Source organism: Coffea arabica, chromosome 11e (assembly GCF_036785885.1).
Source record: "Coffea arabica cultivar ET-39 chromosome 11e, Coffea Arabica ET-39 HiFi, whole genome shotgun sequence".
In the NCBI taxonomy this organism is placed as follows: Eukaryota; Viridiplantae; Streptophyta; class Magnoliopsida; order Gentianales; family Rubiaceae; genus Coffea; species Coffea arabica.
In genome coordinates, this window is record NC_092331.1 from 37811269 (window position 1) to 37883357 (window position 72089).

Consider the following 72089-nt stretch of genomic DNA (forward strand, 5'->3'; position numbering starts at 1 on the left):
TTTTCATCCATCTTTATCTAGCTGAAGCATTATTCTCCAAGTTATTGAAGCTACTTATATAAAAAACAATTCTCATTCTCAGCAATGATTTCGCACGTTTGTACTAGCTAATGAGTAGGTAATGTGTAATTATATATCTCATTCCACTTTTTTGTTTGTCGCTCTTACACTGACTCCTGATGCAACTTAATCATCGTTAATAATAGGGTGCTAAAGTTAATGTGCATGTTATTGGATACATGATTGAACACTTTGCTGGATTTTTTATTCCATTCACAATATATTATATCTCTAAAGCTGCTATTCATCGACCCCGCACACAGGCTACTGCTGACGAATATCCATACCACTGGATTATCACTAGAACTACTCAAGTTCAGGAAATATAGGAAGACACTGTCCCTTCTCTTCCTTTTTATTTTCAATTGAATCCGTTTACTATGTTGGATATGATGGTTGATACACACCATCTAATAAGTAAGCAATACTCATGCTATCAATATTTGTTTTCTAACAATCAATATAAACTTTTAAATCTTATTCTTTTCATTTACATGATTTGCCTTAGATGTCCTCGGAGTTGTGTTGCATATTATGCTTGCCAAAACCATCACTTATCAAGGAACCCCCTACATCTATCGAGTTTATGTGATTGTCAACCAAAGGTTCACCTTTCACAACTAAACTAATTCATTTTTTACAATTCACTATGAAGTTAAAGCAGCTGTTTCTCACCTAATCTTTATCTTCTTGTTTGCTTAGTAGCATGCAACCGATGATCCTAACTTTATGAAATGAATTTGAAAAAGTTGATGGTCCTATCATCAGATCTCCTGATTGCCATTTTCCAATCATTCTGGCAATAAGAATCAAAGTGATAACGCAAAATGTTACTGCACATTCTCTCATAGTTATTTAAAACACAATAGACACTTTAATCTCTTTTATAATTATTTTTTATTGGTTTAGATGACTTAAACATTCTTTTTTAATTAAATATTATATTTGAGTTTCTCAACTCATCATTCTTCGGTCATTTTAGTTGCTCCATTTGTCCAACAAGCAATAGATCTTGATGTCTGGTATGAACTTTTAACTTGCTTCTATATCATTGCTTTGTTTATGATGTAACATGCTGACCTTACTTTGTTAGTATTAGGTATCATGACCATGCACTTATACTAGACAATATGGTTAATCAACAAACTTACCGTGACTCACGAGCTCTACTTCCTCCTGTTGGTGATGATCAAATACTTCATATTGCTGTTGTGCCACAATAAGTAAACTTGTTAATGTTCTATATATTTTTGTCTTCACTTTTACTTTGTCCAATCCCCATTGTCTTTACTTAATAGAGAACAAACACTACATGGATTAGAGGTATGGTTGAACTTTCCTATAAACCTCAAAAGGTTGTCTATATGGCATGTCCCAACTGTGATTAACCAAACAATTTTATGAACATCTGGACGATTGAATGTGAGTGTTGTCAAGCTAACATTGAACTCTTGCCAAGGCATTTATAAGTCTCTTAACAACTTACTTACTCTACTCTTTGACTTTATTTGCTCCAAAGTTCCCAGCACAAATCTCTTTTCTTTGTTACTTTAGAGCTTCCATTACAATTTCAATAACTAATCCAACTGGATCCCTCTCTACCACTACTATGGGAGCTGAAGCTAAAAAATTGATAGAATATTCAACTATTGAGCTACACTATCTAGATGAACAGGTAATTCTTAGAGCTTTTTTTTCTAAAGACATATTTTTCCCTTTTCTTTGCTACTTAATGATATTTTCTTGTACTTTTTTCAAACAGATGATAGATTTAACTCCATATCTCGCACGCATTTTGCATGGAAAGATGTGATGTTCTACATTAAGCCTTCTTCTTCCCGATTTTTAGCCATTAGATGTAAAGCCTATGAAATAGTAACTTCATACTTAATGGATGAAGCTCTGAACATTAATAATGTCAACTTCAACAATCTCAACATTCACAACTAAGTTTGTAGTTGTTTGGTTTGCTATTTTAAATGTTTGTAATTAGCCGGTCACTAGACACTCAACTTTTTTATGCTATTTGTATCGTAAAAAATTTGCTCTACCCTTTCACAATCAAACTTCTTATGTGGCCTATTGTAGCCTCCTTTCCATTTCATCTGTCACTTCTTGTGCTAATGCATGGATAAATCTGCCAAAAAATGAAATCAAATCCCTCAAACAAATAGTTATTTTCATGATGTAGTGAATTCTAATACATCAGAATCTGTCTTGTGAACATATGACAATTGCTTACTCAGCAATGTTTTGTTAGAAAATGTTTATTTATCGACTCTTTTATCCACATATAGGAAGAATATAGAGAAAAAATGGCATCACGATGTAGTTATTATAAAAACAAATTCGCAAAAAACGTCTTTTAAATGAAGCTAGCTATACTCATATATCATTCAATACGACACTAGCGTACTTGATATTCTTTTATTTATTAGTACTTAAATTATATGACAAATACATTCAATACACAATGATGAATAAGTACTTTCTCTCTATTCAAAGATGTACTTGAACACATAAAAGCTATAACCTCTATAGGCATGAAATATGTTACAGATAGTGCAAAAAATTTGGTTGTTCCTCTCATTAAATACGACTATATGTAACAATGTTCAAGGTTAAAGATTCACACTAATCCTACAACTTTGAGGGCACAGTTCTTGTTAAAAACCTATACTTAAGCTCCTAAATGCAAGATATGGGCTGCATATGGATTTTGCTTATGGGCCATGTTTTAAGCTTGAAGTAGTTTGAATTTTTATTAGTAGTTTAGTAGTTTATTTTCAATATTTCTAATTAATTTGGTAGGAATAAATGCTGTCTAAGATCTCGTGTCGAGTTGGATTCGAATTGGCTGTCAAGTTCATTGGTTAATTAGGTCATTTTGTTAGTTATTTCTTTGTGTAATAATTGGCTAGCAATAAGCTTCTTAATTGGGTTGTGAGTTAGTTGGTTTTAGATTTTATGTCTTGTAAGGCTATAAATATACGACACAAACTGAATTAATATATGTGAGTTTTTTCTTTTTTTGGGGTTTCTTGATGGAACGTGAGTTTCTTCTTAAACTGTATCAAGTAGTTAGCTTGGATAATTGCGGTGTTCAAGGCAAAATGATCACATCATCTTATTCTTTCAAGCCAATAACTAATCCATTAAGTTTCTAGAGACGAGTTCTCTTTAGATCTAACAAGGTAGTTATTGTTCTATAACCTAGTTAAGATAGATCCTTTCGTTGCCTGATCAACTTGCTACTTCAAGATAGGTTCTTGTTGGATCAAATTCGCATCACTAAACCTTCTATTTTGCGTCTTTCCCTTTATAATTACCTTCTGTGTTAAAAACCTATCTGATTGAAAGGAAGCAGAAAAGCTGCAACGACTTGCGTTAATTCTAATCCAATCTCAAATAACAAAAAAAAAAAACTTTCATGAATAAAAATCAATTGCTTAGAGCTGGTGTGCTCACATTGTTAAAAATTTTCTACAATTAGAAGCCTGCGACCTATTCAACGTACAATTTTAACTTACCATCCTAACATCTATATCTTTAAAACTTCTATAAGTTTTTCAAAAAAATTGATTCTTACAACATATTAGTTCGAACTCACACAATCTAATTATCAAACTTGCACAACAATTCAACAGTAACTGACTACTTGACTAGAGAGCTTTTTACATATTTTCTTCATAATTTATCTAAATGAGATCACTAAGCATAAAATTACACATTAGAATACACTTGATATTTACAGTACTAGCGAAACAGTTTTTCAACACCATCTTCCTTGTACATCTGCACTGTAAAAGTGCAAATTGATTCCGGGATGAAGACCAATATTTCATTCACTTGAACCTTATGCTTTTTCACAAATTAATTCCAATTGTCAGTGAATTGTCTGCCAACCATTCCTACTTCATAAGCTTTCTTTCCTGCTTTCAAGGTAATAGTTGGAGTCTTGTCATCATTCAAAAATATTTTGATACATTTGAAATTTTCTACATAAGAAGAACATATATTTAGACTACATAAATTAAAATAAAAACAAATCACAATATTAAAATACAGTTTAATCATACTTACAAACTTTTTCTTATAGGTATATACTTGATAGAAGGTAGTTGAGTCAAGAAGATTATGCTGTATGTTTGGCATTATCGAGGAATAAATAGCTTGACATGAAACTTTTCCTTTTCCACAGGTTTGAGTTTCAGAACCTGATGCAAAATTCATGATACATGTAAGTTGGAAATAACAAAAAAAAAAAAACTATAAACAAGATGAATACTCCTCCATACTTGAGTTGTTTGCCAAAGCTTGACAGTTTAAGACATTCAACAGAGGCATCGTCTAGTGCGAGCGAGACTGCATTTTAAACTCTGTAAAATGTATTACATCAAAAGACAAATTTCCATTGTATTTAAAAAGTGCTCTTTCCAATGGATGAACCAGATTCTCCGTGACAAATTCATGCCAACCCTCTCCAAATTTTTAATCTTGAATTTTCACTATTCAATGTTCATTTCCCTGTAAAATATTTATCATCTGCTTCTCATAATTAATGAGCAAACAAAGGTATTCCTTCTGCAATTCCAGTGCCAAAAACCACTTATCTAAATAAAAAACAAACATGTGAAAACTAAATAGCAATTAAATTGTTGATGTAATACTTTAAGAAGTACAAACCTGCTGCTCCTTTGTACATTTCAAGAGAAAACAACATCCCTGAGTATATTGGTCTGCTTCAGGATTAGCTGATGAACCAACATTTTCTGATTCAAATTCCATGAAGTATACAGGAACCATCAAAGGAGGCAAAGCAAGAAAAGAGTTTCTTCTATCAGCTCTTGATGTTTTGCTCATAGTTTACACAACTTTATATATCAAAAAGGTCCACACATTTAACTGATTAATCAATGCTCTGACATACATATTGACGATAGTTAGGTTAAGAATCAATAGGTACCAAAAATGTTTCATATCTTCTCATAAAAAATATACTTCTTTATTGCTTCCAAACTTTATACTACAATTTCAATAAGTAATTCGAGTAGTTCCTTATCCGCTACTCCTATGCTAAATGAAACTCAAAAAACTGATAACTTTTTCACCTGCTCAATTCCATTTTTTATATCAAGGTGTAATTATTGATGAATTTTTCAAGAACAAATGTTTCCTTTCACCCCTTTTTTTTGTATTTTTATATTTCTCTTTTTTTCCTCTCTCTCTTTTTTTTTTTTTTTCCAAACAGAAAATTTATCTACTGGGCAAAGCTCCATATATACGTTTTGCAAATTCACACCATGCGATCACCTCCTAGTTAGGTAAAAAAATAGCAGTGAAAGGGCATTTTCAACTGGTTCTTTTTTTTTTTTTTTGGTGGAATCCGTCCGGTTCTTTCAATCATTGGACTTGAGGGTGGATTTGACTATCAATTATTTATTTTAACATTTAACCACTCTAAGTCGCTTGACAAGGAGTTAAAAGTACACAAAAATTAACATTTGCGGGGTAATATGCAAATACAGGCAACACTAAGGAGTTTGCCTTCGACACTATTTCTCAAACCTTGAAAATTTAATTCGATTTGACTCCTGCCCTTGCAAATAAATTTTTTACCCTGAAATAATACCCTCACATTCGAGTAACAAAAAAATGTTACCCCTATTTTTGGTCATTCAATAATCAGTAATTTTCCGTCTAACATCCTTACCCTATAATTAAACAAACAATTCCCCCAAAATCCCAAAATTCAATCCCCCGCGCAGCGCCGGCCTCTCCTTCTCTGCCTACTGTAATACTCTGTACTATTGCTTTTTCGAGCATTTCCGTCTTCGAACAATAAATCGGTAAGTTTGTCTCTTAGGTTTTCCGTAACAAATTTCTACGGTCACTTAGGGTTTCTTCACCAACTTCAAATGCATTCTTATGATTTCATTTTCTAATTTTCCCAATTTAGCCTGTAGTTTTTTTTGTTGCGATTTTTGTTCGTTGCCTGCTCAATGAAACAGTTCAGCCGGCAGGAAATTATTTGGTTTTTTCTTTTCTATCTTTTTTATAATAGGTCTAACTTTTTTTGTTATTTTTTTTTTACAATTATTCGTATGTGAGAATTAGTTAAAAGGCAGTGGTCCGTTGCCTAATCAGTAAAGATGGCTTAATTTTGAGCTTTTGAAAATTTCTACGATTTTTTTTATTTGTTTTGTGTATAAAATGAATTGCTCAATGTACATTTCGGGCAGAAATCAGCAGAAATGAAATTTACTGTAAATAACTTAAGCACCGTTTGTTAATTTGGCAACAGAAATGTACAATTTATTTATTTATTTATTTTTGTGCTGTTCACCTTTCTGACATTTGTTCAGTTTTTTCTTTTGGGTAGTGTATCAGTAGTATGTCCCAGAATCCGAGTACATGTGTACCGGGAGTAGGGGTGCCTTCGATGATGGCAGGTGCAGCGCCTCCAACTGCTGGTGGCCCTCAACAAGGAGCCCCAATGAATGCTTCAAACTTCACTTTTAATGGGAATGCACAGCTGGGGCAGATTAATCAGTCAGTGAAACCTGTACGTACGTACCTTTGTTAGGAGTTCATTTTGCTCATTGCTTAATAAGTATTTGTAACTTCAAATTTAACATAATTTGCATACAACATGCATAGCATAGTTTATTTAAGTTAAAATTTATCTTCTTGTTCAGTGAGTATTTATCGTCATAGTTGGATAGGGTCTAGTTGCGTTGTCCACTTGCATCTCCTATGCACTTGATTGATAGTACATGTTGGAGGTTTGTTGGGTTCGGAAACTTAGGAGAAATTTGTGCAGGATTGAAAGGGAAGTTTTTGGAACTTAAGAACCAAATCTGATTTAATTGATTCAGCTAATAGCTTGGTTTCAGCATTTTGCAGCAGTGGTTTAGGTTCAAAAGTTAATAGGGTCAGCCCTCTGCTTGCAGCAGTGGTTTAGGTTCAAAAGTTACTAAGGTCAGCCCTTTGCTTGCAGCAGTGGTTTAGGTTCGAAAGTTACTAGGGTCACTCTGCTCTGTATATTATAGCTGGTATTAGATTGAAACTGTGTATTTGGATGAGGGGCCAATGGTGTTGGACCGTGATTACTTGAGGGTTGCAGGAACTAAGTGTTGTGCATGGCTAAGTGCTATGCTGAAGTAATGGTGGGACCAGTTCTATAGCCTGTTTGAACTCTCTGGAATCTTTCACCCCAAAATAGCCTGAACTTTGGATTGGACTTTGCAAACAAGGAAGGACCTTAAGGTGGAGACGTAACAGACTGCATCCCTGCATTGGATAGACGTGATTTGGGCGATTAACACAAGAAGTTGGTGGACTGCTAACAGCTCTAAAGCATTTTGGGTTATTGATGTGGGTTGACAATTATTTGGTCAGACCTCTGTCCTGGACATTTCATGGGCTGTGGTAAAAACTAGAAAGAAATGATGTATGGCCAGAATGCATCAAACAAATCTGAAGTTTGACGGCAGTCACTCAATTTTTCCATGCATATTGAGCTCACTTCTAAGATTTCTATGTTTTAAGAAGGTAAATTGTGGTTAAAGGTCTGATATGAGGAAGGTAGTCATGCATTTTTTCGGCTGCATGGTAGTTGATTTTAGCTTATTGCAGAACTTCGATGAGTTAGCATTATGCAGATGTTTTATTTAATTTTCTACAAATGGAAGATAGTGTTTGATGATCTGGGGTTAATATGTTGCACTAAACTTTTTTTTTGGGGGGTGGGGGGCCGCTAGCCGGAAGTTCAAATTCCTGCAATCTTGATGAGGAGAATAAGAGATTAAGTAAGGCCTCAAATATCAATTTTGGTGCTACAGGCTTCATTCCTGGAGCTTTGTGCTATCCAAAAAGATGCAAAAATTTCTGAAATATCTTGTGGAAATGGAAACTATCTTTGTTTATGTGGTTATTGAGTAGTGGAGTCTTATTTAGCAAATAGAGAAATTGTGCTTCCATATGTATTGTAGGACGACCTTCATTAATCAAAATGTTAGCCTTCACCCGAATATCTTTTTAGTTAATAACAATGGACTTGAAGGTTTGCAATGCAAAGGTGGGTTTGCAATGCTGACTTGTTCTTCCTTTGATGACTTTTTCTTGAAGTTTTTATGGGTCCACATTTTCAGTGGGAATCTAAACTTTTCCCTACTTTCTATTGGTTTGGTTACTTTGCTTGTATGTGGTTTGATGACCTTTTTTTGAAGTTAAATATTAGTTTCTAAATGTAAGAGTTGGTGGGGGAAGGTGTTGACATGTTTGTGAGGCTACGTATATGTTTATTGGGGTTAGCTGAAACCTGACTGGTCTGCTAAGGTGACTTATGGTTTCTTGGAGACTTCTTCTTTTAGAATGGTTCTTTTGAATTATCTAATAGAGGTTATGCTGTAGAGGTGCATTGCTTTAGATGCCATAAACAAGAGAGGGAGCAAAGCCGAAGTGAGTTTAGGAGTCATCATTTAATTATTCTTTTAGCTAAAGATGCATTTATTTATTGTATGCATATATACTCAGTATGATTAGGTGCAGGAATTTGATGTTTTGGTGGCCAAGATTTCTTTAGCATAATATGAAAGAGCACCCAGCTTCTGAGCTTGCAAGTAGATATTACTGATGAAATATGTAAATATTTCTGATAATAATAATGTTGCAAAAGAAATACAACTTTTCTTATGTATAGTTTCTTTGGCTTGTTCCAATACTGGAGCTTTTGAGGCTATTGCCTTGACTTTTGAAGTAGAAGTATACCAGCAGTTTTCTTGCAGGTCTCTTTGCTTGTCAGGCCAAATGTATTCATGGTAACTTTTGTAATTCCATACTGGGGAAAGAATAATGAATTGGTTTTTTGTTTCTTTGTTTGTTGGAAATAGGTATATATTGCAAATGGTTTGCCAGAAGAGTGTGCTTTTGAACATTTGAGTGTTAACTCTGGATTTTGGTTCTGCATTGTTTTAATTATAAGGATGGCCTAATGCAGTATTTGTGATTGTGCATTGCAACTGAAGTATGTGAACTTTGGGATTTGTTTTGGCTATGCTGTTCTAAGTATTGCTTCAACTTATTTTAGACTTGTGCAGTTTTGAACTTGTTTCATCGCATTAAAGTTACTTATTGGCTATATTGAGTTTTTCTGCCTTCGTTTCCAACTACAGAATAACAAGGCTGAGGTTGTACAAGAACTGGAAGGTGTATCTACTGCACAGCCCACTCCAACAAGTAATTTGTCAAGTTCCTTTTCGGGTGTGCCTCCTGCACCATCATATCAGGTTCTTCCGGGATTTGCTAATAGTCCTGCAACACCTCCCCCTGGAATTTCCCCTTCAATACCTTTACCCGCCAATGTGGCTGTCGCTCCATCTAGTGATCTTTTTACTGCATTTCTGAGACCGAACAATCAAAGTATACCTGTGCTTTCAAATCCTCCTGTTCAGCATCAGGGATATGCCCCATATCCTTCTGTGTCTCCTGCAGCTGCTGCATTACAGGGACCATGGTTGCAGCCCCCACAGGTTAGTGGCCTGATAAGACCACCATTTTCAGCATATCCTGTAGCTATTACGGGTCCCTTTCCTTTGCCAGCTCGAAATACACCTATCCCATCTGTTCTATTGCTCGACACACAACCCCCTGGTGTAACCAATGCAGAAGCACCTTCTGCAACCCCCATTCATACTGTAGCTTCTGTTAGCCAGTCAACAACTGGTGTCTTGCAAGCAGAGATTCCTCCTGGGATTGGTATGCTCAAAATTGATGAAATTAACAGCATACGATTTGTTTTTCCTGTTCATATTTCTGATTTTGTTATTTACTTCTGCAGATAATGCTAAAAGTGCAAATGCAGTTGACATCAAAGATGGATCTCCAGCCAATGAACATCTGGAAGCCTGGACAGCACATAGGACAGAAACTGGAGCTCTGTACTACTATAATGCTGTGACGGGAGAATCTACTTATGAAAAGCCTTCAGGCTTTGTGGGGGAGGTACTTGCAGCTATCTTATTCGCTGCCATGCGCTATGTGAACTTCAATAGACTGTTATGGACCTTGAGGGTCTACCTATATAAGGACAATGAATTTTTATTGTGGAATGATATTTATGTTCACAGAGCTATATGCCACAAATTTGGCTATGCTTGTTTATTTTTACATCCTGATAAGACATAAGACCCTGTGTTGGTGCTATCCCCATGCATTTTCAACTTTCTCTGCAGTCACTTTTCAATTGGGAGCATTTTATAGGGATTTCTTAGGTGAATGTGAGCATTTATGACATTTTTGAGTTGCATACATAGTTTTGTTTTTCTCATGAAAGCAAGCAAGTTTTGGTGGCTCCATGATGTGGTAATGGTTCTTTGCCTGATCATCTTGCTTTTTGATTCCAGTAGACATGATTGTTTCAAGCTTTAATTAGGTTTTCTAGTGCAACATTTTAAACATTTCATGGCAGTGCTACTTAATGTATAGGTCAACATGCCAGGTCAAAACTTAATTGTTCATCTATGTGAGTTTAGCTTGAAATCAGTTGCATACAAGAAAAGAACTGATTCAAATGTTTAATCAAGTTAATTTTTCTTCACTATTTGTTTTGAGGAAGTAGGAGAAAAGGAAGGAAAGGCAAGGAAAGGAAATGGAGTAAAAAGGTTTTTAATATTTGAATTGATTTTTGAGGAGGGAAAGGAACGGATAGGGAGGGAAAGCGAGGGATTAGGTCTATACTTTCCATCCAAAAGTGGGCGGAAATGGAGGGAAAGGAAACCAAGGTTAATGAAAATTTAAAAATTTCCAAAATATCGTTATGTTTTTCTGTGTTTATCATTAATATTATCCATCTTTGATAAAATCTCCAGACCACCCAATCACCTAAGCCCTACATTTTTAAGTAATGTCTGAAACTTAAAAATATTTACTTATCTTGTTAATATTTGCTATTATTTTAAAATTTGTCCTTTTATATTTTGGGGTTGTAATTTCTTCCCCTTAAAAAGTGCAATAAAAACAATTTGATTCATTTTTAAATAATATTATCTTGTAGATTTTATGAGAATAAATGGATGAATATTGAAAATAAAAACTAAAACGAGGTAAGGCGCTAAAATAAGTTTAGAAATTAAACTTTGTTAAATTATGGGCAAAACACGTGATATTTTCCTTTCATTTATTTTCATTCCCCAATCCAAACAATATCTTCAGTGTTTACTCTCTTTTCCTTCAGTATTTAATCCAGGAAAAATCGATGGAATCTGCTTTCCTCTACTTTCTTTTCCTTTCTTTTCCACTAGAGTCTTTTCCTTCCCTTCCCTTCCCTTCAATCCAAACGGTGACTAAAGATCAAGAATATCTGAAGAAGCCCCTGTTTTGGTTATTTCTTGTATGCTCTCTCGTTTAAGGTTCTTAGCTTCTATTTGGCTTATAAATATCTTGAATATAATTGTTGTTCCTTGTAAACTGCAGCCCGAGAAAGTAACTGCCCAGCCAACTCCAGTTACTTGGTAAGTTCTTTTCTACCTAATTAGGAAAATATCCTGCAAAATAGCTTTCTTGAAGAAGGATTATTATTTTATGTGATGGACTTTTCTACTTGTGGTTTTGTTATGTTAACTTAATGTACTACTTTGAAACTGTTATGCTTTTTTGGTGTCATATATCATGGTAAAGTAGACATTGAAGATGATAAAATAGTTCTTTTTTCCCCTGTTAATAATTTTGGTTGATGCTTGGTAAATTTATGTTAATCAATGCTTCTCATGAACTGTGTATTTTTAGTCCTTCTGGGCATATACAAACTAAATGGCTGAAGAAATTGTTTTTATCTATATCTGTCTGTCAAAGGGACGGTAGGGATTGGGATCATTTCTACATGGGACAATATAGAAAAGTCTGGGTAAATTATGCTGATCTTCCTAAGTTTTGTCATAATCAGACGGACCGCTCCTTTAGTTATAAAATTGCGTTAGCATCCCCTATTAAATTGTTCTAGATAAGATGAAGATGTTCTTTAGAATTTTGGTTCTGTACTTTGCTGAGCTGTCCTCCTTCTATGGCATTTATATTTGTGATTTTCCAATTACAGTTATAATTCTGTCTGCACTAGCACTTAGGTGGGCTTATGTGGCATGATATAGAAACCTGAGGGATGACATCTGCAATTGTTAGTAAGAGGGGTGGTTTCTGTAATTATGAGGAAACACAGAGGAGGTGAGTTTAATTTGCCCAACAAAGTTACTTCATGACAGCAAAGAAAAAGGTACCCAAGGGTCAGATCATGTGGAAAATCCTTGAACATTCTGGAGTTGGACCTGTAAACAAAATATGAATAAAAGATATTGTAGGCATACAGATGTCCACTATGCTTTCATGAAACTGAGTGCTGGTTCATAGTAGGTCTGTCTTAGTTGCTTACAACGAAGTAATCTTTCTCTTTTTCTTTTTTAAGTTAAAACTCGTTTCTGTATACTGTTCTTTTACCTTGTTTAAAGTTGGAATACATTGATTATCAAAAGCAACCTGTCTTGGTTGTATATTATTAAGCTACTGAGCTATCTTTTGAGGTGAAGACTTGTACTCTGAGCCTTTTGATGTCAAAATCATATTATTTCTGGGACTCTGTTCCCTAGCCAAATTCAGAGACAAACTCTAGCTTGTTTCAAACCCCTATCATACATTAAAATGTTAATGGATTTGAGGATTATGTTCCAAAACAGCATTAAGCTTGTTGTTTGTCATAGCAATTGGATCTTGGAGATTTTGCAAATGAAAGCTTTTGTTGAGAAAGTTTCAGGGCATCTTGCATAAAGGAAAGGGATAGGGGAGTTGTTTCATCTACTTCGGGTTTCAAAAGTACAAAGGCTGGCCATGCCAATTATCAGATTGTTTTCTAAATTAGCTCTGTTATTTCTTTTGGATACATTAGAAATTAGCTCTATGATTCCCTTCATTTATTTAGATTCTAAAAGGACGCAGAATTACTATTGAGCAGATCAGAATGACCTAAAGGACTTAGAAACTGCTTATGTTTAGAGCCTAGGTCTGATTTTCTTGAGTAAGGGAAGTATGTGTCAGAGTTGCTGCTGACTTTCTCACTAATGATATGTAATAAGCATAGTTATCGAGCTTGTAATATTTTACTTCAACTTGGTACTTATATCTGGAGTAGGTAATTGGCTCGCAAAAAAGCTGAATTAGGGCTATCACCTGAGGAGCTTAAGAAGTGCATGCTACTTGTCAGACTGAATTAGGCAATCTTGATGGAGAAAAAAGGTTGCATCACAAGTTCCAGGCAGCAAGCCTACGTAAATGAAAATTAGTTTTTCTTTCTGTTAGGATTCATTTACTTCAAGCTTTCCTTTGATGTCCCATAGTCTAATAGGAAAACAGAAATCATAGATTCGAAACCTCTGGTAAAATGCCTGCCCGTAACGTAACCCAGCAGATAAAGTACATTACATGGTCCAGGGATTGACGACTCACCCATTCAGTGAATTTGGCACTGGACATTCCCAAAATGGGTACTAATTCTAGTCGTTGAACAGCTGAAACTTTGAAGAATAACTAATTGATTTCTTTTCTTTCAGTTATTCTTTTGCCCTTTCCTAATCTATTAATAACAAAATGAATTTTTCCAATGTATAAAATAAAAATTCCAATGGCTTTGGCTGCTATAACCTTCCCAACCACGATATTTTCTTTTTTTGTTTTGATAAAACCCGGTGGACGAATTTTCCATCTCCAAGTAAAAACACTTCGGAACAGCTATGAATAGATTAAAAAGTGATAGAAAGTTGTCTTTAGAAAGTCTCTGAATCTTGGTGGTGATCATAACGATTTTGAAGTCAGTAATTGGTGCTGATTGTTGCATGTTCAAGAATTACAATCCTGCAACTGGTGAGTCAGCTGTTAGCACTTTCACTTGTAGCATAATCATTTGTTTGATTTTTTTGGCAAGTTATTTAAAGTAGAGAAGTCATGATTAATGGTGTAATTTACCCAACAGTTATCATGCTTGAGTAGTAAGATGTCTATATTTACAACAGATTTGTATATGAAAAGATGGAGGCTAAGAATTTTGTGGAACTAAAGCTTATATAACCTAAATAATTTAGATACTTTGTTGCAAGAGGCAACATACGACTTGCGCAACTGAAATTGACTGTATAGCTACAGTTATAGTGTACAAGGAAAAAAGAAGTCAATTTGGAATTAAATACTTAAACTTGGATCTAATGTTCCTACTGCTATGACCTTTTCCTGCATTTGCTGAAGTACAATATCGAGCTTATTTAGATTCTGATAGGACATTACTAATAACAGATTTAAATTTCCTAAAGTAAATCAGACCTCTTAATGCTGGAGACCAGGTCTAATATTCTGAAGTTGGGCGACATATACTTAAGTCTTGCCTTGCACTTTTGCATTCAAGACTCGTGTCACCCAAAATTGGTACTTATACCTGGAGAAGGATTAGCTTGTGAAGATAGACTGCAAGTTTGAAGCAATTATTTAGGTTTGCCACATGAAGAGCTTAAGTTTCAAGCATTTAATCTGGAAAACATGCTATTTGTCAAACAGAATAAGGCAATCATGACTGAGAAAAAGAAGTTGCATCACAAGTTCCAGATGGCCAACTTTGCAAATGGAAAATTAGAGTTAACTTGTTTGAGTTTCCTTCAATGTCTCTTTAGTGTAGTCTAAAGAAGGAAAAATGAAAAATAGTTTAAGAAGTACAAAGTTGTCTTTTTCTTAATTTTGGTGGTCATGATGTCATTTTGAAGCTAATAATTGCAACTGATCTTGCCTTTACAATAGTAACAAGCCTGCAAGTGGTGAGTCACTGATACTTCTTATATGAGTATCATTATCATTTGTTTGATGTCTAGGGCAAGTTATTTATATGTTGTTATTGATCAGGCATCATAATTAAGAGTGTAAAATAATTCTCATGCTTTAGTAAGATTTGGATATTTAGTCACTTGTTAATTGGTTGGACAACTGGTTGCAGTCTTATGGCTTTATTGGACAGTATGTTTATTTCAGAACTTGACTTTAACTAAGGGTCTGGTGCAAGTGATTATACATGGCTACTGTGTGGCTGTCTTCTATTTGTGGGCATATTCTCTTCTCGTGAACTAATTATTGTCTCCTCCCACTCAAGATTTCATTCTTGCAGTTGATTCTGCCTTTTGATATACCTAGTAGAGCATGATAGTATTTATGATGGAGCTAATTAGCATTATTTTGTTGTGAATGTTCAGGGAGAAATTGGCTGGTACAGATTGGACCTTGGTGACCACTAATGATGGGAAAAAATATTATTACAACACAAAAACTAAGGTATTGTTTTGTCAACAAATGGTTCATTTTTTTCTCTTGCGATAAGAATGCATATGTAGATGTACATTTGTCACAGGTTTCTTTATGGACACTTGAAAGGCTGTCTGTTGCTTCAATTTTTTTAAATCAGTTTCTTGCTCCCTGTGTTGCATGAGTTAAGATGATGGATAAATCATGGTAGTCACCTGAAGGTTGGAATTCTTTTGCTTGGACCAAAAAAGTTCATGGTTAATCATTCAAGTCTTATTGTTTGTGCATGCTACTTGGTATTCAAGGTTAGTTATATTAGTTGAACGTCTACTAATAGTCTACTTTTATGGTTTTATTCTCTGAGTCTGAATTCTCTCTCTCTCTCTCTCTCTCCAAATGCTTTATTTGTAAAACCTATATTGCCTTAGCATGCGCCCGCAAGGGGGAAAAACGAAGAATTTTTCCCATGATTTTTTTATTAATTTTGCCCCTATTTTAAGTGTACTGCAAACGTGCTAGGTTGGTGTTGTGTATCAGTAAAGCGTTCTACTGTAGATTCATAGCTTGTATATCCATCTTCAAATATGTACTTTTAAATGTCAGATTAGTTTCACTATCTAGTTATCAATTCCCAACGCTGCTGGCAATCAATGAGTGACTACAATTTGATAAATTTATTGAGCTCTTACAATTGTAGATATTTTTCTTTGTAACTTAATCACCAAGTAAAGTAAGTTCCAGATAAACTTGTCATCTTGTTATGTGAACTGGTTTTCCTGTTCTCTCTTTCGAGTAATTCTCCCAAGTTTCCTTTCACTCGTCACCAGTGAAAATAGAAGGGTGAAGTAGAAACCCAGAAATGCCAACAGTGAGAAGGAATTCATATAGGAAGTTGATAATAGTATTAAATATGAAGAAGAATTTGAATTTCAATTGAAAATATTGGCGGTTTAATAGCAAAACTGAACCACCACCGGTACATCATATTCTTAAAAGTTAAGCTGTATTTTCTGTCAGACTTGTTTATAAATTGTTTTGAAATGGCAAGATGCAGGTAGGACTTTGTCTAGTAACCAGAGGTTAAGGAAACATCCCCAAGTCTAGGTATTATGGCGTATATGAGATCTTTTTGGCCACCCCATGCTTCCATCCCTCTTACAGCTATGACAATACATTTTTCATATGGCTGGATTTGTTGAAGATTTTGATGGCTTATATGTATGGCATATCACAAACCTTACAGCTATTTATTTGTCCGGCTCATCTAAAGGCTAGGATGTGGTAGGACTTCTCCAAGTAACCGGAGGATAAGGAACTGGACTGAAGTCCTGGTATTGTGGCCTATATGAGAACTTGCTTGCCACCCCAAGCTTTCATTCCTTTCGCAGCTAACTCATTACATTTTACTATTTGCTGGGTTTGTTAAAGATCTCCTAGGGTGATAAGAACATTTGGAAATTCCTCTTGCTGATGACAGATTTATTTTTTTGTTTCTTTTTTTGTCGACAGCCTTTTCCTTTATTTTCTCTTCAACAGAGAAGTCGTATACAAGTAGAAGTTTTCCATAATGTCGATGGCAATATACACCTAGACATCGTTCTTTGCTGCTTCTGTGAATGGTTGATTGTCATATCTTCAGAAGTGCCATGTTGTGATTGTACATTTTTTGGTGAAACTCCTATGCTGCTAGGAAAAGTTAAGTGTGGTTGAGCATTTCATTTTGTTGAAAAGTTGATCCATGTTCAGTTTTTTAAGAATTGTTTGGCTAATTTTAGCTAATTTTATAATTAGAAAAAAAAATTTATGCTTTTAATGATTGCTTGGATTGTCTCTGTCGACACAAACTTTCCTTTATTTCAGCTATTAAATTATTGAATCATTCTAGATGAATGTTTCTTTTGTTTGGGAATTGATATTTGAGGTGGTGATCAGCTTTATTTGTTCTTTTGACTTGGTTTTGGTTTGACATGTTTGCCTGGTTCATGTAAAGTGTTAGGACTGTCAACTGTCACTAAGTTTGTTATTCATTATTGTGAATATTAGTTTGACATTTTTTTAATAGTTCCTTTATAGATCATAGATCTGAAGTTCTATCTGATGTTTCCTATTACTAGTATCTAATGAAGCAGTAATTAGCCTGAAAGTCCGTTTGTAACATACACATACTTTTGGTTTTGAATCAAGACTTGAATTCATTCTAGTTTGCATGCATCTTTGTTATTATTTCTGGTCCTTTATATGACTATGGGAGCGTATGCTAGCTATTCATCCCAGTTGTTACACTATTGTAAATTTCATGACTTTCTGTAGTATTTTCTTAAACAGTTGAGTAGCTGGCAAATTCCCAGTGAACTGACTGAGTTAAAAAAGAAGCAGGATGCTGATGCCTCAAGGACATCCATGGCAGTGTCTAGTTCTAATGTGTTATCTGAAAAAGGATCAACTCCTATTGCTTTGAGTGCCCCTGCTATTACCACAGGCGGTCGTGATGCCACAGTTCTAAGGTCATCAACTGTGGTAGGACCCTCTTCGGCATTGGATCTTATAAAAAAGAAGTTGCAGGATTCTGGTGTCCCTCCTGCAACTTCACCTGGTGCAGGTTTGCCTGGAGCAGTTTCATCAGATCCAAACGGTTCAAAATCAGTCGAGGCTAGGGATTCTCGAAGCGATAATAGCAAAGAAAATGTAAAAGAAACTAATGGAGAAAGTAATCTGTCTGATACCTCATCAGATTCTGAGGATGATGATAATGGACCAAGAAAGGAGGAGTGTATCATCCAATTTAAGGTATCATTGCCAATTTTCCGGCTTCCCCTTTCTTCCTTTACTGTTGAAAAATGTTAATTGTTTTTGTCCAAGTTCCAAATTTGAAGCGTCATTATATATATGTGGCTTGAGTTTGTATGGTCATGTTTGTCTTTGTACAATAAATATCTGATAAGACTGAAATCCTTGCTCTCAAATTTGTTTTTGTTTGTTCTAATCCCTGTATTTGTTTATATAGCCTTTCAGATGATTTTATGCTGAAATTCATTCTTTTCGGTAAACTCTTTACGCACTTTGTGTTTGCACGTGTCTGTTGAATTGCTAGGAAATGCTCAAGGAACGTGGTGTAGCACCATTTTCAAAATGGGAAAAGGAACTTCCAAAGATATTTTATGACCCACGGTTTAAGGTTTGTCTAGACTCCTCTTACGTTGAAAAATAGCACTTTGGTCTCTCTCTCTCTCACACATGGATTTGGTCTGCATTGTATGCTTAAATTAGTGATCATCATCTTAGTACTTGTTTGCTCATGATTTTGCACATCCAGCTAGTCCAAAAATTTATGTGAAATATGAATTATTCTTGGAGTGCTGCTGTGGCTCCTTTTTTGTGTTTTGTTTGGGTTTTGGGGGGGGGGAGGGAGTCTGAGGGGGTTTTTGTCAGATCAGGGCATAATCTGGAACAGAAATTTCTTTTTGACTGGTGGTGTAGAAATGTGTATGCTATGTTGGAATGACAAAGTTGACTAGAATGGCAAACCTCCCTGCTGATGGACTAGGTTAGTTGATAAACCAAATCAGACAGAACCTGTTATTGTGGAAATTGGAAAAAAAAAGACGTGTATCCATCTTCCCAAGAAAGCTTGCAACATACTCGTAAAAGATGCAAAAGTATTTGCCTTACTGTAAAGGGCCAGACTGTGCTGCTTGAACTCAATAGCTATTGGTACTTTGAGTTTCAAGGTACTCCCTTTGACCTGATCATTTCATGGAAGACATGTTTAGGATTGCATTCGTGGGTGGATTTTCTTCTGTTATCCTTTACACTTGCTTGGCGAGACGAAATTTTCAAACACTCATTTGACTACTGAGGTAGACGTGGGGAGGCTTCCTCTTGCTAGCTACTTTGACCCTTCTGTTTCTGGTGAGAATCTAATCTGTTTCTCGAGTTGTCTTTTTTCTTTAGAACCAATTCTTTGTTATTGTATGGTAAGTGCCTATCATGAACTGTTTCTGCTTATTTGCATACACTGTCATTTAACAGTTTCCTTTCCCGATTTTTAGAACTCTACATAATGAGTGTTATTTTTTCTGGTCTTGTTGACATGGTAGAATCGTTGGGCTATGATTTTGCCCTTGCTTTTTTCCATACACAAAAACCCAGTCCGAGTTTTTGGCCAATTATGTTTAACTGAACCTTTGAATATACTTGCCTCACTATGCACTATCCTAATGGACTTGATGTTCATTTTAACTGGCTTTATTGTGTCTTATACGCATGTTGACAAGTACTTTGTTACACAGTCTCGGCATTTGTACCATGGAGTACCAGCACCACAAGATGTTGGTGCATGTGCTGACTGTGTATCGGACTGGCTGAAACTTGGATGGGAGTCTGGGGCTGCTTGGAACTTGATGAACTTTGAAGGGTTGCCAATCTTTGGTGAAGAATTTGTTGCATTGGGCCCCCAGTCTGCATTAATGGTGGTTCTGATGGAATTATAACTATAATAAGAGGTGAAATTTCCTGTGGTGTGGTGACGAGCATAGTGAAATTTGCACAATTTTAGGATAGAAAGTGATGGAGTATAAGCACCTGATAGATGAAAATAGATATGGTGTCGAACCGTACTCAGATAAGGTGTTGGTGACAGGTCAAACCATCAGAAGTGATAGTAGCTGTATCAAACATGGGCACACGCTGTTGATTTATAGTTATTTGAAAAGCCTGATGCTCTTCGTGAACTTATGCTTCTAATACCTTAAGATATAAAGTTCTTTTTTAAATTAGTTTTTCACTATCAACTCACTTGATCCCAATTTTCCTCAATAAACCAATGTCCCTGGTCTTTGTTTTCCCGCCTTGTTTCCGTCATTGTGAAAGTTGGTGGCTTCTCCTCTTAAAACTCATCGATGTTTTCGCAAATTTAAGCCAGGGCACTGCTTCAACTGCACCATCGCCGAAAGCCCTTTGCAAGTCAACCATCATCTACTGATTGGCAATACATCAATCTTTGAAATCCTTTAGCTCGCAAGAATTGAGAATACAAATAGGACAGTCTAATACCTCCAGTGTCATAGCATAAAATAACTCAATTTACTCAGGTAGTTCCTAATGCAATCATCCATATCCATCCAATTTCCTGCAGAACCTCGTGACTAAATAGAGGGAAGAAACTTCCCTTCGACAAATTCCGTCCCTTAAACTCTGTGGGGGTTTAGTCAAAGGAAATTGGCTGTTGCTGTGGATTGCGGATTACCATAAGAAATTATTGGAGATTGCGGGTTACAAATATGATTGCTCTTGGGCATGGGGTACTGAGGAGGTAGTGTTACAATTTCAGAAGGGGTTGGAGCGCGAGACAGGATGAGTATTATTCAGGGATATTATTGTCTGTTCAGGAAATAAGAGAGATGGGGTACCAATATCTATTTTTGGAGCACCCGCATTACTTCCCTTTAAAATGCTATACATTAAATACTTACTCTAATTAATTGGTCAATAATATATCATTAGACATGTAACATCGTATATGTAAATATTAATTGGAAGAAATAGTACAGAATACATGTATGCGTATATTGGCTTTAGAAAAAGAAATTTATAGACTAGCATATCACAAACCTGTTTCTGAGTCTCTAGTCATGTCAAAGTATCCTTAATTTTGGAGATGAGGAACCCAACTCCAATACACACAGAGGACATATGTAAGTTCCTTTCCTCTATTAAAAGGAAGAACTCCTTTTTTTTTTTTTTTTTTTCTGGGTTCAAAGATTCCATCTTCATAATTCTTTGAGATGTCTGGAGTCTAAATTTTCAACTTTTCTGTTCTCTGGATGTAAGCTGAGTGCATATTCTTCTTTTACACAAGTCCTGTTAATGCTAAATATCTACAAGCATATTGTCGCTGTGCGGAGGCTATTTACAATTATTCTGGAGTTCAATCCGATTATATGTGATGGGGCTCATATACGGAGATTTTTTTCTGCCACTTAGGGTAGGTTGCCTTGTACTTTATGAAATTTAAATGACATTGTAGTTTTGTCTGTGTGCACTTTTCTCTTTTCTTTTTTCCCTGTAAGTAGTGTAGTTTTATGGTTGCTCCATTCAAACATTTGATATGCTATTTTTGCATTGATAAGTTCACTTTTTTAAAATTCTGTACATCTTAAGAGCCAAAAGAGTGTTATTTGTTGTATAATCTTTGTCAGATATTCTTCATGAAAGCACAAAATTCAGTTTCTTATCTTTTTGAGAAGCTTAAAAGATCTGGTAATGGAAGTTTTATTTATTTATTCATTTTTTTTTTGTTTTCGCTAGCTTTAGCTGATGAAGTTCTTTAATGAGTTAAGTTTTTCATTGAATTCATAATTTGGTTGAAACTCAGAGTGAGATATCAATTTTTCTTCTTCTTAAGGATTCTTTGATGATACTTGCCTGAAATAGACATTTCAGCTTTGGTTAGGGAGAATATATTGGCTGTTAACATCAGTCTTGGTTCCTTAAAAGTTCCTTGCATCCAAGTCATCTGCTGTCAGTGCTATAGAATTTTTTGACTTAGTTGTCAAGACATCTTCAGAATTGATGCGGGTGATCATTTAAGCAGAGAAATGATATAGTGCTTCTTGGTATGCTGGTTTTGCAGAAGATTGTTTCAGGTGTGTATGGTACTCAAGTGGTCATCTAAAGGTGCAATAGTAGATCCAAGGTTTTGCATACCATGTCAGGATTAGTTTTAACTTGCAGACAACAGTCAGAGTTTGGTGTCACTTAGAAGATCCTAGGAGGAGGTAAACTAACAATGACATTTATTACCTTATCCTATAGGTTTTGACAAGGCGAATAGGTCAGGAGAGATGTAGTGGATTTCTCTTTAGATGCTAAACTTTCTTAACCTGAAAAGTAATTCTGAATAAGTAGGTAGACATTAAAAGATGGATTTGTCTCTTTTTTCCTGCAAATCCCTTCTTGTCAGCGAAGCGCATAAGGTTTCAAAATACAGCAACCAAAATTCATTGTAGCAAATGTTCATGCTGCATAACCTTGATATCGGCTTGGATTTTGGATGCAACTTAGATCCTATAAATATGAGGTTCACATATCCATGTGCTCATGGAAAAGAGTCAGTAAAAGCTGCTATAGGCTTGACACAAAAAACAATAATGGAGTAATGATATTAAAGATTTGTGTAAAATATTGCTTGCTCCGGAGTTTGTTGTGTCTTAAAAATATTCTTGCCTTTATTATTTGCTGTGGGTACACTTGGTTCAGTGTTTCTTTCCCCTTTCTCTTCCCCTCCCCACCTGCATTTTTTTTTGGGGGATTCTTTGTTGTTTATATACTCTCTCGCTCTGTCTATTGCTGATTCTTTTATGTGCTATACTACTGCCAGGGTTAGGGATAGGATGTTTGGCTGGATGGGTGCTGTGTCTTTCTCATGCATATCTTTGCGTACTTGTAGACAGTCTTTTTGTTGCTCATATCTGCATTATTGTTCGTTGTAGGCAATTCCAAGTCATAGTGCTCGAAGAGCCTTGTTTGAGCACTATGTCAGAACTCGCGCTGAAGAACAGCGAAAGGAGAGAAGGGCCGCTCAAAAAGCTGCAGTTGAGGGGTTCAAGAAATTATTAGAAGAAGCGAAGGAGGTGTGTGTGGTTATCTCTTTAGTTTGTCCAGATATAAATTCCAATGGATATTTGAGAATTTCTTTCTAAACATGCCCTACATTCAGGATATTGATGATCAGACTGATTATCAAACATTCAAGAAGAAGTGGGGACATGATCCGCGCTTTGAGGCCCTGGAGCGAAAAGAAAGAGAGGCTCTGTTGAATGAAAGGTATGATCTTGGGAAAGTGTTCAATACGTGCTTGGGATTCCAGTTGTTTAGTGGCAATTGTCGTTTAATTATATTTAGCTAGTTCCTAGTTGCTGCTGAGAAACAGCTGGAATCTGTTCTTCTTGAATCCTTTGGCCAGAACTGTTAAATTAGTAACACAATAGGCTGATAATACTGATGATACCCACAAGCATAAGGGTGTCTAATTACCATCAGCTAGTCCGAGAGAGCCCTGTACCTTTTTTGATGGATACATTAAGTGTATTGGTGTACTGAGTCCATGACTTTTATGTTAATGGTTTCTAGATAAATAGCATGGATTTCAAATTTCAGCTACAGATGGAGGGAGGGAGGGACAGGGGGTGCCCCGGGGGGGGGAGTTGAAATTGCCTAATGATGTTCTATTAGCTTGTAAGTGTGATTGATATGAGCACTGCTGTCAACATCATTTGTCCCAGTTAGTAACAGATAGAAGGGGACTGAAAATTTCCCTGATACAAATTATTCTAATGCAGTGTACTACGGTTGAATGTTACTTTTACGGAGTTAAGAGTTCACTGGTTACTCTAGCAGTACAGTGGTTATTTATTTTAGGACAATACTTGTATTTCCTTGTGTGTGATAGGGCTTCTTTGATCATCTACATTATCTAGGTTATTTGGATCTTGGGTTTTTCTTGTGTACTGATTTCTTGGCAAGGATTTGAAATTAGTCTAGATTTATGTAGACTAATACTGTGATCATTGTGTTTTTGATGTCGAAGGAGATTACCTCTTCTTTACGTTCTTGTTATACAACTCTGTTGCTGTTAAGTTAGCCTCCGGTCATGGTTTTCTCTTTGTTTTCCTAGAAACTTAGACTTTGATCACGAATCAAGGTAGTTTACCTTTTCCTCGCACTACAACCTGCATCAGATGTAGTTTTGTCTCTCAGGTATTTGTGCTCAACCTTTTCCATAACATGAATTATTGCGTATCTTAAGATTGTTGATAATGATATCCTGGCTTTTAATTAGAATGGTAAGTGTACATTTAGTATACTGTTGAAAAAAGCTCCTTTTTTTTTTTCCTCTTTTTCATTTTGTCATTCTGGCTGCATCATGACTGTTCTCTGACCTTATGTTATTGGTCTTTTTCCTTCATCTCTGTGAATCCATGATATACATTAACTACTATAAGAGAAGATCTCAACTTTTTTGCAGGAGATGTAAATGAACTTGATCTAACATTTGAACTTGATATGAAGATTGCCTTTAGGAGAATAATTTACTAGCATTTTTGGAAATGGGATTTAGCATGTCCTTCATATCTTGTCTTCCTTTTTCCATGAGCTTCATAATTGCTGGAAATGTCATCGATGTGGTGCATATAGTAAAGTTTTGTTGATACACAGTTTATTCTACTTGCAGGATCCTTCCTCTGAAGAGAGCTGCTGAAGAGAAGGCTCAAGCTATTCGTGCAGCAGCTATTTCTAGTTTCAAATCAATGCTCAAGGAAGGAGATATTACTTCAAATTCTCGCTGGTCAAAGGTTTTATAACAGTTTTTACATAATTTACTTGTTTTTCTTAACCTTGTTTCAGCTTTTGTCTCTTGGGATGTTGTTTGAAAAACTTGAAATCTAGTTTCCTCTGTGTTGTCAGTTTTCCTGTGGTTTTCTTGTATGTGCTATGACTAATCATAACATATTGTGGCTGAAAATGCTTGGCCATTGTTAAGTGTTCTCTTAGATGATTTGTATTTTTCTTTTCAACCTCGCATCCAACTCTCTCTAAGATAATCATTATATATGACTGGTGGGCGAATGGATATTAAAGAGTATTTTGAATTTGTTACACATTGAATTTCACTTGTCATTGTTAATGTTCAAATCAATTACTACATACTGGTTAGTAGCTTGTATCTACCATCTTATTCTTTTAATATTCTAAATGTGTATGTCTCATCTCACTCACCAAGCTTTAGTTGGGTGTCTTTTTGCACATGTAGCATTGGTGGTTTCTGCCAAATTGCGCTTCTTTGAGCACATCGAATTATTTTCTTCTGGCAGGTTAAAGATAGTCTGAGGAATGATCCTAGGTACAAGTCTGTTAAGCATGAGTATAGGGAGGCTTTGTTTAATGAATATATCGCTGAATTGAAGGCTGCTGAAGAGGAGACGGAGCGCATAGCAAAAGACAAAAATAGTGAGGAGGTAAGAAACTGGTTTTCACTCACCCTCAGGTGCTTGATTCACTTTCTTCTTCTCAGATGTATGAAACTGTTAGTTATGCTAATGCTTTATTTAGCCTTTTTGCGTAATGTAAACATCAAATCTCAAACAATGGTCAGTTTCACTGTCTTCTTTCCTCAGTCCTTGTGTTTGTATGGATATATTTTTTTAGTTTTTCAGGAGCTTCTTAGTTAGGTTCATTTTTTTGGAATGATGATGCATATTTTACTGAAAACATTGAATGTTTTAACCATTTCAGTGAGCTTTAGCCATTTAGCATTCTGCTAATTGCAACTCCTGGTCCCTTCTTTTACAATTTGTAGTGGAAACTTTGAAACACTTGTGAAAGCAGCTACTCTAGAACTAATAATGATGGGGTAGAGACCCGCTTAGCGAGCATTGAAATGTGGAAGCTACTTGATGCTCCATATAAGACTTGCATAGAGGTTGTTTAAATGTATTAGCAAAAGAATGAGCTTAGAGGACATTCCATCTAAATGAGTTCCACTGAAATTAGATGTTAAGAATGACATTAGGCTACATTTTGGTCAATCAAATTGGATTGGATAATTCAATTCTGGCCTTTATTATTTTTATTTTTGTTTTGAATATTTTTTTAGCAAAGAGTAGCACGGAAAATGGGCAAAAATTACAAGATTTATTGGTGCTGCTCCACTTGGATTAACTGCTTTTGGGGGTGTTTTTGAAATATTTTAGTGTAGCAATGTATGTGAAATTTTTTTACTGTAGATGTTTTTAATGGTGTTTTTGAAAATATATTTTGGGGCATTTTTAAGATTTAAAATTTTAATGGGGTATTTTTAAAATTTTATAAAACCTTACAACCAACCACCACCCCTTCTGCCCTCTCTCCTCCCCCCTCCTCTCTCTTCCGCTCCCCTTTCTCCTCTCTTTCTTCCTCTCCCTTCTTCCTCCTCCCTTCTCCTCATCCTCCCCTCCCCTCCTTCCTCCTCCCCACCCCTCTCTCCCGCTCCCCTCCCCTGCCGACCAGAGAGGGGGGAGGGGGAGAGGGGTGGGGAGGAGCGAGGAGGGGAGGAAGAGGGAGGAGAAAGGGGAGGGGAGGAGGAAGGAGGAGGGGGAGGAGGGAGGAGAGAAGTGGCGACCAGAAGGTAGGGGGGGGGGAGGGGGTGGGGAAGGGAGGAGGAAGAAGTGGGAGGAAGAAAGAGAGGAGAAAGGGGAGGGGAAGAGGGAGGAGGAAGGAGGGAGGAGAGAAGAGGGGGAGGTGGCGGCGGGTGTTGGTGTGTGATGGTGGTTGGTGGTGGTGGTGGTAGGTGATGGGTGAAGAAGAAAGAGGGTTTTTTCTTGTGTATTTAAGATGTGTTGTGTTTTTGAGTTGTTTTTAGAGTTTATTACTGTAGACTTGAAAGACAAAAACTGTGTTTCAAAAAACTCTTCAATCCAAATGGATCGGGTCCAGGTAGTAATCATTGTTCCATGTGGGACCTGAATGGACTTGTTCCATGTACTGTGGTGATGATTCTTGTAACTTTGCAGGTATTCTAAGAAGGTGCCTGGAAAAGATGGTCTCTTTAGTTGTTGATGTTGTATATTCCTAACCACTGATTTCGCTTTGATGAATTAGTAGTTATCTATTTACCTTGACAATATTTTGGAATTGTAATAATATTGAGTTAAATGCTTATATGGTGTATTTTCATTGCTTGTTTTGTTTATTGTCAATTCGACTTTATCAAAAAAGAATTCCCATCCACTTGTAATTTTAAGTATTCAATGTTTAAAACTGGTGAAAGAGCCAGAGAGTTGGTTGAGTAAGATTGAGTTTATTGTCTTTATTTTTCTCCTACTTAGATGGATGTTCTTTCATCCAATGTTTCCTAGGATAAACTAAAAGAAAGAGAACGAGCACTGCGCAAACGGAAAGAAAGAGAAGAACAAGAAGTGGAGAGAGTGCGATTGAAAGCACGTAGAAAGGAAGCGGTTGAATCTTATCAAGCTCTTTTGGTTGAGAGCATTAAAGATCCTCAGGTTTCACTTTATGTTTTGTTTCAGAGTGATTTTGCCTTTTGATTTCTGACATCTATTGGAATATTGTATTTCCTGGGAATCAAGAGTAGTTAGAAATTAGCGAACCCGCATGTTTGAATATTATCCTGCCTCATTTATTTTCAATTCACATGAAATAAGGAGATGCTTGCTAACTGGGTTGTTTGTAATTTTCCTGTAATTTGTTTGTAGAAGTTTGCTAACTAATAAAGAGTCTTGCTTCATTGCTATTTATTTATCTATTTATGATGAAAATCATTTCACAATATTAAGGTGAATCGATATTTGTGCTTGTTAACAAAACTTGCCGGTGACCAGTGCTACATCTCAATCTTTCGGGCTTTCCCCTTTCCCTCTCCCTTTTTCTACATGGTTAATGTTGCATCTATATTTCTGTTATGCTGTTTAGGTATGCCTGAAATATTTTTGCTGTTGATGAATGGCAAAAGGTTGTATCCCTCTCCCTTCTGCTTTTCAGAACCAATGTTGCATAATGTTCCAGACATTGTGTGAGGTTGCCTCTGTAATATTTCTGCTTTTGATAAAGTGGGATTGTATTCTAATTGTGCAGTTTTAGTAAAGTACAAGATGGGGCTTGGAATACCATCTTGGTACTGATTGTAGTTGTAACCTTCACTAGGATGGAAGTAAAATAGTGGTGAATTCTGCGTGCTGGTGAGGATACTGTTATTGAATGCGAGAGGTGCAAGGCAAGTCCCGGGTAGAAAAAGTTTGTTAGGTTTATCCTTTTCAATAGACTAACCACCCATTCGGTATGGTGAAATTACTACTATATAATGGGTCTGAACATCTCAAAACTCTTACATGATGTTTAGTTGGTAACTGTCAGTATGAATCAGTCACTATGAAAGACCAAAAAGTGGCCAATAGCCAATCCGGACCAAATTGGAAACTTTCTCATCCATTCTGAAATTTTACGGCAGGAAACTTGAAGCATGAAAAAACAGATAAGGAGAAAAGCTGTAGCCAACAGAACATGAGAACATCGCTGTTCCCTCTTATCTTACTTCCTCCCAACCTCTCTTCTGTCTACTTCTTCATCATTATATCCCCTCATATCTCTTGTTCTTCCCCCACTCCATAGGCTGCTTTTTCTTCCCTGATTAGAACGTCTGACTGGAGAAATTGGAGCTGCTGGTATGTTGGTTTTTCTTTTTCTTGTAATTGGCACTCAAAATTTTCCCAGATTCAAAACAATTGTCATTGAACTAGTTTTGCTATGTAAAAATCTTGTCCATATAATCTTACGCGGACTGGTCTTGGTTATATTTCTAATTTCTAAGCTTGATGCAGCCATAGAACTTTCTATGTTGATTGACTGTGGGCTTTCATCATAATAGCAAGATTATTTTGGATCTTGGTCTTGATTTGCATGGAAGAATTGTGGTTATGCCTTGGTGTTGGTTTTGGTTTTGGGTTTTTGTTGATTTTGTTGAGGTACAGAAATAGAGCTTTCTTGAGATTACTCGCCGTAGGTGGCGAAGGCTGACAATGGTAAGAAATTAAAGGTTTTGGTTGACAGTTATAGCATGAAGACGTTGAAAGAAATAAGAAAAGAAAATAGAAGTTGATTCCTATACAAATACAAACACTGCCAAACATTTTTAAAGGGAATCCCTGGTAAACTGATTGTCATTGAAGGTCATAGTCATTGCCATTGCTGATTTGAACCAAACGGGTGGTAAAATGGTTCTTTTTGCTAATTTTTTCTACCTGTAGGTCAACATTTCCTTGTTTTGGTATCTGACTTGAAGGTTGTTAAGTGGCATCTTGGAGAAAGATTAAGATAAGAAAGATAAAAGGACGAAAGGCTTTGTATTGTCAAAGAGAAATCGAACTGATGTATTCAAGGAGTTACATTTTCCCTGCTTGGTGCTTTGGAAGCAAAAACAGACTGAGGAGTAGCCTTTTGTTATTAATGTTGTTTTATTGGCTGTGGTAAAAGTTGCGTGGAGACTACAGGTGAACAATTTGAGCTGTTTTCCTGGTTTGGTGTTCTGAGGTTTACCTATTCATGTGAAATGGATAAACTAGAATCAAGATTTTAGGGGATTAATTTTTAGTGTAATCATAGGGTCTAAACTTATTATTGTAGATGAGTGACTAAGAAAAGATTAGAACAGAAAACAGTTTATAATTTGTCTTAACCAATAAACTCAATGCCAGGATAATCTTTAGAGGGTCTCACTTTTTTTGATATATTTTCTGGTTCTGATAGGAACCTTGGAAAAGTTGCATAGACCTGTAGCAATCTTGTACTTTATGGGAGAACTCATGTCTACCACAAACTCAGAGGATATGTAGTGTAGAGACTCGAAATATAACCCAGTAGAAAGGTCAAAGATCAAATGACCAGATATAGAATGTGTAGGTGGTACTGGTAAAACCTATTTGGGAACTGAAGAAAATAGTTCAAAATGGAGGCTGTTGTAATGAAAGTAGTAGTGCTTTGTGCCTTCTCGTGATGACTTAAAGTGTCTCTACTAACCTAGAGACTAGAGAGTACCCAATCGGGTGATTAAACAGAAAAGTAAATTGTTGCGCGCTTGGAAATGTCTGTAATTTTTTATACTTAAGTACCTTGTACAAATTACATTCTCTTGGAGTTTGCATCGTATACTATGAGATGGTTAGCAGGAAGCAGTAGAATATACAAGGTTATCATGACATTAAAATTCCTTCATATATAAGCATATAAAAGTTTGACATTGTCATTCCTTTTGTGAATCTAGGCAAGTTGGACAGATTCAAAGTCTAAATTGGACAAGGATCCCCAAGGACGTGCGGCCAATCCTAATCTAGATCAATCTGACTTGGAAAAGCTTTTCCGTGAGCATGTGAAGATTTTACATGAGGTAAGCTGTGTTCTCTTTTAGGTCCTGAAGTAGAATGGATCTCTTACTCTTATTCAGGATGCTTATCTTAAAAAGTGCAAGTGAACCGGAGTCTGGGAAATCAACTATTCACTTTTATTTCTTTTTAGGAGAATGCTGTTTCAAGCTGTGCCTGCATGTGTTGTTGACTTTGTTACCTGAACTTAATCCATTCCAAGAAGCCTTAATTAAGAATTGAGCATTCATGCATTGCCAGATATTTGTATTGAATGTGATCAAAAATTTGTTCTGTCTTTTACCTTAGTGAAAAAGGGTACATGGTGTTTTTTTTATGTTATGCATGGTGGAGTTGGTGATTGGGTATGTATAGGTTGTCCTAACTTGTATGAAATGTGATCAAATTTTGGTTATATCTCCTTGACTTTTGCGTGGAAAAAAAAAGTGTTTCCATCTGTGTTGTTTGTGGGGCATGATAGGTGAATAGGCATGTAAGTTATCATTTATACAATATTTTAAAGTGAGCTATGTTTTGGGGTCGGAATGCATCTAGGCTAAGCACTTGATCTCACATTTCTTTTGCAGTTTATGTCAATGAATTGTTTGCGTTGACAGTAAAACAGTAACTTTTTCTGTTTAAACCACATGTTTTTCCTTTACCTGTTCAGATATGCTGTTTCTTTGCTTCTTCTCTGTGCTTTCGATGTGGAAATGCTAGTGAAGTTAATGTTATATTAGTATTGAACTGCAAACAGAGATCTTTACATTATCTTTGAAGACTCTAGCTCAGCATTCGACAAAGATTTGTATATCAGTCATGGATCTCATATGGTTAGTTTAGCACTGGATTGTTTAGGTCAAATTCCAGGTGGTGGCACCACTATTTTTATCCAAGTATTTGGTCTACATGATTGAAATTTTCTAATCAAAATATTTTGCATCTAGTTCCTCAAATAGCAATTTTTTTCTGTTCAGATCAAATCTCTATAGCTGTTCAGGTGTCACTTTCTGTTTGTGCTTCATAGAAATTGCTTTTTTTTTGGGTATCAGCTTTGAGCTGCGAACAGAGATCCTTCTATTGTCTTCAAAGGCTATCTCGGCATTTAATGAAGTTTTGGTTATCGGTTATTGGACCATATGTTTAGTTTAAATGTTGATTTTCTTGTTCAATTTTCAGTTGGTGGCACCATATTTCTTGTCTAAACATGGGATTAGTATATTAAAATTTGTTTAGATATTCAGAAATTTAATGTTGATTCTAATACAAATAGAATGCCTTTACGACCATTAGGACAAGCAATTTTAGAGTACTATCAAGTCAATTAGAACTGCGCCAATTGTGAAACTTTTGCACCATTATAGATGTGAGTTGCATCGTTCTGAATATTACATACGGTTATGACCATCTTGATGTGACTTGTTCACCTTCTATTCAACATAATGATCTAGAACACATTGAATCAACAGCTTTCAGTACCAAGCTGGAATACCATTTCTTGGAAATCTGTGTGCTGCAGGAGAGTTATTGAATGCAGTACATTTGCATGGTAATATCATAATTTGAAGTCAAGTTGTATGGTGAACTATAGGATAATGTTCCCACAAGAGTGTTGTCAGAACTATATCCCCTGGTATCTTCCTTGTTGTCAACTTTTCCATTTGAGTATCAAATATACCATGGAGGGGTCTTTTATGACATTGTTTATCCTCAGTCTATATGCCCTAAACACTTTTTTCTAATGCTATTTGCTTGTGAGTCATGGATAATAATTATTCATAACCTTACCCTCAGCCCTTGAACACTTTAGGAACTGCAAACAAAATTCCCAAAGTTGGATTTGTATATATGGTGTTATTATTGCCATCTAAAAGTTAAAAGCAATTTAAATATCTTCCATTACTGCAGATATACAAGGTTTCAACTCTTCCATAGCTATGTTTCTTTTCGGTATTTTATCATGAGGGAACTGATTTTTATTATCCCAAAGAACCCAGAGGTTCGAACAATATTTCAAGTTGTCAAGATATATGTATCACGTACTAGACGAGATTGGTTGCTTCTTTGGGATTGGGTGAATGTGATAACGGATTTGCTGGTCTTTGTGAGGTATCAATCTTTTCTAAATGCTTTTTGACATAGAGGGACAAGAAGACTAATAGTTTACTCAATTTTCTTTTCTTTATGGATGTAGGTAACTTTCTGATTGTTGTCTAGCAAACATCATTTTGAGCTTCGTTCTGCTCTGAAGCTGTTCTGTGTGTCATGTTGAATTTACACTATGAACAAGAATATTAATGATGTCTCAGAGGAGCAAGCTGTGATTTTTTATGGTTCTTTTTTCTTTTTCCTACTAAGTTCTCTATGATGTGGAAATCCTTCTTGTAGATCTGGAAATCTTCTTTCCCTTTAATTTATATAATAGGCAATTATTCTAGATATGGGTTTGGTGGGTATATGTTTCGTCAGAAACTTTTTCTCAGTTTATGGCCTCCTGAAATAAACAAATTTGTGTTATAGTAATGTATGCTAGATTCTGTTGTTGATAAAGCAAGAACCATTGAATTGTGTCAAAGAGGTTCCGTGATTGTTCCTTTGTGGTTGATGTATTCCGTCGATAATTTTGACGAGGAATGCATTTCCTACAGTTTCTGTAGATAATTTGTGGTTGCCATTGAGACATGGAAGAAATTGATGATTAGTCTTTACATGTTCGATTTTTTCATGCTCCTTATGGTGTTTGATGTGATAAGCAAAAATCCCTGTCAAGTTTCTTCTCAATTCCTTAGATTGAGGTGAAACTATTTGAAAAGTAAATTGCAATTATGCTGACAATTAATGACTCTGGAGGCGTGTTATTTTTATTTTTTTTGGGTACTGATGTTAAGAGAGAGTTGAAATCTGATTAAGTTGTAACTAATGCCTGGTGAATAAATTGTCTTGCTCTTGCTAATCCCTTTTCATTGTTTACAGAGGTGTGTTTCTGAGTTCAGAGCTCTATTAGCCGAGGTTGTAACTTTAGAAGCTGCAGCTCGAGAAAAAGATGGCAAAACAGTTCTTACGTCGTGGTCAACTGCTAAACATCTTTTAAAAGCTGATGCTCGGTATACAAAGATGCCAAGGAAAGACAGGGAGTCCTTGTGGAAGCGACATGTAGAGGATATTCAGCGCAGACAAAAGTCAGCACCTGATAGAGAAACGGAGAAGCACAAGGATGCGAGAAATAAAAGCTCTGTTGACTCTGGTAAAAATGTAATGGGATCAAGAACTCATGATAAGAGGTAGTCATTTTTGTGTCACTGTTTACCCGATAAACAGAATCAGACTTCTGATCGGCAGTCAGTGTCTAGTGGATCAACAAAAGCTATGTAAAATAGTGGTTTTAACTCGGGTATCTGAGATTATATTACTTCGGAGTATCATTTAATGGAAATGATTTTTGTTATTCTTTGAAGGGAAATAAGATTTTTTTTGGGTTAATTTTTTATGCGGGAAATGAGTGTTTGAGCCCTACTCTATTGTGAAGAACCCAGTATCGACTTTATGACATTTAGTTTGCGAGAGAAGCGTGGATGGAAAAATGAAACTTGTTTTGCTGTGGTTCTATCATCAAATCGTTGTACTTCACTGGCTTGGTACAACTAGTACTAGAAATTCGAGTTTTAACATATAGTAAAGATGAGGCCAAAGGCTTAATATGACATTCTTGTTCATTTGTAAAAATGTATCTTTGCGAAAATTTGCAAAATGGGAATAAGAAGATTTAAAATTCATGAGTAGGTATGAAACTTAGGAATTTTGCGAAACTTGAAAGTGGTTTGTTGGTAACTGTTCATGATTTATAAACAAATTAATGTTGCAAGTAATATCATGAAATTACTCTTATGTGCACATAGTTGCGCACTTGCATATTTGAGTATACATGTGTACACTTACATTGATTTAGATGTGCACATTTGGATATATATATTGTGAGACCCCGGTTGCCCTAAATTGGGATTTTATGTGAAAAAAATATGTTTTAGTGTGATTTTTATTCCAAATAATCCGAAAATCCCTAATTGGGAATTTGAGAAACCCTAATAGCTCAAAAATCGAAAATTTTTAATCGAAACCCTAGATAGCCATTTCTATTGCAATTGCATGTTTGAATGTGTATTAGACATGTGTAGGTATGTGTTTGTATAGATTGATATAGGGTTAAGTGGGTTCAAAAGGTTAGAAAACCCTAAACGGGGAGAAACCCTAGTTAACCCTTGGTTTAAAGTGTTTAAGTTAGTTTATACTCTCATTTTGGCCTTGACATAAAAGTGGTTATTTGGTTGATTTTAAGTGTGATAAAGATTGATTTAGAATAGGTAAGTAAGGTTTAAGGGTGATTAGTGCAATTGCTAAGTGAGATTAGGGCATTTGGATTAAGCTAAGATTAAGTCCTATGGAGTAAAATGATAGAAAATGAAAGTTATTAGGGCAAGAGTGGAGGATTTGGCAAGACAAGGTTGCAAGGACTTAAAGGCAATTCCTATGCTATTTTGTGATTGGTTGATGTAGGAAAATATCTTTAGTTGTTGGATGGGTTTGTCTTATAACCCTTAAGTCATAAGACATAAGTGTCATAAGTCAAAACAACAAGAGAAAGAAAGAGAGAGTGAGCCGTGAGAGAGACAAGAGAAAAGGAGAAGAAACTTTGCAAAATTCTTGCACTTGGAGCTTTCATCTTTGGTCTTGAAGCTTGCTAGGAGCATCTAGGAGCTTGGTGGAGGTTGTCCTACTCTTGTACTACATCTTAGTTGGAGGTAAGAAACTCTTCTTGAAAGTTGCTTGGAGGATGAAGGCTTGTAGCCTTTGAAATTGTTGATTCTTGTTGTTATTGCCTTTGTTGATGATATAGTTGTAATTCATGGTGGTTTGTGATGATATACCATGGTGTAAATTGGAGGAAATTTGAAGCCCTAGGTTCGGCCAAGACAAGTTTCTTGGCTAGGGTTTCTTGTTGTGTTATGTTATGGTGAATTCATGTTGTTTGGCTTGCATTTGGAGAGGTTTTATGGTCTAATTTTGCTCAAGTTGGATGTCTTGAATTTCGGCCAAGATAAGACAAATTAGGGTTTCTATGGTTTATGTTAGATTAATGCTTTGGTGGTGAAATTAAGCTTGTAAATGACTTGCTTAAGTTGTTAATTTCGTTTGTTGGGTGAGGTGTGATGGTGTCCGAAATTTGGGTAAGAAACCCTAGGTTGAGGGGCTGATGTTTTGGGTTTGATTAGGGCTTAAATGATTATGCCTTGGTTAGATATGATTAGCTTTGGTTAGAGATGTTAATGAATGTAGAACTTGCCTTTTGGTTAGAAAAGGTTAGGGTTTAGGGGCTGTTTTCATGAGGTATTTCGGGAGTCTTGTTAGGGCAATTAGGGAGTGCTTTATATGTGTTAGAATGGTGTAGCCATGGCTTAGAATCTTGTGTGTGTGGTACGAATTCGTTTCACGCGATTGCCCGCGTTAGTCCAGCAAAACAGCAAACCAGGGCAGTTTACAACTGGAACTTTGGCTTCGAATTTGACCAGGTTACAAGCTGATCGGGCTTGTGACCAAAACACCAAACTTATAGCCCTATATCAGAGCTTTCCAACGCTTTGGAATTTCATGAATCGGATTTATAAAACCTGAGATATAGCCAATCAAACAGGGCCTGTCCACGAAAATGACCTTAATCTGTCCGAACCTGTTTTGGTCTAGATGACCTATTTACGTTTGGATTCAGGTTTTCCAGCCTTCATGAAAGTTGTTCATCTTGGAATGAACTTTCTAACTGTCAAGTTTCAGATCAATTGGATATGTGTAGCATGTAAAACGGCCAGCACCCCTGAAACTGACCATTTGACCTTGGACAGCTTTCGTGACCCAATTTGTTTGGTTCGTTTAGTACTGAAGATCCCAGTTTCAGTTCTTGAGGTCTTCACAAAAGTTATAGTGTATCCTCTTAGCTTCGAAACGGCGTCTCATACGCCTTAAACCGACACTTGTAGCCCAACTTATGATCAAAATGAAAAGAGGTAGCAAATCTGCCATTTCCGCACTAACGGCCGTTTCCGTTTTCACCGACCGTTTCCGTTTCCGTCTGTCGTTTCCGCGCGCGCGCGTGTCGTTTTTGCCGTTTTGCTTATGATTTGCTATTTGATAACCGTTTATGGTCTAATGTGACGCAATCTTCTATTGCAGACAGCGACGAGCTAGAGGCGGCTGTGGGGCCCACTAGCGGAGTGGACGACGCTTTTGCTTAGTTGTAGCTCTTTTGTACTTTTGTAAGTATCTAAGGATATGTGTCTAAGTCAACGCCCTTATGTGTTATGCTTTGAATGAAAGGGACTTTATGCGAGGGTGTACTTTATCACACTCGACCTAAACCCTAAAATGTACCTGTACTTGTACTTGATATGTGTAAATAGCATACTGTTGGGACTGAACCCCTAGAGCTTGTAGCTCGGGGTGACATTTGTGATATGTGTGACATGTGATATGTGTGGGGCCCGATCTCAGGACCTAGTTGGACTATTCGAGCCGGCAGGGGCTTGGTCGGAGCTAGTCTAACTTAGACTTGAGATCATCAGGTTAACTAAATATGTGAATTTGTTTGTGAACCAAATATGTGAACCTGTGTGCATGAACCAACCTTGCTCGAGCTATTATGTGTGTGTGGGTGACTGGCCAGTGTGGGTGCTAAGGTGGACGGCGGGTTGACAAGTGGAGCTCTACGGACCATAATTTGCGATCGACGGAGTGTCGGCAGGTGGTCAATCATGACAAACTACTTGGCTTTGAAGCCAATCTGTATCCTACATCTGCGTTATTATTTTGCTTTTAACTTGGCATTATGTGACTTTAATTGCTCCTACCATGTGAAATTTACGCTTTTACCCCTGCGTACTTACTAAGCGTTTAGCTTACCCCTTTCCTTTGTTTTCCTTACAGGGGTCGACGCGGGGACCACATTTGGACGTTCGACTAGTTTAGTTAGGTTTAATACCTTTCTTTGGACAATTGAAATGCGTGTAATAGTAATAGTGATACGTGTTCGGACCCACCTTAGGGTCCACCTTATGGTTATAGTTGTAGTGATAGCATGAAGCCGTAGTTCGGACTTCTACTTTTGAATTGTACATAGAACACTTTTGCTGCTGTATATGATGTACATAGTGAACTTTTGAGCATGTATATAAGGTGTATAGTAACCGTTTGGGTGTGAATAGTTGTTATTAGTTTTTGATTTCGAGTCCTGGCGCGAGCTAGGCAGACGGCCTGCTAAGCCCTTTGGTATGCCTCTGGATACGGTGGGGTCGTTACAGGTGGTATCAGAGCGCCTAGGTTAGAGGATTTGGACAATTGGGACATATGTAATAAGCAATAAGGTTACGTGATTCTTTTAAGATTGAATGATCTCTTTTAAGCTGAAATGCCGTCGAACTGACCAGATAATGATAAAATTTTGTAGGGATGGAGCCTGGTGAGCCTAGTGGATCCGGATCAGGACCGCGCCCTCCGAGTGCTGGGGGCCCGGTTAATCAGGTATTGCGCCGTCGAGTGCTGCGATTCCAGAGGAGGGTCGGGGGGCCCTATGTGATGTACTCACCGTTTGGCCGAATGAATCGGCCATGTGAGTGCAGGCATACTTTTGGCTACCCGGATGAGGTGATTCTAGCTGTCGATGACGAGCGCCGTCGCCTGGCTAAGGCGAACTAGCGTTTGGGCCGTTCGTTAGCAGAGGCCAGACACGTAGGCCATGGGCAGGCCATGCGCATTAGGGAGACTGAGCAGAGCCTGAGAGAGGAGGAGGAGAGGACTGATGCCTTTCGTCAGCAGCTTCACGAGACACAGCAGCACTTTCTAGCGATGAAGAGGCAGATGAGAGAGCGCGTTTGGGGAATCATGCTAGATTGCGAGGCTCTCTTAGACATGATTGCTGAGACACCGCCTCGTGCTATCGGCCCGGAGCCGATGGACGAGGTCGACACCCTAGGATCGGTTGGGGACTGGGGCCCTAGGGGAGGCGTGTAGGGCCGTTCTGGGATTTTTGTTTACTTCTTTGCTACTCGTTTGGGTTTTGTTATGTGGTGGATTTGGTCATATTTTGGAGCCGTAGTTCTCTTGTATGTATTCGGTTTTGAACCGACTGGACGTCGGTTAACTTGTATATTGTTTTGGCGTGCTTCGTAAATGACTTGTATATATGCAGTATGACCTCTTTGAGGTTATCTTTTGTGTGTTTCTTGTATTTCTTTATTTCGCTTATATCCGCAGTACTAAATACACACATTGTTTCAATTATAGACCTTTTTGAACTTAAATGGACGCCGGTGGTCGAGGTAGAGGTAGGGGGCGTGGACGAGGCCCGGAGGGAGAGAATGAGAACGAACCCGACCAAGTAGCTACAGCCATTTAGCGGATGGCTGATTTATTGGAGAGAATGGTAAAGCAACAAGGTCAGGGGCAGGGTCAACATGCTGGGAACCCTAGGGATAACGCGGGGAATAATGATAGAGAGAACCGTGCGCTAGAAGGGGGAGTATGCGCTAGAAGGGGGAGTAGGCCTTGAAGCTATGTCAACCTTATACTGAAGGGGGAGTAGGCCTTCACAATATGAAAGATATCGTTGGTGCTTTCTCTATCAAGCTCTAGTGGAACTTCAGGCAGAAAAGATCTCTTTGGGCAGAGTTTATGTCTGCAAAATATTGTGGGGGTTTGAATCTGTGTTTGACGGATGAAAGTTGTGTCCGATCTTATACGTGGCGCAGGTTACAACTTACAATCAGTGCAGAGTGTAGCAGAGGAGTATATAAGCTAGATTGTCCGCCAAGGTTCGATGGATTTTTGACATGAAAATGTGTTGGACAATGGTGCTTTATGTCGTAAGATCGAGGTCTTCCATGAACATCAGGTGGTGGACTTCATTTTGGATGGGGGCTGGAATGTTCGGGAGCTTCAGCAATTTTTGGAGGCGGTGGTGGTTCAACAGATTGTAAAAGTGGTGCCCTCGTCCTTGCAAGGTCAAGATAAGATGGTGTGGATGCTTACTAGCTCTGGTGAGTTTTCGATTGCGTCGGCCTACGAGCTAGTGAGGAGGGTGTCTAGTTCCTCTCTGCTCTTCTCATGTATCTGGCATAAGAGCATTCCCGTCAAAATTTCTTTCTTTATGCTAAGGTTGTTGTGTTTTAAGCTCTCTTTCATGCAGCAATTGAGAAGGTTCGGGACATATGGTCCTTCCTGGTGTTTTTGTTGTCAAGATGCCCTGCAAGAGGAGGATGTTGATCATGTATTTTGCACCAGTGAGCTTGCGAGGCAGGTTGGAGATATTTTACAGTCCAAGTGGGTGAATTCTCCTCAATGGGTACTATTCAGCACCTGGTAATGATGTGGTGGTTGCGCCCATCAAAAAATGTATAGTTGACATTTGTTTATCACATCCTCCCTTCGTTACTTTGCTGGGAGCTGTGGAAGGCAAGAAACTCCATGGTTTTTGATGGAAAGAAAGTGGTTCATGGGGAGATTATGAGTCAGGTTTTCCAGCAGCTGTGTGAGCTCTTTCATGCGCAATACCCAGAAATGAAATATTCTTTCTTTTCTTGGACGGAGTTCCATTCTTTCTTGATTGGTCGGTCACGGAGAATTTAGGTATTTCCAGTTAAATGGTTGGCTCCTGTGGTGGGTTATAAATTAAATACTGATGGGTATTCTACAGGTAATCCAGGGCTAAGTGGTGGAGGCGGCTTGGTACGGGATGGACATGGTCGATTCATCTTCGGGTACTCATGCTTCTTTGGCAATTTGACAAGCTTACATGCGGAGCTTAAGGCGATGCTCTTTGGAGTCCGGCAATGTTTATTGCGTGGTTATGATGCCTTGCATGTTGAAACTAACTCACTTGTTTTAGCTAACATGATTTAGGGAACTTCTGCATGTCCGTGGGAGTTGCAAGGGGAGTTGGAGGAGTTGTTGAGGTACAAGCATTATTTCGAGCTATATCGCATTGCTATAGAGAGGCAAACAAGCTAGCTGATAGACTTGCTAACTCAGGGGTTGAATTACAAAAGACTTATGATACTTTTGCGACACTCCCTGGCATGGTTCATGGTGATGTCAGACTTGATAGATTAGGTTACCCTAACTTTTGTACAAGAATTTGTTAAGCTTAGCTTGTGTAAGGACTCGTTTGTAATGTTACGAGTTAGAAATAAATTGGGGTTGGCATCCCCTCGTGTATGAGGTTTGCCACCAAAAAAAAAAGCTTTATTCTTTGTTATGAATAATTTCTCACCAATACTTGTGGTTTCACTGGTCTATTTGTTAGATTTTTGTCAACCATTTGATTAGTGCATACTTTATGAAAATTCTTTAGAGTAATTAGTTATTTACTATTGCAACTAATCATCCATTGTCTTATTACCTCTCTATTTTTTTTTGAACAAATCCCATACACAAGGGAAGGATGTCAGTCCTTAAATTTATTAAAATATCAAATTCAAGTGAAAGGAGGTGATCCAACCTGATCTCCAAATTACAAAGCGAAAAGCGAAAAAAAATGAGTACATCAAACGAACTAAACATAATCTAAGAACGCAACCAATAATATTAGTACATTGTACAATTCAATTTGAAGAAATAAAGCACCATTGTTATTGCTCCTACCAAGCATGGTAAGTTATTTTTTTTGGTCGTTCTTTTTCACGTGACTTTCTTAGGGTTAGAAATTTGTGCTTTCTATTTTTAACATTTTCTTTTCAATTTTTTAGATGAAAAGTTGATATAAAATTGAAAAGATACTGCATCAACCAAAAAGCCTAACTAAATGGACTAAAAAATTGTAGATTGTAATGATTGACAACCCAAAAGATTGATAAACAAAATTAAAAAAAGGATTGTTGTGTTTGAATATTAGTAGAAAAGAGAGAGGCCAAATTGCTAGTTAACTTCATTTTTTAACCATCTCAAAAAGTAGAGGTTTACTTAGTTTGACTAAAATGGGAAAAAAAATCTTGGTCATTGATTCTCATTTTTTGCTATTGTGCTCAAGCTTTGATAAGTAAAATTTGACAAGCCTGACCAAAATTATAAATACTAGTTCTATATAAATCTCCACAATTGTTTCCATATATAGAAATAGTGTGGGATAGACTCATACCCTCACTTGTAACTACCTTTATGGAGTTTGACATATGTTTGACATATTGCCGATAGGCAATATATTGAAACCTAAAATGTGTGACGCCCCCACTTCTCCCTAAGGCGCACCAAAGGGTATCCGCGGAACGCCTGCCTCACTCTCGCCAGGACTCAAGCAATAAACGTTCAAGTTTAAAGCGATACTAGATACCACAATCAAATTAGTACAAATACATATAGTGTGGAAGCGTTCATGCTTAACAATACCCATCCATTATCCAACCCGCACGTCGGGCGTTCATAATACAACTTAAATTCCAAAATATACATCACATATATCCGAATGATACATTAAACTTCCAAAAGTACAATCATAAAGGGGTCAAGCCAAAATACACTTGAAACCCTAAAACAAAATATATCCAAAAGGAGATTTCTCCGCGTTAACTCCATTTCCATTCCTGTTAAGGAAAACAAATCTACAGGGTGAGCAAAACGCTCGTGAGGCCAAGGACACACATGCAAGCACGTAGTTCAAGTAACAATCCCAATTACAAGCTAAGCAATAATATGTTTCAATAATTAACAATTTACCGGAAAGTAAAGGGAAACAATTCAAGGATATAGGAGCTCTTAGGAGCTATATTCCACTTGCACGATCAATAACCTCCACGAATTGACACTCCGTCAATCGGGTAGGTTTTGTCCGTAGAACTCCACTTAACCTGTCCCCTTTCACTTTACATACCCCTGTATCGGGCCCGCCTGTCATTTGTTTGTGGCGACACTACTCGAGTATGCCAAGCAAGATCTCTCATTAGGTCAAGCTTATATATCTCATGGCTCGCCAAGGTTCCCGACCAAACCCATGCCGACTCGAGTCCAAGGTCGGCCAATGAGATGTGGGCGTCCCCATGTGCAATTGTGTGTCGAGGAGATTCACTCCAACGACGTATGCAGCCATAGCATACCATATCATGTATCAAGCATTGATATGTACAAGCAATCGATGTATCCAAGCAATCGATATATTCAAGCAATTTGAGCATGAGTTAAATCATTTCGAATGAGAACGAATGCGATAAAGTACACACTCGACTCCATTTCCCAAAATCTCAAGTATTAATAACAAGTAATCACGTATCGAATTCACAGGAGTTCAAGTAACACACACTTGACACTCACCAAGTAAAATGAGAAGAAAAGGGCACTCGAAGTTTAAGCGTCCACCGTGGGATCCTTTTGTGGGTCCTCGTGTGCGCCTGAGCAAATAATAGTAAAGCATCACTCATATATCCCAATTGTCAAGGAAGATTGTACACTAGTACAATCTAAGGAAATTTCATGAAATCGAACCTCAATTACTCGGAAATCGAGGTTCAATTAGAGTTTCTTAAAGTACAAGAGCGATCGAGTTTTCATTTTGGAAAATCAGGTGTAACATGTTCAAGTAATATCGAAGGAATAAGGAGTGCTTGAAAACTCCCTTCCTTTGGAATTCGGAAAATTTTCAGTTTTGATACGATATTTTGAAAAATCGTATCTCACATTCTACATGTAAAAAATTGGAATACTTGGTACCGTTGGAAACCTCTTTGAAAGTACTAAGAGTTCTTAGAAGACACTTTTCCATGAATCTAAGTGGAAGATATTCAAAAATGGGCTTAAAGTTGCTGTTCCAGAACACTCAGAATTGAGCCGGGGTTGGTTTTTCGCTAACTTTGGAAATTCGGCAAAATTCACACGTTGCGAGCTAGCCTATGAAATTTGTAACTAAATTAGAGTTTCAAGTAAGGTTTATAACAGAAAAACCAAATCAAGGATCGGAGTTTCGAGCACCGAGATACGGTAGCTCGAAGTTTGGGAAAAATTCAAAACTGGTGAACAAATTTGCGGATTTGAGCTTCCAACTTTGGGACTTTAGTTAGGTATCGAAATGGACTTGGATTGGTACAAAATTCAGCAGTATAATACTCCTATATAAAGAGTATCCCTCTATCAAATTTCATGGAAAAATACCTTCGGGAAGGTAGTCAATCAAACACCCTAAGTTTCGAAAATACTAAGACAAAACTGCCTTGAACCTTTTGTTTTCCATTTCAAACATTTGGTCAAGGAAAAATTCCTCAAAAATGGCTCATTAGTGTAGGCAAAGCCTAAGGAATAATCATGGTACATTTGGTAAGTGTTTAGCACCAAAATATTCAGTTAGCAAGTCTATACCAAGCCTTGCATCAAATCTGTCCAAAAGTCAGGGTTTTCAAGAGCAGGGCAGGTTCCGTATTTTGATCACAAATCACCCAACTTAACTTAGCATTGGGCATGGTTTATGGCGTTGGAAAACAAATTCATAGATCTATAATTTCACAGAAGAAATCATTTTGAAATTCGGCACACAACTAGCTCGAATTCGAGCCACAAGTTGCAGCCTCAGCATTTCGTTCCAGTAAAACAGAGAAACAGAACAGCCGACTTTAAATGGTTGGTTTGGCTCATATACATGGAACCAGAATGTGCATTTTATACCGTCGGAAAGGTTGGAATTTCTAATTTCAAATTCCACTACGGCACTCGATTTCGACGTCGGAGCACAAAATTATGGCCGAAACACGAAAGCTGGTCAGAGCATTACGGGAACAGTTCCAGATTTACTAACTTTGTGAAATCAATTCATTTGACCCACCAAACCTCAATATTTTTCAATGAAATTTTATACACCATCTATACAACATATAAACATCATATATAAGTCATTACAACCCCAAAATTCCGCAGAAATAGATACGTTCAAAGCAGGGGCAGAATTGGAACTTTTCCTCTCATGCATTTCTTGAAGTTCGTACTACTAATACACCATTAATCTACCATTTTGAGCACTAAACCAACATTAAATTCATCATCAATCATCACATCAGCCATCAAGACAAAGGGTGGGAGTTCATAGAGCCCACCTTCCAAATTTCCAACAATAACAACCACCCATATGAATATCCAAGCTTAAAGGTGTTAAACAACCTCTATAAACCAAGTTTAGAGTGTTGGATCATTACCTACTTTGGTTTGATGTTCAAGCAGAATTCGGCCCCCCCTTTACTCCAGCAAAACCGTGATTTTCAGCTCCCCTTTGAAGCTCAAATGATCCTTAAGTGTTAAGCCACGTGTGGTTTAAGTTGGGTGTGAATTGGATGAAGATTTGTGTAAGATTTGGAGATGGAATTTGCAAAACTTGGAGTTGTTTTGTTGCAGCTGATGTTTCGGCCAAATGAGAAAGAAAGAGGCGTATGATATGCTGAAATAAAGCTTCTAAAGTAAGCTTAAATGTGTGGTCACAATTCGCCGAAAGTCAACTCTCTCTTGCGCGTGTACGCTCGCATTTTGGGCTCGATTCCTTTCGAGTTTATTTCAATAGTGCACTAAACCTCTAATGCACTTATATTCATATAAATATTATTCACTCTTAATTGTCCCAAAATAATGGTCTAAAGTCCCTCAATTAATCGCGCGCGTGAAAACGCGTATTTCCAATTTAGGCGCGATAAAGTGAAACCTTCGAGAAATTCTTATAACGATCGTACCACTAACTATCACTTGAGTACTTAAACCTAAATTTACCTATTTTAAGACCATTGGACATGTCTCCAATTTTCCGGACTTAATGTACTCCCAATTGGTTAAATTTTCCAAACGCATTATCACTTTTTCACTAGACAAGCTTCTAAGAAAATAATTTTTGAAACGAGACACTTTAAAAATATAACGAAGCTATAATTCCATGTACTTAGGTATAATAAGGCTATAAAATATTATTCGTGGCAAAAATCCAAATAAATAATTAATTAAGCCAAAATTAGGGATTTAAAAATAATAGATTTTCGAGTCCTCACAAAATGTATTATTACAAATTTAAATCTCTAAACCAACTAATTGCGATTTTTGGGCTTGTGTTATTTAATCTTGGGAACCTGCAAATCAAGTAACGTTTGTAACTTTCACTAACTTGCACCAATAGTCTTCAGGATTGCTTGTATGTTTTTTTTTTTGGTTGATTATAAGAAGAATAAGCATTTGCTCTACATGTAATGCAGAATTTTCATTGACACTATTTTGAGCATTTTTCTTCCTTCTTTACCTAAAACACTTAAAAGGGGTTAAAAAAAAGAACCTAAAAGTTACCCACCACAAAAGATAACTTGGAAACATTAGATGCTCAAAAAAAGAAAAAGCTTTCTTTGAAATCTAAAAAGCTTGTAACCTAATATTAAGTGTACGAATTCAAAATCTCTTAAAACCAGCAAAAGGTTTGGAAAGTAAAACAATAGAAAAAGATAGGTGTTATTCTCACTTTTGCACAGCTGGAGATTCTTAATCATAAAATTAGCCCTACATATGCAACACAATTAAAATTTCACACACTTTACCAATGCTTAGATAGGACTATTCACTAGTACAGAATGTTTTCCTTTTTTAATTTTTTAGTATTTAGAATAAGCAATTAGAATAGTAAACTTTTCAATTTCAGTCAGGTTAAGATAGATGAATGTTCTGTTATCTTTCATCTTGATTATTCCTTTTTTTTTTCTTGCTTCGTTTGTTCACATATTTAAATTGGATGATATCACATGCATTGATGTCCATTGCTAAAAGTTCGATTCTATACTCTTGGAATAAGTCACAATTAAGTCCTTATTTTTAGTAGTAATACTCTTTGAGACAATAATATTGTATAAAGTTTCTCATTCTCATGTTCTTTGGTTCCTCTAGTAAAAAGTCATACAACTTGTTTATGTAATAATGATTTTCGTCAAACTAAAATTTAATACATATGCTACTTAAAAAAATAAATTAAGAATGATCTGTATCATATGTTAACTAAATGATAAAGGTTTCAATTTTCATATATGCATCTTGTTTTTCAGTTAATAAACTTGGTAGATATGTTTGTGTTAATAGATATATGAAGTGGTTTCTTTTTCTTCTTTTACATAGAGTTCCAACATTGTGTCTGGATTATTATGTTTTAAATCATAATCACACGTGTTTAATGCGTTTTACAACTTATTTACAGCCTTTGACAATTTGAAACTTCTACTATAAATTCATTCATGTATGACACAGTGATTGTTAGCCTCTTTGTCGTTTTCAGTGTCATATATTGTTCGGGAGGCCAACTCTTCATCTGATAGGCTGGCAAATTTGCGGTTGGCGTCTAACTTGTTATGCATGTCTCCTCAGCAATTTCTTGGTAGTGTAAGGGCATCTATGCTATTTGACTCTAGGGGGCTTTCATCGGTGTGCCAGCAGTATGTTATACATTAGCCTTTTAGTTAATGCTCTAGATAGCTGTGAGCTAATATTACTGTAGACACCAAATTTTGAATAATTTTATGTGGCATCTATTTCATGATTTTCATTTTAGATTGCTTGCATTCGTTGTTTACTTTTAATTTTTAGTTTTAGCTTTTAAGTTTAAAATTAGCGTAGAGTTTTTAGAAAAAAGAAAAGGAAAACATCAAAAATATGTTGTAGTCATTTTGTTTTTATTCAATGCTTTCTTGAAAAGAAAAAGTCAAAAAATAGGCTTTAGTTGGATTGGAAAAATGAAAAAAAAGAGAAAAAGGGAAAATTGGTCACAAAAATACGTTCAAATTCAATCTTTTGGAACTTTAGTTATTTTTATTAAGTTATTTTGAGAAAAGAAAAGAAAAAAAAGAAAAGGGGGAAAAATGAAGAAAATTTGAAAAATGGACATTTTTATTGTTTTTATTTATTTAGTTTGTTTTTTTATTTATTTGTCCTCATTACATGGTTTTGTCATTTTGTTATTGTTATTATTATTATTATTTATATTATGTATTTATTAAGTTAAAAAAAAAAAAAAAAAGAAGGAAGAAACGCGACTGCAAGCTGCGTTTTTCGCAGCTTGCAAGAAAGGACTTCGGGCAGCCCTTGACGGCAAATATGGAAGAAAGTACTGGAGTTTTAGGGTTGGAGGCTCCCATATAAATAGGGAAAGAAAGAACAGCCGCAAGGGGGGTGGAAAAAATTGAGAGGTTGACGACGGCAAAAGAAAATACAAGGCAAACGAAAACAGCTTGGAGAGCTACGGGAAGAAAAGCCGAGGGTTTGGGGGGGCTTCATCTAAGAGTTTGACGGCTAAGGTTGGTAAGAAACTAGAAACCAGGAGTGAGAGGGAGAGTTCGTGGGGACGGAAAACAAAACAGAGGATTTTTCTGGACAACGGAGGAGAGGAGCAAAAAGAGGGAGACAACGGCAGGAGTTCTTGGGGGGTTGAACGGCTGTGAGAAGAGCGGCTAGGAGAGAAAGAGCAAGAGAGGAGGATTTGGAGAACCAAGGGAGAACTAGAGAGAGGTGGCGCAGCAAGGAGGAGGAGCCCCAACGTCATCATCGTCTTCGATTCATCAAGCAATACGAGTACTGCGGACCTGAAGAAGAACGTTGACAGCCGAGGAAGATAAAGCTTTTAGGCTGCGCAAGGACGCCCAGTTCATCAGCCCAGATCCTGTTCTTTCCTCTGGAAAGGGATAAAGGTAACGCCTTTCATTTGTCTTCTGCCCATAGCTTGTAAAATCATGCCAGAAAGGTTGAAATTTTGCTGCGATGCTAGATTTTGTTTTGCTGCGAGTTTGGTTTTTCTTTTTCTGCACTTCTGTGATTGGCAACCCGGTCAGGTTATCTGGCTTTGGGGCAATGTTATGAGAGTCATGTGATTATGGACGGACTGTTGTGAAGCTTGTCTGAATTTTCTCTTTTCTTCTTACGCATGAGTAGATTGGGTTTGGACTGAAATAATTGTAGAAACAGATTTTTCTGGGTTCAAAATTGTAGTGGGCGTTGATGCTTTCTTTGCTCTTTTTCTTTTGTTTCTTCACTACTGAGATTGATGTTTGGTAGATGAATGGGGAGTCCAATGCAATGTTTCTGCCTTTAATTTACGTGAACCCATAGCTGCAGAAAGTTTCCGCAACAAAGAACAAAAGGAATTGCATTTCCTGTTCCGTTTTCTTTTCCATAGCTGCACATCAAGTCTTTCCACTTAAGTTGCATGTTTAATCTGTTTTGGGGGAATGGAAATAGGAGGTTAGGTGTTGAGTTTGCATGTTTAGGGTCTAAAATACTAGAACCATGATCGAACACCTTGTTGAAAAGCAAACAAACAGGCTGCCGAAACCATTTCTGCACTTACGTTCAGATTTCTGGTATGATATCTTCCCAAATTTTTGGTCTTTGGTTTGTGATTATCATGAAGTTTTGTTGCTTAGTTCTGAGGTTGTGATGTTGAGAAGAAGAATGTTTAATCAAAGCATTGTATTTGGGCCAAAAATCTGGTTTGCATGAAAAGCCACGGTTGGAAAAGAGAATTGCAGAAAGTGTTCATTGCAGAAATTTTGTTTCCTCGTATGCATGCATGTACTAATTCTTCAAAATTGCCTCTTAACTCCCTCAAGTTCCTCCTTGACTCACTATGACCCAGAAATTGGAAGGATTAATCAATTTAGTCCATGAAATTTTGCAGCAATGCTACAAAGACCCGTTTGCTTTTCAATCGTTTGCATTCAAGTTCTAAAGTGTTTGCAATCTGAGCTATTACTTGCTTTTGTCTTTGCCCTTAGACCTTTGAAGTTCCTGAAAGTGTTTGATCAAGCTTGAGTGCTTTGCTAATATTTGCAATTTGGTCCTTGGAAATTTTAATTTTTCAATTTCATTGCTTGTTTTGCTTCAACTAATTACCATGCTTTGTCAATTGCACTTAAGCCATGACTTTGGGGACTTTATGATCAAGTGAGCTTTGCTTTGCACATTTCTTTTAATTTTTCTTAAATAAATTGGTACCTTGACCATTTTTTTATTTTGGAGGGTAAATTAGTAATTTCACTATGTTGGGGCGTCGCTTCAAGGGAGGTACACTCTATCCCTCATTTGCACTTCATTTGACCCTACGTGCTCCTACGTGTTATGTGAACATGCATGCCTACTCCGCTTTCCTTGCCTCCTTGTGTGCATTTACTTGCTTTTACTTTTATTTAAGTTTTATGGGGTATGTGTACACCTCTTGGCTTGTAATAGATAGGGCTCGGAGAGCCTTTGGTCCATTTCCCCTTCCCCTTGGTTGCTTTTATTTAAGTTTTATGGGGTATGTGTACACCTCTTGGCTTGTAATAGATAGTGCTCGTAGAGCATCTGGTCCATTTCCCCTTCCCCTTGGTTGCTTGCTTTTGTTGTTACATGTTAAATTGCTTTAGTAGGCTCTTGCATCTAGTCGAGCATGCTAAGTGCTACGTGCTATGTGTTTACGAGTATTTTGGCATGTCTACTTGCTTTCATAGCCATGAATGAATGGAATGGATGAATGTACGTTTCCGCTAGTCCAACGCTAGTCGGAATTCATAGAATGGGCTAGTTCAACGCTAGACCCTTAGGGATTTCCCCTCATTAGCATATCATTTGCTTGTTCACCACATATCATGCATTTTTCTTAGTTTTATCACTTGGCATGCTCCTCGAACCCCCTTTCCCTTCATTTTAGGATTTTTGCATATCATGATAGTTGTAGGGTCCATTTGCTTGAGGGTCCCCTTCTGATAAGGGAAACGAGCGAGTGTGGCTACTCGATAGCCTTAGCACGCTAGTTTTGCCTTCTAATCAAAGGGAAAATCGAAGTCGACAAGTTAGGAGTCATTCCCATACCCGACCTGATGCATTCCCTTAGGTTCATTCATTCTCATTTATCACTCACTCATTCTTTTCAATTCACATTTTCCTTTCCTTATTGTTCATTTTGATTTCTACTTCACAAAAATTGCATTTAATTACACCTATATGCACTTATCACTATATTTCATACACTTGCACACAAACACTTGGAATTTTCATACAATTGCACACGTGCACCTTTTCATACACTTGCACACAAACACTTGGATTTTTAATTTCTTTCATACACTTCCACACTTGCACATTTGAGTCTCATTTGCATTAATCGACCTCTATGGGGTTTTCCTTTGTTGGCCGCCACAATTCATGTGGTTTGGGGCCAAAAGCCTCACGAGAGACATCGTAGAATTTAGGATTGCATTTTTCTTTCCGTTTTGCATTCATATAGTCATATCCAACGTGCGAACATATATTGGGTAGAAAATTAGGAAAGGTAAGGTTAAGTCGCGCAACTAGCCTTGGCTAGGTCAAAGGGGTGCCTTGGATTCTATCCTTGCCTTCCCCTTTGTCAAACGTGACCCCCGAACCTTTTTCTTTGGCTTACGTGGACTAGGAGTCGTTTTAAAAAGGGTTTTACTACTTTGTCTTTAAAAAACACTTTTTGGGTGACTTGGTACACCCCAAATCTATACCAAGTGGCGACTCCGTTTTCATATTTAAAAAACCCTTTTTAAATTTCATTTGGCCAAATCGTCGCTTTCCAAAGTCCCATGGCCTTTTACTTTTCATTTTGCACACGTTCACACCACACTTCACACATCACATTCCCATCACACACACATTCGAAAAGTGGGGCGCGACAATTACACTCAGTGTAATCTTTACCTTCTAGTTTTGACTAAAAGGAAAAATTTTGGAAAAAAAAGGCATGACACAATGATAGCTTTAAAGGTATAAACTTTCTTAGGTATTAATTATACTCTCTAATGAAATTTTATCGTGATCCATTTTTTCTATTCTACGGGCAAACACTTAAACTAAGAAAAGGAAAAAATTGAGTCTTGGAATGGGACAAATTGTCTACTAAAAGGTGCATTATTTGAGATAAGATATAATCTCTAAAAAAAAAAACTCTAACCAAATGGCATCTCAATTAGCATGCCAAAGTGAAGATTTGCTATGGTCATTTAAAAACAATCTATAATAAAATAGTCTCATGTCACATGAGAGTTTCTTTTAGTATGCCATAATGAAAAAAGTAACATAAATAGCTATTATGTTGAGTTATATTTCTTAGTTGTGTTGCTAATTGAGATATGAGATAAACTTTAGTCCAAAACAGACACTCGCAACTTATATGCTTTAATTTTCGTTTAGATCATTAATTCTAGTTTAAAACAATAGATGGGCACAATTTTATGGAATCGTCTAACCTAGATTGTGAATTAATCTTTGGTGAATGACATTTTTTTTTTATTTTTTAAATAAGACGTCTTATTAGATAAGGGAAAAAGGTTACAAGAGCTATAGACCAGGAGTACAACTCCCTCACAACGTGCTTCTCATCTGGCGGATATGTGCAATAAACCGCCTTTCTAGGCTATCCTGCTCTCCTCCTCCTAACCGAAGGTAATCTAGATCTATCTAAACGAATTTCCCCGCACGCTAGTTGTGGAATTGCATTGAACTAATCATAGATGCAGATATTCTGGTCACGGGCCGAAGCGTCGACATTTGCCAGACTGTCTGCCACCCTGTTTGCTTCTCTATAGCATTGAGTAAACCGCGTCGCGTCTGTAACCATGCCCCAGATCTGTTCGACCTCCCTGCGTACGACCCACGGGCACTGTAGCCGTCGTTGAAGAATCCCAACCAGGACTAATGAATCGACTTGTATGCTGATATTGGTAAATCCCTTTTGAATGCACAAACGGAGCCCCGTTGCCAGGGCCAAAACCTTTGCGCACAAACTCGAAGTTCCCCAAAGTAAGCCAAAAAAGAAAAAAGTGGAAACCCTGATGAATCACGAAGTATTCCCCCACCACCACTCACTCCAGGATTACCCTTGGAGCACCCATCCATATTCAACGTTAGCATTCCAGCCTCCTTCGCCTTCCACCCCACCAGCTGAAAACTATAGCGAAATGGCAGGTGAGTAGTCCACTCATATAGCTGAAGAAATGATTGCACCCCCAGCCTCTGGTGAAACTGAACCTCAAACACCCCTTTCACGTCCAACAAGATGTCATGACAAACCCTCGCCGCTCGCATCTGAATCCCATCATAGTATGCTTTATTCTGAGCCTTCCAGATGTGCCAGCAAATAAAACTGGGAAGGACCGAGAAAAGGACCCGTCTTTTCTCCGACCTAGGGGACGACATCCACCAAGCCATTAGCCAGGCCCGTAGTGATGAACCTCGGCGTGCAACCCCACATATGCTACCAAAATAATTCCAGACTCCATTCGTAACCTGTCCCTCCGATAAAACATGCTCTAACAACTCATTCGCTCCCTCTTGGCAATACAAACACTTGGAGGCCAATTGGACTCCCACCCTTAAAGGCAGTTTCCCCAATAGTAAACGCATCATGAAAAAAGAAATTTTCAACTGAATTCAAGGATGCCATACCTGAGAGTGGATCACAGTGAAATTTTGAGCCTGACGGACCTCCTAAAAGGCCGATGCCAAAGTGAATTTCCGCAAAGCTGTCTGTCTCTATATCAACTCATCGCGGCAATCTCCCTTCCGGACCGGGTGTTGTAGTATTGGATGGAGGAGCTCCTGTGGTATATATTGACCTAGCAACCTAACATCCCATTCCCCATTTGTAATGAAATCCTCAAAGGTGAGAGTCGGATACACCGTAGCTTTCAGGCATAGAACTCTACTACCCAACCAGTTGTCATACCATAAGTTGCAGGACCCCGCATTCACCAACCATACCATGGCTAATTCCACTTGGTGACTTATGTTCAACATTCTTCTCCATGTCATCGAGTCAAACCGTCTCGATTTCACCTGACAAGGATGAAGACCCCTGCAGTACTTTGCACGCATAAATTCTGCCCAAAGCGACGTGCCAATCCGAAAATTTCACCACAATTTACAAGAAAAGGCCGAATATACCTCCCGAAGCTTCCTGAAACCCATTCCCCCCTCCCCCCTCCTCAACCGGAAGGTACAACTGAGACCATCTAATCCAGTGAAATTTCGGCCCTTCCCTTGATGATCACCATAAAAAATTCGCACAAGTCTGCTCTATTCTCTTGAAGACCGAGACGGGACATACCGCAGCAGATAGTAAACGGACCGGGATGGAAGAAAGCACATGATTTATCAAGACTAGTTTCCCTCCCTGAGATGTCATGTGAAGCCCCAAAAGAAAAAGAAAAGAATTTCTGGTGAATAGTGGGAATCCGGCAGGAAATCCGGCCAGTTCTTGGCCGGATTCTCGGTCGGATAGGAAGGGGTTTTGGAAAAAAATTGGATTTCGCCACTGCCTTGAATCCGGGCAGAAATTCGGCTAGCAATCCGGCCAGATTCCGGCCGAATTGTGACGTGGCACTTCCGCAGCCAGCTTTGACTGGCTGATTTTTCTTCATTCTTGGCTGAAATATCTTCATTTCTCTCCTTGCTTGGCCGGTTGTATTGAGAGAGAAAACAAGAGAGAATGTTCTTCATTTTCTAGCTTCAATCTTTGCTCAAATCTTGAGTTTTAACCGGTGAAATCATAAACTACTCCGTACAAGTGTACACTAAGGAGGATTAAAGGCTGTGATGGAGTGATTTTTGGAGAAGAAGCTCTAAGCTATTATCTTTCTTGAGTTTATAAGGTACCTTACTTGGAAAAATTCCCTTTTTGTTCTAATAATGGTCAATTAGTGACTTATAGTAGCTAATTATGTGGTTTTGTGGAAGATTTCATGATTTAAAGTAGAGTTTGATAAATTTCTGATTTATTAGTGAATTTTCTGATTTTATATGATAATGGTTGGTTGGCCATAGCATGATAGCTTGATATGGTGTCAAATGGAGCCTTTGTGTGTTAATTGTGGTTGTTTGCGAAAAATTTCAGATTTGTGCGGAAAATTTCTGTTTTAGGGTTTCAAATTTGGGGCTTTCTTATGATTGGTTATTGAGCTCTTAATTGGTTAAGATTTAAGGGTGTTGTGGCCCTAATTAGGTGTGTTTTATAGCTTATGATTTGTATGTGAATATGTGGTTGAATTGAGATGGTATTGGTGTTGTTTATAGGATGGAAAATAAGAAAATTAAGGGGAAATGCTGTTCAATCTTTGAGAACATTTGATAGTTTTGTTATGTGAAATATTGAGGTTATATGTGCTAGTTTCACTTGCCTACGGAAATTCCAGCTTGTGTAGGTCAATATCAATGTTAGGGTTTCGAATTGGGGCTTAATTATGATTGGTTTTGGAGCTATCAATTGGCTCATATTGAAGGGGCATTGTGGCCTAATTAGATATGTGGTATATCTTATGATTCGTATGTGTACTTATGGTTATATACAAAGGTTAGTTTAGAAGTGTAATTTCCGTTTACCATGTTTTTGGACTTAACTTGGATTGCACATTTCTCCATGTTTTAGAGCTAATCAGCTTTTGGACAAAACATGAAAGTTGTAGATATATGAGTTAGCTATCTACATGCAAACTTTCAGATCGATTAGAGTTCTATAGCTTGTGAAATGACCGAAATACCCTTGACTGCCCTTAAGCCCTGTTTCACGGACAGTTTCCATTTTTCTCTAAGATTTCATTTTTTGACCATGAAAATGTATGATTTGGCTTTGGAGGTCTTCATAAGAAATGTTTGTATATGTCTTAGCTTCGTAACGCCATAAGATTTGTTTCAATCGGATAAGTGTAGCTTCAATTGTGATTAAAATGCCAAAAGGTGATCGGAACTTGATGCTTTTAGAATTCCTTTTGTTTGACATGATATTTGTGATCTAGGGTTTGGACTTGAGCAAGGCAATGATATATGATGGATGAGGTTCATGAGCTGTGGTTGGTGAGTGATCCCCGAACTATTTTCAAAGTTACTTATGAACTATTTCTTGCACTGTTTACTCGCTTACATATCATGAGTGCTTGCATGTGGACCATGACATATTTTGGCTCAAATGAGTACTTGGAATTCATGTGCTTAGAACCAACGTCTCCACCCCTGATTATTTGGAGCAAATGGCTCCCTTGTACTGTTTGATTGACTGGATCCGTTTGAGCATTGGAGTTCTAAGTACGATGATTTCACTAGCTCACAAGAGCAATAAACGTACATTTGATCATTGATTCATAATCTCATTTAAATGCACTATTGTGAAGCTTATTTGATTACTGATTTTATTGGACACTCGCTGAGCTTTTAACTCACCCCAAAAATATATTTTCTCCCCACAGGGCTCGAGGCAAGGGAACCGCTTGTATTAGGTTCTTCGTGTGACTGGGTGATTTATCTCTTGTATAGTTTGAACTTGGAATTCATCTTGTGTAATAGTTGGAATTGTATGAACGTTTGGAATCGATCGGATGTATGTGTACGTTCCACGTTTGGGAACTAGTTTCCGTTTCGCTTATGATATGTAATTAATGGATAATGTGATGTAATATTTGATATGTACTTTGTAATTTATTTGAGGACTGTAGTGAGTAAGTGAGTCCTAGTGTGAGCTGGGCAGGCGGTCCGCCGAACCCTTTGGTTCGCCTTATGGGGAGGTGGGGCTGTCACAGTTTGTATCAGAGCTTAGGTTTCAGATCTCTGTAGTGTATTATAGGTTAACGTTTATGATGCCAGACTGTGAGACTGGTTTGAAAGTGGTAAGCGTAAGATATGACTTGGTTGCTTTCAAGCGTAAGTCAACCGATTCTGGTACTAGCATACGGCCTGAGTCGTAAAGTTTCTTAGTTTTGGATTCTTGTACTTGAGCACTCGATACTCTTCTTGGGGAAATGCTTGTGAATTTGGAAGGAACATGGTCTAGTATATAATGATGTGAAAAGGAATCGTTAGTGAATTTGAGATAAGTTGTAATGGCACAGGTTGGAGCACAGAGGATTTCGTCTTGTACTCAAGACTTAACCGAATGAGGAGATTGAAATGATGAATGTTATCTTGAACTTGTCCAATAAAATTGTGGCTAGGGTTTTGATAGATTATGGTGGTGTCCGGATTTGTTGAGAAAACTTGTGGTTTTGCATCCTTCTTCTAGTTTTCTTGTCTGATTAAGGGTTGCACCACCCGATTTGTAAGTGTTGCGATTTGAAATACTTGAACTGCCTGAGACCGACTAGGCTGAGCTCATTTGAGACTTGAACTTGTTTAGGCGAGTGTCGCGCCCCACTTTTTGAGTGGTGAAAAGTAGTGTGTGGAATATGTATGTGAATGTGTGTGAAAATGAAAATAAAAGGCCGTGGGACTTGAAAATGCGACGATTTGGCCAAACAGAGTTCAAAAAGGGTTTTTTGCATGAAAAATGGAGTCGCCACTTGGTATAGAGTTAGGGTGTACCAAGTCACCCAAAAAGTGATTTTTTGGAAAGAAAAGTAAACAAACCGTTTTTAAAGAACTTTTAGGTCTACGTAACCAAAGAAAGGGATCGGGGGTCACATTTGATAAGGGAGAAGGCAAAGGCAAAGCCTAAGGCACTCCCTTACCCTAGCCAAAGCTAGTTGCGTCACTTAGCCCTTCTTTTCTTAATTCTTCTACCCAAAATATGTGTTGCATGTTGGATGTGACTAATGGATATGAAAAAAATGCAATCCTAAATCTAAAATGTCTCTTATGAGGCTTTTTGATCCCAATCACATGAGTTGTGATGGCCAATAAGGAAAGCCCTCATAGAGGTCACGAGTAATGCAAATGAAGACCCAAATATGAGTGCAAGTGTGAAAATGTAAGAGAAATGTAAAATAAAATAAAATACAAATGTAAGTGCAAGTGTGCAAATGTAAGAAAAGTGCAATGTGTGCAAATGTAAGAAAGGTGCAATGTGTGCAAATGTAAGAAAAGTGCATGTGTGCCAATTGAGCAAATGAAGGTGTTTGTGTGCAAGGGGATGAAAATATAATAGTAGATACATATAAGTGCAATTGGGTGCAATTTGTGAGGTAGAAAATAAATGATAAGAGAAGAAAAATGTGCAAACATGGCATGTGGATTGAGAAAAATATAAGTTGGAGAAAATGTGGATAAAAGAGTGAGGAAGTGATATGATAAGAATGAAAGTGCATGAACCTAGAGGAATGCATCAAGTCGGGTACGGGAATGCCTCCTAATTTCACGACTTTAATTTTCCTTTTGATTAGAAGGAAGAACTAGCGTGCTAAGGCTATTTTGTAGCCACACTCGCTCGTTTCCCTTATCGAAAGGGGACTCTCAGGCAAATGTACCCTATAACTAGCATGAAGATGCAAAAGCCTAAAATGAAGGGGAAATGATTGGAGGAGCATGCCAAATGCTAGAAAACTAAGAAAAATGCATGAAATGTAGTGAAACATGCAAGTATGAACTAGCGAGGGAGGACGGCCTATTGGGTCTAGCATTGGACTAGCCCTTTTCTAAAATTCTCTCACAAGCATTGGACTTGCGAGAGCTCGAGGGGAAAGACCATGGCCAGCGTTGGACTAGCCACGGTGACGCATTCATCCATCACATTCATCTATGACTATAGAAAGCAAGTAGACATGCCAATCACCTATAAACACGTAGCACATAACACTTAGCATGCTCGACTAAATGCAAGAGCCTAATAAAGCAAATTAGCACGTAGCAACGAAAGCAAGCAATCAATCTAATGAACCTATTACATTTGCTAACTAAAACAAAAGGGGAAGGGGAAAAATGGACAAAAATGCTCTCCAAGCCCTATCTATTACAAGCCAAGAGGTGTACACATACCCCATAAAGAATAACTTAAATAAAAAGCAAAAGCAAAATGAAATAAATGAAAGGAATTAAGGAAAGGCAAGGGAAGCAAGTAGACATGCAATTCTCACTTAGCACGTTGGGTCACATAGGAGAGACAAAAAAGATAAAAGAAGTTATACCTCCCTTGAGTTGATGCCCTAAATGGAGTGAAATCACTTATTTATCCTCCAAAATAAAAGAAAAGGTCAAGGTACCAATTTATTTGGGAAAATTTAAAAGAAATGCGCAAATACAAAGCTCACTTGATCGTAAAGCCCCTAAAGTCATGACTTAAGTGCAATTGAAACAAAGCATAGTAGTCAATTGAAGCAAGCAAGCAATGAAGTTGTAAAATTAAAAGCTACCAAGGACCAAATTGAGAGAATCATTCAATTGGTTGGGTCATAGTGAAACAAAGAGAGACTTGGAGGGCCAAAGTGTAATTTTCAGCAATTATTCATGCATGCAAAAATGAAAACTTCCAGCAAACTGACGCTTCCTTTGGGTTCTATCATTTTCTGCTGCAAATTCACAGATCATACCGACACCAATATTTCGGGCAAAATTCCAACGAAGCTCATTAATTTATCATCCAAACAAGTAACTAAATGCATTCACAGGAATGTAATCCTCTTGGTAGCTTATTGAACCGCATAAAAAAAAACAGCAGGTGAGCTATATGAAAGCAAAACAACAATATTTCCTTCGCAGTTTCCTTCTTATGGGGTAATGCAAATCTGGAAAACAAAACTTGGCTGCAACTTTCCTCATTCAGCCGAAATACATTGATGCAACCTAACTTAAACAAGTCCCAACTCATTCAACAACCACTGCAAAAATCTGGGACAAGGGGAAGAGGAAAAATTCAACGAGGCTCTTGGACATGAAATGCAGCAAATGAAAAGAAAGAAAACTGCAAATGACTGAACCAACAAATGACAAAGAGAGGGACTATAAGACTAGTTCAGAAGAGTACCTGATGAAGCCTTTTGGATCAAAATCAGGTCAGGAATTTCCGTGAAAAGCTGCTGGATTGGCTTCATGGCGATTTCGAACCCGCACCCGCGAAGCCAAGCTGATGATTTGGGAGCCAGATTCAAGGGCTTTCCAGGTGCTTTCTGTGACAGCCCCACCTTCCCCTAAGGCGAACCAAAGGGGTTAGCGGACTGCCTGCCTAACTCTCGCCAGGACTACGGGCAGTTACACGCGATCTAGAACGTTTCGGGAAAGTAAAAGCGCGCTCGGACAAGCCACAAGGAACAAAATAACAAAATATAAAAAAACGAAAACGTTGAATAGTAGCCTGGACAGCAGAATCCGGCCTGAATCTGGCCGGATTAGCGGCCGGATTCTTGGCCGGATACTGTCCAGTGAGCAAGTTCACGGATTCAAAAAAATCCAAGGCAATCCGGCCGACAATCCGGCCAGTTTCTGGCCGGATTCCTGGCCGGATTCGGTCCAGTGCCTTTCCGTCAAAATTTTTCTTTTGCCGTTTACAAGCCGAATTGTTCCGAAAGTCAACCAAACATCAACCAAGCATATATACACTAAAATCCAATATTTACAACCACATTGGCATGTCAAAAGCTATTTATCATGAATACACATGTTTGGTTTGCCAATCAAACAATGAACCCAATACACATTAGGGTTTCATGCAAAGAGCTATCAAAATAGACATATACATGGCTCAATTTGGCAACCAACAAGTATGAGCTTCCAAAAGTGATTATTTTCCTGTAAGGAAAACAAATGGAATGGTGTGAGCTAAAGCTCAGTGAGCAACTATCACACAATCAACCAAGATCACTTAAGCATATTCGTTCATTGCAAATATTCAAATAAGAAGCAAAACAAATCGGTAAAAGGATACGGTCGGCTCTCAGGAGCCCATTTCCACTTCTTGATCCAAACTCATTGACCCCTCCGTCAATGTTAAAAGTACCAAACCGTAGACCCCTCTTCACTTCCATTCCTTCCACCCAACATACCCCAACCGGGCCCGCACTCCAAGCAGTAGCTTTAGGTGATACTCGAGTACACCGGAACCAAGGGTCTCATTACCACAAGATTCCCATTTCAGTCCCCGTGGCTAGTCAATGTTCACGACCAAGCCCTCGCTGGCTCGATTGAATTGAATGCCAACGGGGTCGAGCTCAGTACAGTAGGGCCGTTGGATACTCGTCCAACCAACACCCAAACAATTTCCATGAATGAAATCCAAGAATTCATATAGCAGTACAGTAATACAGTGAAACGGTAAACAATCGGTCACAAGAATAAAAGGAATGAGGGCGGTCAAGTACACCCTCACCCTAATCATTTCCAATAGCCAAACAAGCCTTCAAGGCATCACAATCACATATAGCAAAGCCACATTATAAATCCAAGTGAGTAGTATACTCACCAATTAAGCAAGTGAGGTTTCATGTACCGTCGTCCCTAGTACGTCGTGCACTAACGTCACGCCCTAGAATATGTAAACAAATACCATAAGACTCGATAACGAGTCATAAATCCAAGCCAAACACAATCCCAATAGGGTTTCATATGCATAATCAAGCATCATAGCAAACCAGAAATTTCAGCAATGCACTAATGTGACCTTACAAAAAAAAATAGTTTTTGGCTTCCAAATGCGGTAATGGCACAAAATGCGTTACGCTCATCGGATGAGGGTGTAAGACCCACCATCGCGAAGCTAAAAGACAGGGATACAACAATGTAGAAGGCCACTCAGTCCAAATCCTAGCACAACTAGGTCAAAAATGCAGAAAACTAACCCAGAACCGTAATTGCAGGTTCCCAAATCCCACAAAACTGTAATCAGTCCAATTCAGTCTATACCGGTCCAAATGCATTGATTCCAAAGGCATATGAAAGCTAAGACATCAAGCTACATTTCATCAGAAGACACCAACAACAAAATCCAAATCAATTCCAGTCAAAACAGACAATTACTATCGCAGTTCGCACATTCTGTTCACCAAAAACAGCAACAGTAAAAACGGCATAACTCACTCTACACTACTCCAAATGCCCTGAAATTTTGCAGACACTTCAAACTCATCAATACCTACAACTTTCATGTTTAGAGAAAAGTCCAATTCGGCCTCTATCTATGACCTAAAATTTCGGACAGAATGTTCAACCAAGAACCCTAATTTTCCAGAAATTCTTCCAAATTCAAAATTGATTGCATTTAACAACAATTCACACCTACTAGAGTCAAAGCCCCTTATTAACAACCATCAAAAACAACCACACCATCAAGATCATAAGAAACCAGAAAATTCCTCATAAAATAAAAAACTCAACCAATTCATTCCAAACCATGAAATAATCCACAATTTCTCACACCATAGCCACCATTAGGCATAAAATAACCATCATTAAGTATAAGGGAGTAGTCAAACATCACTTACCTAAGAAACAAGAGATGTAGAGATGTTGGCCACCTAAGACCTTCAAACAAACTTCAATAGACCACTCACAAGCACCCAAAGGATAGATTTTATGGAGTAGAATCTAAGTTATGTGGTTGGTTTTGGAAGATTGAGTGAAATGGAAGCTAGAAAGTTGAAGAATTTTGTCTTTCTTCTTGCTAGAGAGGTTCGGCCATCAAGAGGTGAAAATGGTGAATTTTTGTGATTTTTTTTTGAAGATATTAACCACTTAGTCAAAATAGTCAAGAAAATGAATAGTAACTCTTAAGTCCTAACCAATATCATGGTGACACTTGGCATCACATTAATTGCATTTCTATCCTTTGTTCACCTCTCACATCAATCACTTCACACTCCTCTACTTATCCATTAACACCCGATACATTTTACACAGTATCCGGAATCTAATCTTATTGGCCGAATTTTTCCGAACTTTCCGCACTAGTGGGTCCCACGTCCTTTCTATATACTTAATTTTCCAAAAACTCTCCAAGGCTAGAAAAATCATCTAAAAACTATAATTGCTCATAAAATCCACCAAGAAAATATTCCTAGGCCAGAAAATGCAGAAAACATGCAATTAAAGGGGAAAACCCTAGGAAAAATATTAGGGAATTTACGGGTTCTCACACTTTCTGTGAACCATTTCTGAACAAGAGTTCTTTCCCTGACTTCGTAGTTGATGCAGAAACCAAAATCCAATCGAATTAAACAACTGTAAAGGAGATAATCATGCCGCAAGGGGTGCCGAAAACCAGCCTGTTCTGCCGAAATTTTTTGCAGAAAATCATTTCTGGTTCTGGCTTTCTTTACCGCCGCCACTTTTTGCTTGGCTTTCCTTTCCTTCTCCCTCAGTCTTTCTTTCTTGCGCTCTTGATAAAAAACTCAGCCGCCACTGCCCTCTCGTTTCTTTCTTTGCTAGTCGCCCAGAAATTTCTCTCTTGCCGCTCCTCGTTTGATCTCTTTGTCCAGAAAAAAAAACTCCTCTCTCAGCTTTATCTTCCGTCACAATCTCCCTATCTATCACTCTCAGTTGCCAACCCTCGCTCTTTCTACCTTGTTTCCCTTTTTCCGTTTCTTTTATCAGTCCCCAATCCCTCGGTCTCTTCCTCTCGCTCAGCTCTCTTTCCCCGTTCTCCTTTTGTCCAGTTCTCGCTCACTCTCGGCTCTCTATTTCGCTCCCCAGATCTCTCAGCTGTCCAGACCCGCAACCTCTCTATTCTCTCAACCTCTCAGCCGTCACCACTAATCTTTCTTGGCCGAAAGCCTTTCTCTTTTTTTCTCCTCTCGTTTCACTTAGCCGTCATTACCCTTCTCTGTCTCTCCTTTTTTTTTTCAGCCGTCCAGACCCCCCTTGTTCAGCCGTCCCCAAAACCCTTCTAGCTCCCTCCTTTTTCAAAGCTCTCTTTTCTAAACCCTAGCCGCTACTGGAATCCTCCCCTTCAGATTTTTCCGTTGCTTTTTCTTAGCCGTCATCCCCCTCGCCTCAGCTCCTTTCTTTTATACCGAATGGCCAGAACCCAAAACCCTGATATCAATGGTCCTTTCTCCATCTCAACTTCCCGCTTCTCATTTCACCCTTCGATCAATATTTGCCTAGAGCATTCTTAGCTCTTCTCGGATGAGAGCCAAGTGGATGATCAAACGGAACCCAAAAAATGAAAGGAAACCTCCGTGGCAAAGGAGCTGAAAATTTTCCTTGTATCTGCATTTTTTTACAAATGAAAAAGAAGTGAGGTTTTGATCGTATGCTATCCGTGAGCTTGCCCCCCTTTTTTTATAATTTTTTATTTTCTTTCCAATGAATCATTTAATAAAAAAACAAAAATAACCAAAATAACAATTTAAGTAAAATTGAGTAAAATGGATAAAAACTACGACTAAAAGATAAAAATAAAAAATGCTAAAATTTTTGTGTTTGATTGATAATTTTTCTTTTCTTTTTCAGTGGATTAATTAATAAAACAAAAACAATTTTTTTTTTTAACAAAATGAGAATAAGATAAACTAAGCAAGAAATAATAATAAAAATAAAAATAAATAAACAAACAAAAATCACCTAACAGAAATAAATAAATAAATAAAACGAAAATTTTGGTGTCTACAGTTTGCCACTCTTTGTCTGAGTTTTGGAAAAACCTGAGACAAAGAAGTAGACACCAAATACTCACCTGTGTTATTTGGCTGCGAACGTCTCGAACGATGGACGCTTTAGAAATGGGGACTGACCCTTTTGACAAAATTTTGAAATGGGACTGACCCAGACAAGAAATTTAAAACGGGACTGACCCGAACGAGAAATTTAAATCATGGGACTGATCCGAATAAAATTTAAAATCATGGGACTGACCCGAATAAAAACATCATGGGACTGGCCCGAATAAAATTTAGAATCATGGGACTGACCCGAACAAAATTTAAAATCATGGGACTGGCCCGAATAAAGTTTAAAATCATGGGACTGGCCCGAATAAAAACATCATGGGACTGACCCGAACAAAATTTAAAATCATGGGACTGGCCCGAATAAAGTTTAAAATCATGGGACTGACCCGAATAAAATTTAAAATCATGGGACTGGCCCGAACAAAGACATCATGGGACTGACCCGAATAAAATTTAAAATCATGGGACTGGCCCGAATAAAAACATCATGGGACTGAACCGAACAAAATTTAAAATCATGGGACTGGCCCGAATAAAGTTTAAAATCATGGGACTGACCCGAATAAAATTTAAAATCGTGGGACTGGCCCGAATAAAAATATCATGGGACTGACCCGAACAAAATTTAAAATCGTGGGACTGGCCCGAATAAAGTTTAAAATCATGGGACTGACCCGAATAAAATTTAAAATCATGGGACTGGCCCGAATAAAAACATCATGGGACTGACCCGAACAAAATTTAAAATCATGGGACTGACCCGAATAAAATTTAAAATCATGAAACGCACACTAGTGGGACTGACCCAACGGCTAGTGGCGGTGCAGAATGAAATGCACACTGGTGGGACTATCCCATGTTCAGTGGCAGTGTAAATGAAATGCACGCTAGTGGGACTGACCCATGTTTAGCGGCAATGAAAAATGAAAGGCTCACTAGTGGGACTGACCCAACGGCTAGCGGCCGTGCAAAATGAAATGCGCACTAGTGGGACTGACCCAACGGCTAGTGGCAGGTATGAAGAAACTGTATAAGATTTACTCGAAAAATTTATCCAAAAATTTGCCCCAGTGTGATGAATTGGTCAGTGGGATTAAACCCGAGCCTGCCTTAATTGGTGGTACAAAATCCAAACCCAACGTGATGTTTGTGAAGTTGGCGGCACAAAATCCAGGCCCAACGTGAACTTTGTGATGTTGGCGGCACCAAGTCCAGGCCCAACGTGATGTTTGTGAAGTTGGCGGCACAAAATCCAGGCCCAACGTGATTTTTGTGAAGTTTGTGAATGGTCAGTGGGATAAGACCCAGTCCTGCCATCCAATTGGTCAAGAAATTGAATTTGATTTGTCAAAAAACCAGAAATTAAATTTGATTTTCCCAGAAACAAGAATTTGAACTTGATTTTTGATTTTTTTTTTTTGAATTTTTCTTGATTCTTTTTGAGAGGATCTTTCCAAAAATAATTTGCCCCCAGTGTAGGGCCCTTTTCCCTTCTTTCTTCTCTTTCTTCGGCATCGGCCTTCCACATCACCAGATGCTCTTTCGTCGATTTCAACTATGAATACCTGTACAGGGGCTTACCAAAATATGACATGCACTCAAATTTCCATGAAAAGAGCAGCGTGATTGATTTGAAAAATGCATTATTTCATTCTTGGACGAAATCCTCAATTGGACTACACAAATATTTGCCCCTGTGTGGGCTTGTTTTCACGAAATCTTATAAACAAAATTTTACCCCAGTATGGGCCATTTAATTGCAAAAACTTGTTTGGATGACTTTCCGAAAATTTCATGATGAATTTCTTGAAGTAATACCAAATTACAGAAGATTTCTTCCTCACTTTTAGCATCTGTGTTTTGGGTAATGGGTCACAATTTTCAGTTGGTTCATCTTCAGGACCAATCAAGTGACTTTATTTCTGATTTGAGGTGGCCAAGGAAAATGAGAGGTCAAGATTTGTCTGGTTCTTGTGCCCAAAATTGTAATGCATTCAACATCACATCTTAGTGAAAGCAAAGAGTTTGTCACCCTTACTTCTTAAGAAAACGTAGTCCACATATGAGCTTTATAGGCTTGCAACAATATCGATAGAAACTATAGCTAAGCATGCGAAACTGGTTATACCCTTATGATCACAAATGATTGATGGATTTTCTTATGAGCATAATCCTCACTTTGGGTTGTCATGAAGGAATAAGTCAATGATGGACTTTTATGAGCTTGTAATGTGGCTTGAAAACGATAGTTAAAGAATAAGACTTTCAGGGACATTGCACTGAAGATCGCATTTTTCCAAAATTGCCCCTACGTTGGAACTCAAAGATCTCAGACTTTGTTTGCATTTTTCTTCATTCACCAGGGGTTTCAACGTCGAATTTTTCTATATTTTTCTTGCATTTACTTTTCTTGATTTGCTTTTGCTTCCTTTTCCTTTCCTCGACCTAGTGGGTTTTCACATGGTAAGTAGCGTCAACCCCATACCCAAGCAATTCAGAAATACAACTAAAATTTTCGGCATCAGAAATTTCCTTGACAGGGCCATTGCAAAGAACAGAAGTCAGGACTTTCGGATTTTGTAATGGGGTCAGGTGGGGTGCTTAGAAAAGTTAAGGCTTGAAGGCAGATTTCAAGAGTGGTTTGAAGAATCTGAGATCGCATTGTTGCGCCAACCCTATTTTAGGGTTAAATCAGAGCTTGCCACAGTTTATTCTCAATTGAGGCTCTTTTCTCTTTCATTTTCTTTCTTCTTTTGATTTTTCGGCATTCTGCCATTCTTTGAAACTTTCACAAAATTTGCCCCAGTTTATTTTTGAACTGAGGTTCTCTTTTCTTCTTTTGCTTTTGATTTTGTTGCATTATCACTTTTCTGATACGAACTCGACCCAACAAGAACCTGTCTTGAAGATCCAAGTCGATCAGGCAGCGGAAGGATCTATCTTGATCAGGCTATGGAACAATAACTACCTTGCTAGACCTAAAGAGAACCCGTCTCTCAAAACCTAGTGGATTGGTTATTGGTTATGGAACAATAACTACCTTACTAGACCTAAAGAGAACCCGTCTCTAAAAACCTAGTGGATTGGTTATTGGCTTGAAAGAACAAGATGATGTGATCATCTTGCCTTGAACACCACAAATATCCAAGCTAAATACTTGATACTGTTCAAGGAGAAACTCAAGTTCCATCAAGGAACTCCATAAAAGGAGACAACTCTCTTTTTATTAATTCATCTTCAATCTCATGTATCTCAATAGTTAAATAAAGTTGGCTATTTATAGCCTTACAAGACTCAAAATCCTAATCTAAATTGGAAACAATACAAGCTTCTTTATTTGACTTGACACAACTTCCTAAATAAATTTGAAAGTAATTAACTACTTTCCTAAAACTCTAATTCAATTAGAATAGGAAACTAACTGACTCCATTGGCTTAACTATGGTCAACATGACCTTAGCCTTTATTTCCCTTAATAACTCAAGACTAACTAACATGTATTGCTGGAAACTTACTTAAATAAATAACAAGAAATAAGCATGACAAATCTTCAATGGTTCTTGAACCCGATTGCACCATCAACCATCAATTGAATTTCCTTGAATTTGAAGGGAATCCAAATCTTCATGTTCTCATCATTCCCCTCCTCTTGAAAGACGATTTGTCCTCAAATCGAGTACTTGCTCACTACAAGAAAATTGGTCATCAGTGACAACTTTTCTCTGTGACGAAAAAAAGTTATCACAAAAGTGGATCCTTTATTGACGACTTTCTAACTCGTCACAAACCTCTAATGGGAGCCAACTCATTTGTGACGACTTAGAAAAGTCGTCACTAGTAAATTCCCGCCAAGATTTAGCAAGAGCGCGAGAGTGTTTAGAACACACAATAGTGACGACATTAAGAACATCATCACTATTGCTTGGCCTATTTACGGACGACTTTTTGTTGTCGTCACTGGTCACTTAAAAAAAAGTTATTAGTGACAATATTTTGTAGTGATGACAATAAGTCGTCACAAAAGGAGCTTCTTTAGTCGCGACACCTAAAGTTGTCACAATTGCATCAAAGCAACTAAATGTTTAGTGACGACCCGTTATTTTCGTCACAAACTACACTGCAAGAAATATGGTCATTAGTGACAACATTTTCTAGTGACGACAAAAGTCGTCACAAAACGTGGTTGCTTAGTGACGACAAGGAGACCTTGAAAAACGTTGTCACTAAAATGATCTATATAGTGACAACTTCTAATATCGTCACTGTCACTCTACCGATTCGGATTTAGTGACAAGAATTAATCGTCACTGTTTAAAGTACTTATTTCTAAGTCACTTTCATTAATTCTACCGTGCCACCCTAACTTTTGCGATTTAGCCCCAAATGTTGTAAAAAAATCCATTAATTCCATTATGATACCTTAACTTTTACAATTTAGCCCCATATGTAGTACACCGATTTCTTTAATTCTATTATTACTCCCTAACTTTTGTAATTTAGCCCCATATGTAATTCACCAATTTCATTAATTCTACTATGGCACTCTAACTTTTACTATTTAACCCCCATATGTAATACACCAATTTTATTATTTCTATTATGGCACCCTAGCTTTTACAATTTAGCCCCTATTTTTTTATTAGGAAATTGCGAATGGTATCTTGATAAACTATGCATAAATATTTTATAATTTTCTCAAACTTAAGTAATAATTTGTTATAAACTCTAAAGATATATCTTTCATTACAATAGTTATAAGGCAGGCAGGTCTTTTTATCAATGGAATAAGAAATTTATGCCAGATTTATCCTTTGTACTACATGCCAAGAAGTATTAGCAAAGGAATAACAAAGTACTACAAAGTAATTAACAAAATAGCCTTCAGGGAGTGTAGTTTATGGGCAAATGAGCATTATCTATTCAAAGCACCAACTTTTTATGGGCATTTTACTCTCAAACATATAATTTATGATAAATTTATAAATGTTTGTAAGTAAAATTCAAAAAGTGTTACACTGATTTCTTACAAAACGAAAACTGGCAGGTTATCTTTTCAACATAAATTAAATTTTTTTAAAAAAAGAAATGGCCCATAAAGTACCAACTCTTTGTGGGTTTCCTCCATTACATGAACAAATATTCTGCTCTTTATGGGCATTTCACTCTGAATCATTTAATTTATGTTAAATACATAAATGTTTGTAAGTAAAATTCAAAAAGTGTTGCACTAATATTTTTATGAAAGGGAAACTGGTAGGTTTTGTATTTAACATAAATTAAATATGTGAAAGGAAAAAAAAAGAAATTACCCATAAATCTATGTCTTGCAAATCTATACTAGTAAAATAGTTTCAAACAAAATTAAACATTAAAATAAACTGTAATTTATACACATTAAAATATCTGTAATTTATACACATTTTGCAACTACTACTTTGTGTTTTCTCTGTAATGAATTTTTTAACTATTGAGAACTTAAGTTTTGTCTTGCAAATCTATACTAGTACAATAGTTTTAAACAAAATTAAACATTAAAATAAATGTTTGAAAAAGAACAAAAGTACATTTATCACTTGCAGTAATGTAACAATTTAACAATAATTTGTTATAAATATAAAAAAAAAAAAGCATACATTTCCTATTTATCTTGATGGCAACATGGTGGAAAATAAATAATTATGATAATCTAAAAATAGAGGTAGTCAATGGTAGAATTTAACAATAAAACTGATATAAACTATTTTGATTGTTCGATCAACTAATTTGGTTCTCTGGTTTGTTAGACTGCAAGTCATACATAATTGATAACACCATAAAATGAGTACCAAAAAGATTTTGATAAAAGAATGTTTATTTTTTTCAAATCATAAACATATTTCTAACAACATTTTTAGTTTGTAAATTATTTTATTGTATAATAAATTAGAAAAGTCCTATATTAGTTAAAAATGTTAAAAAAATTTTGCCCAAACACACTAAATTGTCATATTCTATTATTTTAATACAACTTGAGAGTAAAAAAAATAAAATTCAAAAAAATAAAAAAACTTAATTACATAAAGATGAGAAAAAGAAAAAAGAGAGAGGTAGGAGTAAGGACAAACAAAGTGTGATTTTCTTGCATCTATATAGGAAGAATGTGTGTTATCTATATAGGAAGAATGTGTGTTATTTATACGTACAAAACAAAGAGCGGCAAACTAAAAAATTCAAGAGGCATGGCGGACAAAGGAATTTTGAGGAAACGACATCGTTTGCTTCACTAGTATGCACTCTATGTCCAAAACACTTAGCCAAAATTTCAGACACTTTTTCCCTTTCTCTTTGTCCTTCTCACTTCCCCGAAGATGAACTCCTCTCTTTCAAGCTCGCACTACCAAATCCATCATGAACTGAAGTTTGCCATTGTCATCAATTTAGGCAACTTTATCAAGTTCGCACCACCAACATACCTAATTCAGCTGTTACACTGGCTTGGTGGCAAGAAATAAAAAATTAGGGCTTGAAAATTTGGGTGAAAGCTGGAGTTTAGAGCTTGAAGCTTGGGAAAAATGAGAAGTTAGGGATTGAAGGTATAGTTTGAGGTAATTTCAATATTATGTGTCTGATTTTGCAATGCATGGTATATATTTTTTGTGGGTACGGCTAGTTGCACCTTCTCTGTTTCGTCAGATTTAGTTTTTAGGTTCAATCTTGTTAGTCTCTGATTTAAGCATCAACAAGTTTTGAATCCCTTCTGTTCTGTTCTTATAGATTTGTTGGATTTTCATGAATTGATTCTTTGTTAGTGATTTTTGGCTAGAATGCTGTGAATCTTGATTTGGGTTCTAGCAAAATTTGGTCAAATTCGTCAGGTCTCTTTGGAAGTGCTATTTCTTATAGCTAAGAATAATGAACGAGCTGATCCATTTTGGCTTTTCATAAAATCTGAAATCTGAGTTATTTTTAAGAGGTGAACGCTTCAGTCTTGATTTGGTTTTTTGGTAAAAGTAAGAAAGATTGTTGCTTTTCATCCTTTTGTGGAGTTGGATATAAACGGTTGTTTTAAATGAAAACTTGCAGTTTACTTTTTCTCATCCCATGTGTCTGCTACTTCCAAATGTACTTTTATGATTGCTGCTCCCAAAAGTTATAATTTTCTTTCATTTTTTTTTCTTTTTCGCTGGATCGGTTAAGTAATGGATAAGAAAAGGGTGATGTTCCCCTTGTTTGCCATGGTCATTCTCGTCCAGTTGTGGATTTGTTTTACAGCCCAATTACTCCAGATGGGTTCTTCCTCATCAGTGCGAGCAAGGGTAATTCCTTTTGCCAGAATTATTTAGACATATGAATTTGAACACTAGTTACCGGTATTAGTTGAGCAATCTAGTTTGTTGATACGAATTTTACTAGTTCATCATATTTGTGTGTACGCTTTAGCAGTCTAGTTTCCCCTGCTAGTAATGGTTAGGAGAAATATAATGAATGGATTACTGCTTTGACGTTTGATGGTCCAACTATCCAAGCAAATGAGTATTCAAAAGCATTCCCAGTTAATTGCTACCAGAATTAAAAGAAAGGAAACAGATAGCACCGACCTAATCTCTAGCTTTTCCTTCATATTCACACTTACCCATTCTTGTAAATTGAGCATATCTTGTTCATTTGCAGCTTCCTGAGCTAACAAATTTGTCCGACCATTAGGCTTTTGGGCATTCTGAAAGGATATGTACTTCAGTCTCAATATCCTTGCTCGAATCCTTGGCGAATTGAATTCTTTGGTTTTCTTTATTTTGTAAAGTTGGGATTTAGGTTGGCTTTAGCAGTAATTGCCATCGCTATGATCTCTTTATCGTTAGGTCCTGTTATTTTCATAACCAAGTCCAGTTTCTCTTTCACTTGCTCAGTATTCATGTCAAAGTCAGCTTATAGGCAGAGTAGGCAGATGTAGCAGGGAGTTCACCATTCCAATTTGAAATTGCAGCTAATTGTAAAAAGTTACAGTAATCTTTCCAGAAAGAACCTTTTTGGCCATCTCTTTTTATTTGTCTATTTATCAAGTCCTTTGTCTTTAGTTGCACCTACACGACTTGTTCTAATTCTCATAACTACCTTTAAGATTTTTTTAATTTAAACCTTTTGGTCCATGATATCACGGTCATTTGTACCAATTCGTACTTGAAACTAGCTACTGTTTCTAGCCATGAAATATACAGCCAGTCTGTTGCTATCATGAGTGTAAGTAACGTTTGAATGACTGTGTAAGCTCCTTTTTGTAATCTCCAGACCCCAAATACTTACTCGCAATCAATTTTCTTGATGTCTGATTACTTTTTTTCACTTGTTGGGGAGGTCTCTTTCTATTACATATTGGGCAGTATATATATCGTAAGCAAGTGTGATTCACTGAGCTACGATATTGAGGTGTGGCATTTTGGCCTCTCAACTTGCT

At 37.2% G+C, this 72089-nt stretch overlaps 1 protein-coding gene and 2 long non-coding RNA genes across 5 annotated transcripts; 2 read left to right on the forward strand and 1 right to left on the reverse strand.

Annotated features, from left to right (window-relative positions):
* Nucleotides 1-5736: 5736 nt before the first annotated feature.
* Nucleotides 5737-33735, forward strand: LOC113718703 (pre-mRNA-processing protein 40C). Of its 3 annotated transcripts, none has more exons than XM_072072617.1 (16): nt 5737-5909; nt 6426-6625; nt 9237-9819; nt 9902-10065; nt 11536-11573; nt 15333-15411; nt 16891-17076; nt 17707-18168; nt 18473-18556; nt 22872-23012; nt 23099-23205; nt 24614-24734; nt 25254-25397; nt 27276-27422; nt 30194-30316; nt 33264-33735. In XM_072072617.1, exons 2-16 carry the CDS (start codon nt 6455-6457, stop codon nt 33573-33575), a joined length of 2862 nt encoding a protein of 953 aa, XP_071928718.1. In that variant the 5' UTR covers nt 5737-5909; nt 6426-6454; the 3' UTR covers nt 33576-33735. The 3 variants fall into 3 exon arrangements, with proteins under 3 accessions (XP_071928718.1, XP_071928717.1, XP_027099398.1); XM_072072616.1 differs by having other exon boundaries at nt 6443-6625; XM_027243597.2 differs by lacking the exon at nt 16891-17076 and having other exon boundaries at nt 5740-5909; nt 6443-6625.
* A 1195-nt stretch (nt 33736-34930) lies between these two features.
* LOC140021614 (uncharacterized) lies at nt 34931-38553 on the forward strand. The gene is made up of 4 exons (XR_011825514.1): nt 34931-35086; nt 36510-36592; nt 37260-37696; nt 37780-38553. It is a non-coding gene; the product is annotated as an uncharacterized lncRNA (long non-coding RNA).
* Nucleotides 38554-41623: 3070 nt separating this feature from the next.
* Nucleotides 41624-44704, reverse strand: LOC140021724 (uncharacterized). The gene is made up of 2 exons (XR_011825669.1): nt 44495-44704; nt 41624-41905 (listed from the first exon to the last, which is right to left on the reverse strand). It is a non-coding gene; the product is annotated as an uncharacterized lncRNA (long non-coding RNA).
* Between the last annotated feature and the right edge of the window lie 27385 nt (nt 44705-72089).

What these genes read in the sequence shown, in the direction of transcription:
- LOC113718703 (XM_072072617.1), top strand. Translation starts at nt 6,455, where the DNA reads ATGTCCCAGAATCCGAGTACATGTGTACCGGGAGTAGGGGTGCCTTCG. An exon ending in CTCCTATGCTGCTAGGAAAA is followed by an intron (nt 17,077 to 17,706) that starts GTTAAGTGTGGT and finishes TTTCTTAAACAG; the next exon opens with TTGAGTAGCTGGCAAATTCC. An exon ending in AAGACAAAAATAGTGAGGAG is followed by an intron (nt 25,398 to 27,275) that starts GTAAGAAACTGG and finishes AATGTTTCCTAG; the next exon opens with GATAAACTAAAAGAAAGAGA.